General features: G+C 46.4%; 4 protein-coding genes and 2 non-coding genes across 8 annotated transcripts; all 6 read right to left on the bottom strand.

Annotated features, from left to right (window-relative positions):
- Window positions 1-26,858: 26,858 nt before the first annotated feature.
- On the bottom strand, window positions 26,859-26,930 carry TRNAD-GUC (transfer RNA aspartic acid (anticodon GUC)). Its single transcript has one exon. It is a non-coding gene; the product is annotated as a tRNA-Asp (tRNA).
- Window positions 26,931-27,325: 395 nt separating this feature from the next.
- LOC125523411 (putative 1-acyl-sn-glycerol-3-phosphate acyltransferase 5) lies at window positions 27,326-31,899 on the bottom strand. 3 transcript variants are annotated; one of them, XM_048688464.2, is made up of 5 exons: window positions 31,748-31,899; window positions 29,589-30,297; window positions 29,148-29,278; window positions 27,758-28,004; window positions 27,326-27,676 (listed from the first exon to the last, which is right to left on the bottom strand). In XM_048688464.2, exons 2-5 carry the CDS (start codon window positions 30,218-30,220, stop codon window positions 27,565-27,567), a joined length of 1,122 nt encoding a protein of 373 aa, XP_048544421.1. In that variant the 5' UTR covers window positions 30,221-30,297; window positions 31,748-31,899; the 3' UTR covers window positions 27,326-27,564. The 3 variants fall into 3 exon arrangements, with proteins under 3 accessions (XP_048544421.1, XP_048544404.1, XP_048544412.1); XM_048688447.2 differs by having other exon boundaries at window positions 27,326-28,004; XM_048688455.2 differs by having other exon boundaries at window positions 27,326-28,004; window positions 29,589-30,318; window positions 31,748-31,887.
- A 1,130-nt stretch (window positions 31,900-33,029) lies between these two features.
- Window positions 33,030-34,230, bottom strand: LOC147992047 (uncharacterized). The gene is given in 2 exon segments (XM_087527447.1): window positions 33,030-33,703; window positions 33,706-34,230. Coding segments are annotated over 2 exon segments (642 nt in total). The 3' UTR covers window positions 33,030-33,586.
- A 142-nt stretch (window positions 34,231-34,372) lies between these two features.
- Window positions 34,373-36,079, bottom strand: LOC147992046 (uncharacterized). Its single transcript, XM_087527441.1, has one exon. It carries the CDS (start codon window positions 35,804-35,806, stop codon window positions 34,949-34,951), a length of 858 nt encoding a protein of 285 aa, XP_087383567.1. The 5' UTR covers window positions 35,807-36,079; the 3' UTR covers window positions 34,373-34,948.
- Window positions 36,080-36,213: 134 nt separating this feature from the next.
- On the bottom strand, window positions 36,214-46,757 carry LOC125523400 (cyclic nucleotide-gated ion channel 4). The gene is made up of 4 exons (XM_087527439.1): window positions 46,030-46,757; window positions 38,132-38,347; window positions 37,293-38,051; window positions 36,214-37,199 (listed from the first exon to the last, which is right to left on the bottom strand). Exons 1-4 carry the CDS (start codon window positions 46,660-46,662, stop codon window positions 36,681-36,683), a joined length of 2,127 nt encoding a protein of 708 aa, XP_087383565.1. The 5' UTR covers window positions 46,663-46,757; the 3' UTR covers window positions 36,214-36,680.
- TRNAD-GUC (transfer RNA aspartic acid (anticodon GUC)) lies at window positions 36,299-36,370 on the bottom strand. The gene has a single exon. It is a non-coding gene; the product is annotated as a tRNA-Asp (tRNA).
- Window positions 46,758-71,745: the final 24,988 nt, after the last annotated feature.

Below are 71,745 nucleotides of genomic sequence, written 5' to 3'. Positions count from 1 at the left end.
CCAAACTTTTAGAAACGACAGCTTAGGTTTCTTCCCAAACCATAATTCATACGGTGTCGTCTCAACGGATTTCGACGGAGCCCTATTTAAAGTGAATGCGGCAGTCTCTAAAGCATAGCCCCAAAAAGATAGCGGTAAATCAGTAAGAGACATCATAGACCGTACCATATCCAATAGAGTGCGATTACGACGTTCGGACACACCGTTACGCTGAGGTGTTCCAGGCGGCGTGAGTTGTGAAACTATTCCACATTTTCTTAAGTGTGTGCCAAATTCGTGACTCAAGTATTCTCCTCCACGATCCGATCGTAGAAACTTGATTTTCCTGTCACGTTGATTCTCAACCTCACTCTGAAATTCCTTGAACTTTTCAAAGGTTTCAGACTTGTGTTTCATTAAGTAGACATATCCATATCTACTCAAGTCATCAGTGAGGGTGAGAACATAACGATAGCCACCGCGAGCCTCAACACTCATTGGACCGCACACATCAGTATGTATGATTTCCAATAAGTTGGTTGCTTGCTCCATTGTTCCTGAGAACGGAGTCTTGGTCATTTTACCCATGAGGCATGGTTCGCACGTGTCAAATGATTCATAATCAAGAGACTCTAAAAGTCCATCTGCGTGGAGCTTCTTCATGCGTTTGACACCAATGTGACCAAGGCGGCAGTGCCACAAGTATGTGGGACTATCATTATCAACCTTACATCTTTTGGTACTCACATTATGAACATGTGTAGTAATACGTCCGAGATTCATTAAGAATAAACCATTCACCATAGGAGCATGACCATAAAACATATCTCTCATATAAATGGAACAACCATTATTCTCATATTTAAATGAGTAGCCATCTCGAATTAAACGAGATCCCGATACAATGTTCATGCTCAAAGCTGGCACTAAATAACAGTTATTGAGGTTTAAAACTAATCCCGTAGGTAAATGTAGAGGCAGCATGCCGATGGCGATCACATCAACCTTGGAACCATTCCCGACGCGCATCGTCACCTCGTCCTTCGCCAGTCTCCGTTTATTCAGCAGCTCCTGCTGTGAGTTACAAATATGAGCAACGGCACCGGTATCAAATACCCAGGAGTCACTACGAGTACTGGTAAGGTACACATCAATTACATGTATATCAAATATACCTTTGGCGTTGCCGGCCTTCTTGTCCGCTAAGTATTTGGGGCAGTTCTGTTTCCAGTGACCCTTCCCTTTGCAATAAAAGCACTCCGTCTCAGGCTTGGGTCCATTCTTTGGCTTCTTCCCGGCAGCTTGCTTGCTGGGCGCGGCAACTTCCTTGCCGTCCTTCTTGAAGTTCTTTTTACCCTTGCCTTTCTTGAACTTAGTGGTTTTATTGACCATCAACACTTGATGCTCCTTCTTGACTTCTACCTCCGCTGATTTCAGCATTGAGAATAACTCAGGAATGGTCTTTTGCATCCCCTGCATGTTGAAGTTCATCACAAAGCTCTTGTAGCTTGGTGGAAGCGACTGGAGGATTCTGTCAATGACCGCATCATCCGGGAGATTAACTCCCAGCTGAGACAAGTGGTTATGTAACCCAGACATAGTGAGTATGTGCTCACTGACAGAACTATTTTCCTCCATCTTACAGCTGAAGAACTTATCGGAGACTTCATATCTCTCGATCCGGGCATGAGCTTGAAAAACCATTTTCAGCTCTTCGAACATCTCGTATGCTCCATGTCTCTCAAAACGCTTTTGGAGCCCCGGCTCTAAGCTGTAAAGCATGCCGCACTGAACGAGGGAGTAGTCGTCAACACGTGTCTGCCAAGCGTTCATAACGTCTTGGTTCTGTGGGACGGGTGGATCACCTAGTGGTGCTTGTAGGACATAATCTTTCTTGGCAGCTATGAGGATGATCCTCAGGTTCCGGACCCAGTCCGTATAGTTGCTGCCATCGTCTTTCAGCTTGGTTTTCTCTAGGAACGCGTTGAAGTTGAGGACTACGTGGGCCATTTGATCTACAAGACATATTGCAAAGATTTAGACTAAGTTCATGATAATTAAGTTCATCTAATCAAATTATTAATGAACTCCCACTTAGATTAGACATCCCTCTAGTCATCTAAGTATTACATGATCCGAGTTAACTAGACCGTGTCCGATCATCACGTGAGACGGACTAGTCAACGTCAGTGAACATCTTCATGTTGATCGTATCTTCTATACGACTCATGCTCGACCTTTCGGTCTTCTGTGTTCCGAGGCCATGTCTGTACATGCCAGGCTCGTCAAGTTAACCCTAAGTGTTTTGCATGTGTTCCGAGGCCATGTCTGTACATGCTAGGCTCATCAACACCCGTTGTATGTGAACGTAAGGATCCATCACACCCGATCATCACGGCGTGCTTAGAAACGACGAACTTTAGGAACGGTGCACAGTTAGGGGAGAACACTTCTTGAAATTGTTATGAGGGATCATCTTATTTACTACCGTCGTTCTAAGTAAACAAGATGCAAAACATGATAAACATCACATGTAATCAAAAAATTAACGTGACATGATATGGCCAATATCACATAGCTCCTTTGATCTCCATCTTGGGGCTCCATGATCATCTTGTCACCGGCTTGACACCATGATCTCCATCATCATGATCTCCATCATCGTGTCTCCATGAAGTTGCTCGCCAACTATTACTTCTACTACTATGGCTAACGCGTTTAGCAATAAAGTAAAGTAATTTACATGGCGTTTCTTGATGACACGCAGGTCATATAAAAGAATAAAGACAACTCCTATGGCTCCTGCCGGTTGTCATACTCATCGACATGCAAGTCGTGATTCCTATTACAATAGCATGAACATCTCATACATCACATATAGATCATTCATCATTCATCACAACTTTGGCCATATCATATCACAAACCACTTGCTGCAAAAACAAGTTAGACGTCCTCTAATTGTTGTTGCAAGTTTTACGTGGCTGAATTAGGGTTCTAGCAAGAACGTCTTCTTACCTACGTTAAAGCCACAACGTGATTTGTCAACTTCTATTTACCCTTCATAAGGACCCTGTTCATCGAATCCGCTCCAACTAAAGTGGGAGAGACAGACACCCGCCAGCCACCTTATGCAACTAGTGCATGTTAGTCGGTGGAACCGGTCTCACGTAAGCGTACGTGTAAGGTTGGTCCGGGCCGCTACATCCCACAATGCCGCTGAAGCAAGAAAAGACTAGTAACGGCAAGAAAGTTGACAAATCTACGCCCACAACAAATTGTGTTCTACTCGCGCAAGAAGAACTACGCATAGACCTAGCTCTGATACCACTGTTGGGGAACGTTGCAGAAAACAAAAAAATTCCTACTCGTTTCACCAAGATCATCTAGGAGTTCATCTAGCAACGAGTCATTGGATGCATCTACATACCTTTGTAGATCGCGCACGGAAGCGTTCAAAAGAACGGTGATGATGTAGTCGTACACGACGTGATCCAAATCACCGATGACCAAGCGCCGAACGGACGGCACCTCCGCGTTCAACACACGTACGGGACGGGAGACGTCTCCTCCTTCTTGATCCAGCAAGGGATAAGGAGAGGTTGATGAAGATCCAGCAGCACGACGGCGTGGTGGTGGATGCAGGGCGTCACAGTAGCAGGGCTTCGCCTATACTACGCGAGAGAGACGTAACGGGGAGAGAGGGAGGCGCCAGGGCTCAGGTATGAAGTCCCTACTCTCCCCCACTATATATAGGAGGGCCAAGGGGGGGTGGTGCGCAGCCTAGGAGATCTGATCTCCTAGGTGCGGCGGCCAGGGGAAGGATTCCCTCCCCCCCAAGGCACCTTAGAGGTGCCTTCCACCACTTGGACTCCTCCCCCATGGAAACCCTAGGCGCATGGGCCTAGTGGGGCTGGTGCCCTTGGCCCATGCAGGCCAAGGCGCACCCCCTACAGCCCATGTGGCCCCCCGGGACAGGTGGCCCCACCCAGTGGGCCCCCGGGACCCCTCCGGTGGTCCCGGTACAATACCGATAACCCCGAAACTTGTCCCGATGGCCGAAACAGCATTTCCTATATATAATTCTTTACCTCCGGACCATTCCGGAACCCCTCGTGACGTCTGGGATCTCATCCGGGACTCCGAACAACATTCAGGTTTCTGCATATACATATCTTCACAACCCTAGCGTCACCGAACCTTAAGTGTGTAGACCCTACGGGTTCGAGAGACAAGCAGACATGACCGAGACGACTCTCCGGTCAATAACCAACAGCGGGATCTGGATACCCATGTTGGCTCCCACATGCTCCACGATGATCTCATCGGATGAACCACGATGTCGAGGATTCAGTCAACCCCGTATGCGATTCCCTTTGTCAATCGATATGTTACTTGCCCAAGATTCGATCGTCGGTATCCCAATACCTCGTTCAATCTCGTTACCGGCAAGTCACTTTACTCGTACCGTAATGCATGATCCCGTGACCAGACACTTGGTCAATTTGAGCTCATTATGATGATGCATTACCGAGTGGGCCCAGTGATACCTCTCCATCATACGGAGTGACAAATCCCAGTCTTGATTCATGTCAACCCAACAGACACTTTCGGAGATACCCGTAGTGCACCTTTATAGTCACCCAGTTACGTTGTGACGTTTGGTACACCCAAAGCACTCCTACGGTATCCGGGAGTTACACGATCTCATGGTCTAAGGAAAAGATACTTTGACATTGGAAAAACTCTAGCAGACGAACTATATGATCTTGTGCTATGTTTAGGTTTGGGTCTTGTCCATCACATCATTCTCCTAATGATGTGATCTCGTTATCAATGACATCCAATGTCCATAGTCAGGAAACCATGACTATCTGTTGATCAACGAGCTAGTCAACTAGAGGCACACTAGGGACATGTTGGTGTCTGTTATTCACACATGTATTACGATTTCCGGATAACACAATTATAGCATGAATAAAGACAATTATCATGAACAAGGAAATATAATAATAATGCTTTTATTATTGCCTCTAGGGCATATTTCCAACAAAAGGTTCGCAACGAACCGGTACTAATGAGAGCGGCCTGCCTATCCGTTGGAACCGGCACTAATGGTCACATTAGTGCCGGCTCAAATACAAATCGGGACTAATGAGTTGAACATTAGGCCCTTTTTATACTAGTGTGACCTCGAGTGGCGGGCATGGTCAAAAACCCATCACTGCTATTTTGAAAAGTAGCAGTGGTGGGTGAAAATAAAGGCCTGTCGTTGCTCTAGGCACAACAGTGGTGGGCGCCAAACCTCACCCGCCACACGTAAAGTCTTCCAAATTTCCCCGCGGGATGGAAACAACTGTGGTGGGCAGGTGGTAACTATCTGCCACTGAATTGTCATGAACTAGTGGTGGGCGATAAAAAAGCCCGACACAGCTATATTTCGGTGACCCGTGCCAAAATTACCAATAGTTTGCAGTGGCGGGTGCTATTACCCATCCTCCACACATATAAACCCGTTGGGGACTTAGGCGGTTTCCACCAAAGCCTGTTTTAGTTCCCCCAGAATTTCCAAATCAACCGCGGGCCCGCATCCTTCCTTCATCCATTGCGCATGACCCCCGCGCCCTTCCATCCTCTCTGCCATCGCGCCCGCTCGCCGCGCCCTTGCTTCCTCTCTACCATCTCAGCGTCACCTCCGTAGCGCCCATCTACTTGACAAAACCCCACCGCCATCTCGGCATCGCCTCCGCTACCTGACAAGCATTATTCAGCACAAAGAATTCGGCATAGACTTGTTAGCTACAAACAGAAGAAACACTATCAAGAGTACATAAAATATCATGGAAGGCACTCCATTCTTCTCTACATTCATCAAGCTTTCAATTTGCACTAACTTCTCACTGAGAGCCCTGATCTCCTCACTTTGCCTTATGATCAGTGTCTCGGTGGCACCTTAGGTTGTGCATCAGATCCTGCATCACAACATTCTTTCTCTTTTGTTTTTTCATCCCAATTCCCAGTTTTGCTTTCGTTTCCCTAAGTTGAACATTCCACTTTTGAGTGTTCCATGTTTCACAAATTAATCAAAATTTGATGAAGAATGGTGTAGTAAGTTTATCAAACTACTCAAATATTTTACCCTCAACGCTCACCAAAAATCATACAAACTAGATAAGAGAGAGACAGAATGAGCATGAGCACAACGCAAAATTAAATGCAATAGTTACCCAAGCTTTCTCACATTTCTGATATATGTGCCTCGCTCCAAGAGATCCATCTCGCCACCTTGTTCTCGTATCAACACAATTGCGTCGACTTGCAGGCTAGTTTGTGCTCGTGATACAGAATTGGAGAGGGGTAACGATAGTCATGGTGCTCGACATAAAGAGGAGGAGCGCGTACCAGTCATCTGGTATGTGATCGTACCGCCGTCACCACCACCATTGGGAGATCTGTCAAAGCCATTGGGTCGTTCTCGCATGGAGCTAGGGTTAGAATTCGGGGGGGGTGATTTCTGTAACATCCCAAATTTTCAATTTGGAATGTTATACACTAGATCATCATGCATATCATATTTTCTTGCATTTTGGTTGATCCTCGAAATTTCACGCAACTCAAGGACCTTCGGAGAGAGTTGGAGATTTCGTTATTTTCATATTTCAGTTTTCTCAAATTTTGAAAAGAGGATCATTTGATTTATATATTTCATCTTCAATTATTTTCCTATATCAAAAATGAGAGAGGGAATAATATGACTTTCCCAAAATTTAGGAAAATGAAGATCTAATGGATAAATCAAATTTTGTTTTCCGGTGTTTATTCGCATTTTATTTTGGATAGGGAAAAATGCGCGTTTTCGAAAATTGCATTTTAGGCCCGGAGAAAAGTTCATTTTGTTCGACTCATTTTTAGGAGTCGGGGAAAATTTACTTTAGATTTTTGGAGTTCGTTTAGTTTTCTTTTCTTTGTTTTTCTACGCGCGTAACCGTTTAAAAAAATCTTCGCAGCGCCTTGGGCCAAGGCCCAGCCAGCAGGCCGGCCGGCCAGGCCCCAGCCCCAGCCGCGCGCACGCCAGGCGCCAGGCGCCAGGCGAGGCGGCCGCCGCCGTCGCTCGAGGCCGAGTCCCAGCGGGACTTAGGCCGGTTAGCCCCCCCCCCTTTCCTTGTTTTGTTTTCCCTCTTTTGCTTGCCCCCTACCCCAAGTAATCCCCCCCACCTATATAAATACACCCCAAACCCCCCCTCTCCTCACATCAAAAACCCCAAGCCCCTCTCCTCCTAAGCAGCAGCAGCCGCAGCCGCGCGCCAGCCCCGCCGCCTCTAGCCGCGCCGCCCCGCGCCTAAGCCGCCGCCGCCCGGAGCCCGCCTCCCGAGGTAGCCGCGCCTCTCTTTTTCTTCCACGGTCCGGTTTTTCCTAAAAGAACCGTTCCGTTTTCTCTCCGATTCTTTTCTTTTCTTTTTCTTCCGGTTTTTGTTTCGGTTTTCTTCTGAAACCCTAGATCGGTTTTCCGTTTCTTTTCGGTTTCTTTTCCGAAAACCCTAGATCCATTTTCGTTCTTCTTTCGGACCGTTCGTCGCAACGAACGTGATCACCGATTGTTCCCGGTTAACGACGCCCGTTCGTTTAACCGTTCTTCATTTTCTTTTCGTCGGATTTATTCCGCGATCGCGATCTCAGATCCGATCTTCGTTCTAGTCTTTCTTCTCGCTCGTTTATCGGAATCAGGTGATTCAAGCGCCTGGAGTTTCGTTTCGAAACCACCGTTCCTTCTAATCAACTTAAACAAGTTTTTGCCCTGGTAAAATTTGACCTAGTTTCAACTTGCTAGAACCGAGTTGTTTCTTCCATCGTTTGTTTTCCGTTTCTTTGTTCGGTTCTTTCTTTCTTTGCAACCGGAGTTCTTAAGTTGAACTTTCTGGTTCGTTCTCTTGTTCGAGTTTTACCTGTGCATTAGATGAGTACTTATTGTATGCTTGTTGTTTGTCTGCGTTAGATCACCCGGATTGCACCGCTTGTTACTTCGAAACCCTAGGTCTCACGGATCATCAGCAAGGCAAGTAACACTTTGATCATACCCTTTTCTACAACCCATGTTTTATTGCATTAGATCAATCCTCTCACAATGCATGATTAGGATCTAATTAAATTGTGGGATGGGAAGTAGATGAGGTAGTACCTATTACCTGTATTATTATGAAACCCTTGGGAGTTACTTCTACATTTGCTTATTATGCCATGCTATGCTAGTAGACGTGGATTGGGTGAGTGATATCCATGACAGATGTGAGTTGATAATTTTAATGGTTTATCTAAGGTGGCAAATTAAACACACATCTGGGTGGATTGAGGCACCTGATGTCTATCAGGACTTGCCTGTTTTTTTCGGACCGCCACCCAGGCTCAAAGGGATCATAAGATAATTCATGCTAGAAACTTCTGTGTGCAGCCACATGCTACTATGGGCTCTGGCATAGTTGACTAAGTTGTGCGAACTCTTACGGGGTGGACTAGCAGATGTAGGGGTTGTAGCTGGTACGGTCTGCCCCACATGTAAGGTGCTAGTGCTTCTGAAAGACTATGTCTCGATCATCCGTCTTCTCAAACACCATGTAGTGCGAGAAAACAAACGGAGGCGATCGAGTCATGTGGGGAAAAGTGCGCAAACCTCTGCAGAGTGTACAAACTAATCATGATTAGCCGTGTCCCCGGTTATGGACAACTTGAGTATCTAGTACTTGAAAATCATGTGAATCTCAACATGTTACTTCTAATTAATGTTGTTGGGTTTTAATTGTTCACTTAATTGGGATCGGAATGCTGTCAACCATTCTCGATGTTTCACAACCACCATGATAGTTAAATAAATTTATTCCTTTGCAGTAGGGAAAAACTGGCTTTACGCAAAACTGTAACCATAGAGCTTTCCACCAGCCATATATGCATGTAGTATAGGTGTTTCACTCCATTACTCTCTATGTGTTACATTGCCAGCATATTCCATGTGCTGACCCGTTTTCGGGCTGCAACTTCTCATGTTGCAGACTTTTCAGACGACGAGTAAGGTGCTTTTAGGTCGTGGTTCTATACTCAGTGATGCCGTTGGAGTTGATGGACCCATTTATCTTCCGAGTCTTCCGCTGTTATCGACACTAGATGGCCTTAAGCCATATTTATTGTAATAAGTTCTCTTTGAGACAACGATGTAATAAGTGTGTGATTGCCACTCTGCTATAAATCCTTCGATGTACTGTGTGGTGTCAGCATTACTGATCCAGGGATGACACCCGAGCACAGTAGACTTGATCCATTCGGGTCGGGTCGCCACAGAGATGGTATCAGAGCACACGCTGACTGTAGGACACGACCACTAAGTTAAAGCCATAGATCACCATTCTCTTCTGATTTTCTAACTCCTCATCTTTTCTACTCTTTTAGGATGACGCACGCGAAGATTAAGTACGCTCAACCGGATGAAGGCACACCTTTTGGATTTCACCTGAAGGAAGTCACCAAGTAGCTGAACATTGGATTACCAAGCTTCCCGGGAACCTTCAACGCCACTCTGCCTGAAGAGGAGCGCTGGAAGATTCAAGCTCACGTTCCGGGAAGGACATCGCCAATCACGAAGCCTATAGATAGTGTTTTCAATGCACCAACCTGGAGTCTGGGAAGGAGCATGGCAGCTCATATCACCATAGGACGCATTGGAGAAGTTTATCAAGAAGACCTCAAGGACACTATCTACCAGATTTGCGGACGCCGAGATGAACAATGGGAGTTAGTCAGCACCAAGAAGGATAGATCCATTGCATCTTTCATCCAGGAGTTAAACCAGCACATTCGACACCACGAGAACCATATGTGCAATGATAGAGTTGAAGAATGCAAAGGCAAGGATCATCGAGCTAGAAGGAGAACTGAAGTCTACACGCAAGGACTACATGGACGAGATCGTAGCTCTAGCGAGACACAATAACGATCTTAAGCAGGAGATTGAAGAACTCAAGGGGAAGTTAGCATCCACGGAGGAAGACAAGTACGTCGCATGTCCGGACAACTACATCATCATCGACGACACCGATTCGGATCCAAGTGAACCCGATTTTGAAGACGAAGTTGGAGCAGATATCATGGAGTCTTCCACCGGTTCAAATTTCTAGATGACCACCAGATAGTAGTAGTATTCCCCCATGTAAACATTATAGTCGAGCACTTTTGCGATAGTTTTAGACCGATTGTAAGCCCTTGTTTGATTGAATGAAGTGATTTTGTGTGCATTTGCTCATGTGCATTGGGGTAGTGTTTTCCCTTTAGACCTCACTCTATTCTCAATTCTCGTCTTTTCTAAACCCTCAGATGCCTCCGAGACGTGACAATGGATTCCCACCGGAGCTCACTCAGTTGATTCAGCAACAGAATCAGTTGATGCAGATGTTAGTCCAGAACCAGCAGAACAACAACAACAACCCACCACCACCTGTTGACCACTTAGCCCGTTTCCTTAGGCTGAATCCGCCGGTGTTTTCCAGTAGCACCGAGCCGATAGTAGCAGACGATTGGCTCCGCAAGATAGGAAGGGAGTTGACCACTGCAGGATGCACAGATGGTGAGAAAGTGAAGTTTGCCGCACACCAGCTTGACGGACCCGCGACAGCATGGTGGGAGAATTTCACAGCCACTTACCCAGTTGACACTGTCACATGGGATCAGTTTCAGCAAGCTTTCCGCACCGCCCATGTTTCAGCAGGAGCTATGGCCATGAAGAAGCGTGAGTTTCGCAACTTACGCCAAGGAGGAAGGAGTGTTGGCCAGTACGTTGACGACTTCAGCAAGTTAGCACGTTATGCCCCAGATGACGTTGCTACGGATGCAGCTAAGCAGGAGAAGTTTCTGGAAGGACTGAATGATGAGCTAAGCATGAATTTGATGGTAGCGAGTTTCAACAACTACCAGGAGTTGGTAGATCGTGCCATCATGATTGAAGGAAAGCAACAGCAGATTGAGAACCGTAAGAGGAAGTATGGACAGGGGAAGTATAACTCTGGAGCCCAGCAGAAGCCCCGTTTTGCCCCTAAACCGGGATTTCAGTTTCAGCACACCCATGGAGGAGGTAGCTCGCACAACCATAATGGCCACAAGAATGGTAATGGGAATGGAGGAAGCAACGGCCAGAACCGGACCACCCCATCGACCCCAACCAAGAGAGACCTGAGTCAAGTCACCTGTTTCAAGTGTTCCAAGACCGGACATTATGCCAATGAATGTCCTAAAGGCCAGAATGGAAATGGCAATGGAAGCTCTGGGAAGAAGCCGAACCCTTTCAATAGAGGACAGGTGAACCACGTTAATGTGGAGGAGGTTGAAGATCAGCCCGATGCAGTAATCGGTAAGTTTTTGGTTAAGTCATTTACTGCACTCGTTCTTTTTGATACTGGTGCATCGCATTCTTACATCTCAAGGGGATTTGTGGATAAATATAACCTACCAACCCAAGCCCTTAGGTCACCCATGTTAGTAACCTCGCCAGGAGCAGAGTATGTGGCAAGTTTATGGTGTGATCGGTTACCGTTAAGGATTGGTAACTATGTTTTTCCCTCAGACCTAATAGTATTGGAATCTCAAGGATTGGATGTGATATTAGGCATGGATTGGTTATCAAAGTATAAAGGGAATATTGAGTGTGCTAGTAAGTCAATTTTGCTTACCACACCAGAAGGAAGAAGGATCAAGTATGTATCCCGGCATGTGCCAAACAGGTCACAAGTAAACTGCCTGACAGGAGTTGTGCAAGAGGAAGTACCAGTGGTAAAGGATTTTCCTGATGTATTTCCTGAGGAATTACCAGGCATGCCACCGGATAGAGACATTGAGTTTTAATTGAGCTTTTGCCAGGTACCGGCCCAATATCGAAGCGACCATACCGGATGCCAGCAAAGGATTTGGTGGAAATTAAGAATCAGATTAAGGAGTTATTGGATAAAGGTTACATTCGCCCAAGTTCTTCGCCTTGGGGATCACCCGTACTTCTAGTGGAAAAGAAGGATGGATCATTAAGGATGGTTGTAGATTATCGGGGATTGAATGAAGTAACCATCAAGAACAAGTACCCACTGCCAATGATCAACGATCTGTTTGATCGGTTGCAAGGAGCTAAAGTGTTTTCCAAGATCGATTTGCGATCAGGGTACCATCAGTTGAAGATTCGAGAGCAGGACATACCTAAGACAGCATTCACCACGAGATATGGACTGTATGAGTATACCGTTATGTCATTTGGATTGACTAACGCACCTGCCTATTTTATGAACCTGATGAACAAAGTGTTTATGGAGTTTTTGGATAAGTTCGTCGTAGTGTTCATTGATGACATCCTAGTCTATTCAAAGAATGAAGAGGAGCATAAGGAACATTTGCGTTTGGTTTGGGAGAAACTAAGGGAACATCAGTTATACGCCAAATTCAGCAAATGTGAGTTTTGGTTGAAGGAAGTTGGATTCCTCGGACACGTTATATCTGGAGAAGGTATAGCAGTTGACCCCACTAAGGTTGAGACAGTAACCGAATGGGAATCCCCAACGACAGTTGGAGAGATCCGGAGTTTTCTTGGACTCGCAGGATACTACCGGAGGTTCATTGAGAACTTTTCAAAGATTGCAAAGCCTATGACTGAGTTGTTGAAGAAGGATACTAAGTTCAAATGGACTGAGGAGTGTAAGGCTAGTTTCCAGGAGTTGAAGAAACGTTTGGTTACCTCGCCAGTACTGATTTTGCCAGATCAAACCAAGGATTATGACGTGTATTGCGACGCTTCACGTCGAGGACTTGGAGCAGTGCTTATGCAGGAAGGGAGAGTTGTTTTGTATGCTTCACGACAACTGAAGCCTCATGAGATGAATTATGCCACGCATGATTTGGAGTTAGCAGCCGTAGTGCATGCATTGAAGACGTGGAGACATTTCCTCATTGGAAATCATTGTGAGGTGTACACGGATCACAAGAGTTTGAAGTACATTTTCACGCAGAAGGAGTTGAACCTCCGACAGAGGAGATGGTTGGAGCTCATCAAGGATTATGACATGAGATTGCATTATCATCCCGGGAAAGCTAATGTAGTAGCTGACGCATTGAGCCGTAAGAGCCATGTCAACACCCTAGTGACGGGGAAAATACCCAAGGAGTTAGCAGAAAACCTTCGTGAGCTATGTTTGGAAATAGTTCCGAGAGGCTATGTAGCAGCATTGGAGATTCAGTCAACATTGATGGATAAGATCAGAGAAGCTCAGAAATCTGACAAGGAGATTGCTTCTATAAAAGAGAAATTGAGCGAAGGAAAAGCAAAGGGATTTCGTGAGGATGAGCACGATACCCTATGGTTTGAGGACCGCGTTTATGTGCCAAATGACCCGGAGATCAGGAAGTTGATTTTGCAAGAGGCACATGATTCACCATATTCGATTCACCCAGGGAATACCAAGATGTATTTGGATTTGAAGGAAACATTTTGGTGGACCGGAATGAAGAAGGATATTGCAGCATATGTAGCAGTTTGTGACGTATGTCAGAGAGTAAAGGCAGAGCATCAGAAGCCAGCAGGATTGTTACAACCATTGCCGATACCCGAATGGAAGTGGGATAAGATAGGCATGGATTTTATCACAGGACTACCCAGGACGAAAGCAGGCTATGACTCGATATGGGTAGTAGTTGATCGTTTGACAAAGGTAGCACATTTTATTCCAGTTAAGACCACTTACACCAGTGCTAAGTTGGCGAAGATATACATGACTAGGATCATTTGTTTGCATGGAGTTCCGAGGAGTATCGTATCCGATAGAGGAACCCAATTTACCTCAAAGTTTTGGAATCAGTTGCATGAAACTTTAGGAACCAGACTAGAGTTCAGCACAGCTTTTCACCCACAGACGGATGGACAGACCGAGAGAGTCAATCAGATTTTGGAAGATATGCTGAGAGCTTGTGCACTAGATTATGGATCTAGTTGGGACGATAACTTGCCGTATGCGGAGTTTTCTTATAACAACAGTTACCAAACCAGTTTGAAGATGGCACCTTTCGAAGCTCTATACGGAAGAAGGTGCAGGACACCGTTGTCATGGGACGAAGTTGGAGACCGTCAGTTCTTTGGACCAGATTTGATTAAGGAGTCTGAACGGAAAGTTAAGTTGATTCGCGATAGGCTCAAGGTAGCCCAGTCCAGGCAGAAGAGCTACGCAGATTCTAAACGCAAGGAGCCAGTTTACGAAACCAGAGACAGAGTTTATCTTTGAGTATCCCCAGTTCGAGGAGTTAAGCGCTTTGGAGTTAAGGGAAAGTTAGCACCGCATTTCATTGGACCGTACAAGATCTTGCAACGTATGGGAGAAGTCGCTTACAAGTTGGAATTACCAGAGGGACTGTCAGGAGTTCATGATGTATTCCATGTTTCTCAGCTGAAGAAATGTCACGCCGAAATGGCGGAGGTACCGCTAAGAGATACAGTACCGCTTGAAGCGATTCAGTTAAAGGATGACCTAACATATGAGGAGAAGCCAGTCAAGATTCTCGATTATGCCAGTAGAGTCACTCGCAGCAAGGTTATCAAGTTTTGCAAAGTTCAGTGGAACCACCACCCAGAGGATGAAGCCACCTGGGAAAGAGAAGAAGATTTGCTCAAGGACCACCCTCACCTATTTTCTAGCCAACCCGAATCTCGAGGGCGAGATTCATCTTAAGGGGGGTAGGTTTGTAACATCCCAAATTTTCAATTTGGAATGTTATACACTAGATCATCATGCATATCATATTTTCTTGCATTTTGATTGATCCTAGAAATTTCACGCAACTCAAGGACCTTCGGAGAGAGTTGGAGATTTCGTTATTTTCATATTTGAGTTTTCTCAAATTTTGAAAAGAGGATCATTTGATTTATATATTTCATCTTCAATTATTTTCCTATATCAAAAATGAGAGAGGGAATAATATGACTTCCCCAAAATTTAGGAAAATGAAGATCTAATGGATAAATCAAATTTTGTTTTCCGGTGTTTATTCGCATTTTATTTTGGATAGGGAAAAATGCGTGTTTTCGAAAATTGCATTTTAGGCCCGGAAAAAAGTTCATTTTGTTCGACTCATTTTTAGGAGTCGGGGAAAATTTACTTTAGATTTTCGGAGTTCGTTTAGTTTTCTTTTCTTTGTTTTTCTGCGCGCGTAACCGTTTAAAAAAAAATCTTCGCAGCGCCTTGGGCCAAGGCCCAGCCAGCAGGCCGGCCGGCCAGGCCCCAGCCCCAGCTGCACGCGCGCCAGGCGCTAGGCGCCAGGCGAGGCGGCCGCCGCCGTCACTCGAGGCCGAGTCCCAGCGGGACTTAGGCCGGTTAGCCCCCCCCCCTTTCCTTGTTTTGTTTTCCCTCTTTTGCTTGCCCCCTACCCCAAGTAATCCCCCCCACCTATATAAATACACCCCAAACCCCTCCTCTCCTCACATCAAAAACCCCAAGCCCCTCTCCTCCTAAGCAGCAGCAGCCGCAGCCGTGCGCCAGCCCCGCCGCCTCTAGCCGCGCCGCCCCGCGCCTAAGCCGCCGCCGCCGCCCTTAGCCGCCGCCGCCCGGAGCCCACCTCCCGAGGTAGCCGCGCCTCTCTTTTTCTTCCACGGTCCGGTTTTTCCTAAAAGAACCGTTCCGTTTTCTCTCCGATTCTTTTCTTTTCTTTTTCTTCCGGTTTTTGTTTCGGTTTTCTTCTGAAACCCTAGATCGGTTTTTCGTTTCTTTTCGGTTTCTTTTCCGAAAACCCTAGATCAGTTTTCGTTCTTCTTTCGGACCGTTCGTCGCAACGAACGTGATCACCGATTGTTCCCGGTTAACGACGCCCGTTCGTTTAACCGTTCTTCGTTTTCTTTTCGTCGGATTTATTCCGCGATCGTGATCTCAGATCCGATCTTCGTTCTAGTCTTTCTTCTCGCTCGTTTATCAGAATCAGGTGATTCAAGCGCCTGGAGTTTCGTTTCGAAACCGCCGTTCCTTCTAATCAACTTAAACAAGTTTTTGCCCTGGTAAAATTTGACCTAGTTTCAACTTGCTAGAACCGAGTTGTTTCTTCCGTCGTTTGTTTTCCGTTTCTTTGTTCGGTTCTTTCTTTCTTTGCAACCGGAGTTCTTAAGTTGAACTTTCTGGTTCGTTCTCTTGTTCGAGTTTTACCTGTGCATTAGATGAGTACTTATTGTATGCTTGTTGTTTGTCTGCGTTAGATCACCCGGATTGCGCCGCTTGTTACTTCAAAACCCTAGGTCTCGCGGATCATCAGCAAGGCAAGTAACACTTTGATCATACCCTTTTCTACAACCCATGTTTTATTGCATTAGATCAATCCTCTCACAATGCATGATTAGGATCTAATTAAATTGTGGGATGGGAAGTAGATGAGGTAGTACCTATTACCTGTATTATTATGAAACCCTTGGGAGTTACTTCTACGTTTGCTTATTATGCCATGCTATGCTAGTAGACGTGGATTAGGTGAGTGATATCCATGACAGATGTGAGTTGATAATTTTAATGGTTTATCTAAGGTGGCAACTTAAACACACATCTGGGTGGATTGAGGCACCTGATGTCTATCAGGACTTGCCTGTTTTTTTCGGACCGCCACCCAGGCTCAAAGGGATTATAAGATAATTCATGCTAGAAACTTCCGTGTGCAGCCACATGCTACTATGGGCTCTGGCATAGTTGACTAAGTTGTGCGAACTCTTACGGGGTGGACTAGCAGATGTAGGGGTTGTAGGTGGTACGGTCTGCCCCACATGTAAGGTGCTAGTGCTTCTGAAAGACTATGTCTCGATCATCCGTCTTCTCAAACACCATGTAGTGCGAGAAAACAAACGGAGGCAATCGAGTCATGTGGGGAAAAGTGCGCAAACCTCTGCAGAGTGTACAAACTAATCATGATTAGCCGTGTCCCCGGTTATGGACAACTTGAGTATCTAGTACTTGAAAATCATGTGAATCTCAACATGTTACTTCTAATTAATGTTGTTGGGTTTTAATTGTTCACTTAATTGGGATCGGAATGCTGTCAACCATTCTCGATGTTTCACAACCACCATGATAGTTAAATAAATTTATTCCTTTGCAATGGGGAAAAACTGGCTTTACGCAAAACTGTAACCATAGAGCTTTCCACCAGCCATATATGCATGTAGTATAGCTGTTTCACTCCATTACTCTCTATGTGTTACATTGCCAGCATATTCCATGTGCTGACCCGTTTTCGGGCTGCAACTTCTCATGTTGCAGACTTTTCAGACGACGAGTAAGGTGCTTTTAGGTCGTGGTTCTATACTCAGTGATGCCGTTGGAGTTGATGGACCCATTTATCTTCCGAGTCTTCCGCTGTTATCGATACTAGATGGCCTTAAGCCATATTTATTGTAATAAGTTCTCTTTGAGACAACGATGTAATAAGTGTGTGATTGCCACTCTGCTATAAATCCTTCGATGTACTGTGTGGTGTCAGCATTACTGATCCAGGGATGACACCCGAGCACAGTAGACTTGATCCATTCGGGTCGGGTCGCCACAATTTCAGTGTGACATCGTTTCGGTTGGATGGGGTGCGTGTGCATACTGTTTTGGGTTGGGGTGCGGGGCATCGCGTGGGGTCGTTCAGGAGTAAATAAGCCCGTATTAGGAGTTGGGCAACGAAAAATGCACCTTACTCTTTACTTTCGCATGCCTTACATTTTAGTCAAAGTAAAGTAGTCATGTCTTACATTTTAGTCAAAAATAAAGCGGCCATGTCTAACGATCGTAGAAGTGTACTAACATGTTGATTGGTTGCACTTCCTAGGCTCCCAGCTAATCAGTTGGTAAGAAACCATGGATGCTAGTCTTTCTACAATATGGATTTAAATTGCCCATTTAATATCTAATCCTTATGAAATTTAAACTAACCGAGGTGATACCATATGTCATACACTAGAACTTCTAGACGAGGTTGGGAGAACATTGGAAAATCAGTTATAAATGACATACGTTCATGGCAGTATACGGTATGTCACTTGTTTAGAATGATTGCTAGGGCTAATATAGGCCATATATATCATTCGTGAATGAAGTTAGGTCATTGTATCATTTTGCATCTGATGGGGTGCACCCAACAAAGGTCATGTGTATGATTTGGGTTTCGAGGCTTCAAGTACATTGTTCTTCTTCACCATGGACCACCTTCGGTTTAGATTGAGATTTTCCTTGGAAGATGGGCCATAATTAACTAACTAATAATCACATTCTTCAAGCTGTATGGAGGAAAATCACCTTACATTCATCAAGGCAGAAGTCATGGACATCGAGTGATATTTCTTCAAGTGAATTTGGAGCTTAGATTTGAGCAAGGTTGTACATATTTACATTCTTAGTACTTAGTATGTTGCCAGGACTGCAAATATAGCCACCGTTGTGCATTCTGTGTTTCAGTGTATGTAATGTTGCAAACCAGGGTGACACTGACATGATTATTATTTTTTGCGAGTGAAAAACTTGTATTACTCAACCAGGAAGTTATTACAATCAGGGAGTTCTAGCTCAACTGTAATTGGCGGGCCAGATCCAATTCAAGTCATGGTTCTACCTTTCATTCTAGCAAAATTAGCTAAACTATCACAACCTTATTTGGAGATCAGTTAACATGAGTAATACAAATTCATGGCAAGATGATGCCAAATGTCATACAGTACAACTTGTAGATGAGGTTGGGAGAACAATGAAAAATCAGATATAAATGACATACGTTCATGGCAAGTATTTTTTACGGCAGGTCACATGTTTAGAATGATTGCTAAGCCTGATACAAGCGGGCCATATATCATCCGTGAATGAAGTTAGGTTGTATCATTCTGCATACGATGGGATGCACCCAACATAGGTCATGTGAATGATTTGGGTTTCGAAGCTTCAAGCACATTTTTCTTTTTCACCACGGACCACCTTCTATTGAGATTAAGGTTTTGCTTGGAAGATGGGCACGTTGTTCATGTTGTATGGAAGAAAATCACCTTAACAGTTGTAGACATCGAGGCTTAAGTCATGGATATCGAGTGTTATTTCTTCAACGAGTTCTGGAGCTTAGGTGTGAGACCTCGACTTGCGTCTTGTAACGATTGGCTGATACAGATTTACGGCACATGTAATAGATTAACAGGGCTGTATATGTTTACATTCTTACTTTGTATGCTTCCAGGGCTGCAGATTTACCCACGGTTGTGCATCAGTGTATGTAATGTTGCAAACTAAGGTGAAACTGACAGGCTTGGAACATGATGCTCGCCCGCTGAACTAGCTGCCGCTTATTCATCCAGAGCTACTTCTTATACTTGAGTGTAAATCTTAAACTGCAATGCTCCTTGCATCATCTTCACAAAAGTAAAAAAAATCTCAACATGCATTTCTCCATTGAGTAAAGCCAGGAATTTCTTACAACATTACATAGCAGGCATAATAATTCATGAATCTAAACAACTGTTTTAAAACAGAACCGGCCGGCATATATAATCTATGAATCTGAAGAATGCAGTCCTTCAAAGAAAATTGGAATAAATCTGATAAAGAATGCTCCTGACTTCAGGTTGCATGCAGGAGCAGGACGAAGGCACGTTCTTCCCTAGACCTGTTCATCCGGAGCCGACAGTCTGCGCCTGCAGAGAGGGCACATCTCGCTCGCCTTGAGGGCGAGCACGAGGCACTCGCCATGGAAGACGTGGGGCCGGAGGCACCCGGGCCACACGGCGATGTCGCTCTTGAGCAGCTCGAAGCAGATGGGGCACCTTTCTGCGACGAACTTCCCTCGCTTTGCCGGCCGCTCGCAGTCCGTGTCCTCGCCGTCGGCGGCCTCAGCTTCGTCCGCGCAAGCGCAGTGCACGTGCACGGGCTCCGGCAGGCGCAACTCCATGCCGACATGGTACCCGGGCCATGGCTCCTCTGCCATGTCCTGCAGCGCGGTCGACACGCCACGCATGCGTTCCTGCGTGTAGTCCTCACGCCGGAGGATGCCGACGTCAGCGATCAGCTTGACACGCGTGGCCTTCAGCGGGATGCCATTTCTACCGTCGCTGGAGAACAACCTGGGCCAAAGGGCCTGGAGGTCGCTGCTCTGGCAGGAGGGGTATATCAGCGGCGCCAGGGACGACCAGGCCCACGGCAGCGAGCACGCCGGCGACGCGGCGGCCGGGACGGCAAACCGGAGATAGTGCAGCTTCGTGCTCCCGCAGACCTCCACGCCGTCGGGGACCGCCGAGAAATGGGTGTAGCGGTAGAGCACCAAGATCTGCTTACCTCCTCCTTGTCCTTGGCTATCAGCGGCCGGTAGATCATCCGGCGGCGGCACCACGGCGGCGACGCTCAGGAGGCCGACCGTGTTCCCCGCGTAGGCGATCCGCCGTCCCGGCCCAAGGAACCGCCCTTCTGGTGCGTACAGCACCCGGCGAACCGGCGGCCCGCTAACGGCGCGCGCCCCGGCCGCTACGTCCCCGTCGATCTTGAGCGGCACTTCGACCTCGCCATCGCTCTCCATCGATCGCTCAGCACCGTCGTGGACCGTGATCGGGTTTCTGGCGGACGGCGCGAGGTGGGGATTGACCATGGTGGCTCTCCCCCTCGCCTTTTATGGACTCGCCTGAATTCCAGAGAGCGGGAAGTGAGTTTGACTCGAAGGAGGAAAGAAACACATGTCGGATTCGGATAGTATTAATGCAAGAGAAAATAGAAAGAAACCAAAACCAAAACAAAATGGCAGAAGTGCTTAATTACCAGTACAGCGCAGCTCGTATTTATTGTCTTTCCTTTCAATTCTTTCCAAGAGCAGGGACTTTCGTCTCTCATTTTTTTCAATGAAAAATCTTCGTCCTTTAATAACTCCTAAAACAGGGTTTAGATCTTATCGCGGCATAGTTAAACCGGTTTCATCAACACATACACATTTCACATAATGCTATGCGCCCAGCCAAAATGGTATACGCGCGCGCCCGCACCCGACCAAAACGGTGCCGGCTGAAATTTCAGCATTCCATCCCAAACCCTAACAACACTAGCTCTACAAGCGGTAGCCGAGTGGCTTCAACTTCGTGGTGACGGCGCGGCTAGGCCCGGTATGCACGGCATTGCTTTCTTGGAGCTGGCGGTGGTGCCGGCCGAGAGCAACCAAGGTCAACAAACCATCCGTACTACACACATGTCGATGATTTAAAGGTTTGACTTTGTCTCTATCATCATCATCGCATTTAGTCATGATCCTGGTACGGTTCCGTGCCCTAAGTATGTTTTGTGGTACTAGGATATAGACAAGATTGGACCCAAAATAGTGCCTTGAAATTTGTTTTCATTTCAAAGAGAAGTTTGTGTCGGAAGGTGGTCGCTTCCTTAATGTTGGTGGATCTGCGGCGGTTTCAGAAGTAGACCGAGACTTGGCTTCCCTTCCTGAGATTAAAGGTCGTGTAAAGGATGATTAGCTTGGGCAAGAAGATGTAAAATTGTACTGTGTTGTATCATCGGAATGTCTTCAGCGATGATGTTAGATTGTTGTTGAATGAGCATTTGTCGGTTGATGTCCGCCAGTATTGTTGAGGCATGTGTTGTTGTCGATTATGTTGAGACTGTTGATGTTCTAACCAAATATTGTTGTTATAAATGACACTACTCATGTTGGTAGTTACTTTGAAGAGGAGTTAGGTACATTTACTGTTGAACCTAGCGAACATGTTTAAAGATGATACAAATATGGCACTAAGCACATTATTCGGAGTTCCAAAGAGCTCATGTAGGAAGAAGCATGAAGACAAGGGCAAGGATGTGCGCATATCTGATGAAGAATATGACAATTTCGATGAGGACTTTCTTCCGCGTAATAAAGACAAATCAGTGAAAGATAAAGATATGGTGAATATCAAAAATTGAAGGAGTACAACAAGAAGATGAATGCAGGAAAGCTCCAGTTTGATGCGATATTTATAGATAGCACATTTCCTTTGGGGTGACAGTGAGGATAACGAAGATAATGACTTTGAGGACTCCACTGATGAGCTAGACATTGATAGGCACATGATGTTGAAGAAGTCAACATGTCCCAGGTTCAAAGGCAATACAAAAGTGCATTGGTTCTCAACAGGAATGAAGTTCTCTTGCAAACAACAATTCGTCCCAACCATGATTTCATATGGTATTTCATAGAAGAGACTACTTAGATTCATTAAGAGCGCAAAAGTGAGAATCAGGGTAGTTTGTGATTGGATTCACTATAAGATAAGCATGCGTGCCCAAAAAAGATAACAAATTGGTCACTTAAAAGAGGATTGTTACAAAGTATGAGAAGTTGGTAATCTCCAACCCCACATGGAAAATCGAGAACTTCAAATCACATATGCAGGAAGAAACGTTTGCATTTGTCGACACTTATCAGATCAACAAAGCTAATAAGATGGTGATGGGAAATGGTATTATGAAACAAAGGTGAAATACTCTAGCATTTTATTATTATCAAGAGGTGTTGCTCGAAATTAATCCTAGTAATATAGTGTTAGCTAAGTTGGGACCTTATGAAGAAAAGCCTACTTTCCGGAGGTTTTACCTGTGCTTTGACGCATTGAAGAGATGTTTCATGACAAGTTGTAGAAAATTCATTGGGCTAGATAGTTGGGTTTTTAAAAGGTGTAACAGATGGAGAGTTGTTGGGTGCCATGAGGGAGAGATGCAAATAACCAATAGTAATTGTGTCATTTTTTTCAAAGATGTTGAGGTTGGCCATGTGGTTGATTGGGTGTTCATCTTAGACCATCAAAAGGGCATTCTTAATGCAGTAAGCAATTGGTCACCTTTGGATGAACATAGGAATTTTACAAGGACATATATGCCAAGTGGAGGAATACTTGCAGAACAGGGAACTAGGTTAAAACTTGTAGCACGGAACTATGTGAAGGCTCTATGTAGACCAAGAAAAAGAGAGAAAGATGGAAAGCCATGAGAAAGCAAAAGGAAGAAGGATGTCTTGAGTTGGTACAATGATCAGGTATAGGAATGCAAAGGAAATGGGCACAATAAAAACTTGTTTGTTAACAAATTAAGCCTTTTGTTTTCATTCAGGTAATGGTCCAAGTCATGGCGAATCACGATTAGTTTCTCCTCAAAGGTAGGGAAAGTTCTTGTAAGTACATTTGCACTCTTCACCTCTTTGCACTCAATAATTACTTGGCAATTGAGATCTCATTATGTAGGACTTGTGCAAGGATCACACCATAACTCAGGCAGATGCCTAGAATCACCAAAGAAGAGGTTATATCCAACCAACATCGCAGAAGAAGTGCACAATTTCTAAGTATATATCTTCAGTTTCAACTTTTTTTTAACCGACAATTTCAACTATATTAAGAGCATCTTCAGCCACGTACCACCAATTTGTCCCCTCAAACGCCCGCGGACGTGCCCGGTTAGTGACTGGGCGTGTCTGTTTTGAGCCCCTTTTTGTCCGTCTGCACGGCCACACTTCTTATTTTCTTCCTCATATGTCCAGTCACATGCATGTGATTGGTGGAGATGAAGAGAGAGAAATAAAAGAATGATTAAAGAAAGAGAAAAGGTGGTCCGGGTGGGGCTATATCCAACGTGGCGGACTGAACTGGCGCGCCCGGGCACGTCCACAAGCCCTCATATCCTCCCCATATTTGAGATGGATATGAGGGTTCGCGGACAGACCAGACGTATAGGGATGATATGGTGGGTCCGGTTGGATGACGTTTTCCTTCTCTCTCCTGTCCGGTCACTGACCGGGCGCGTCTGCGGGCGTATGAGAGATCGTTTGAGGCGCCCGACTGTAGATGCTCTAACTTCCTTCTCTTTACTTACATCATTGCAAACTTTAAACTATCACCTACCACCTTGTAGTCTTATACTAGATCAAACTAGTAAATGGCACGTGCCATGCACGTGTAGAGATAGTTATTAACACACATACATGTGGGTAATTTTAAGTAGTATCATACTCCCTCCGTCCCAAAATATAAGAACGTTTTTAACAGTAGTATAGTGTCAAAAACGTTCTTATATTCTGGGACAAAGGGAGTATTTCACAAAAGAAGTTAAGTAGTATCATGATTTGAACTAATTAATTATTAATTATAAAACTTTGCACGATTTACTAAATATATATGTGTAATACCGAATTTACACAATATAGAATACCATAAGAAAAAGGATACCAGGTTCGTCCTCAAATTTGTCTTAATAAAGTTTAAGTTTAACTTCAGTTCAAAACTGCGATACTTACTATGGCAGAGGAAATATTAGATTGAGCAATGGAGAGAGTATTGTTTGCAAGTTATTTATCGTTAGAAATAAAATAATAATTTAAACATTAATTCTGTCTGTTTTGCAGACCAGAGTTTTTTCACAGAATTATTGATAAAAACTAAGAAAACAAGGGTAACAAATATTTTTAAAATAAATTTATAAGAGAAAGTAAAAGCTATTTAAATGTACATATATTACATTTTCACCGTTTGCCACTTTTTTAATCTGTTTTAGCTTGTGCGCCTTTACCCAGGCTACACCATCACATGCTTTCTCTCTCTCTCTCTCTCTCTCTCGTCATGATGCGTACTTGCTAGTTGCTACTGCTAGTACTTCTCGTGCCACTCTACTCTACACCTGCATGCATCACCGGAGTCTGCTGGAAATGGAAATTTCTGGATAGTGGCTTGGCTACAAAGAACGCAAGGAGAGTCACATGCACATCCTAGAAAGTACTACTACATCTGAGAGTGGCAGACTGGCAGCAGAAATGGCCCAGCGAATCCCTGCAATGTAGGCCATTAGATTGACATATCCAGCCGTTCATATGCAGCCACGTATACCGGTAACACAAGCCATTTAATTTGAGCCGTCCGATTAGGAAGATCCAACGGTTCATATGACTTGCTACTCCTATACTATATAGGAGTATAGATAATATGTTGAAGTCAAGTGCTAAGGAAAAGTTAACACAGTCCCAACACCCAGGACTTGGAACATCGACCATGGATATCAGTACAAGAGCACAATTTCCAAAGCAAATTCATCAGTTACTATCAATGTGACTGCTAGCAACGCTAGTGCATCATCTCGTGTCTTAGAACCATAAAAAATGTCAAATAAATATAAGAACATGCCACGTATATGCTTTGAAGGTTAAGTTGTTTTATATGTCTAATTATGGTGCTAGAAAATAAGTTAGTTTTGTTTTGAAGTGGTTAACAATTTGCTTTGAGACATTTGTTGTTCAATTTTGTATAAGACTTTATAAACTTGTTTTTGTTAATGTGATCTAATGCAAACTTCATGTTATCATGTTGTTGTGGGATTTAAGTTCATAATTATTGCTTCCATCTGATGTATTCCAAGTTTTCCATAGCTTCCATGTTCTCATTACAACGATCTGATGTGTTCCAAGTTTCTCACGTTATCATGTTGGTTCCAAATTTTATTACAATAATCTGATGTGTTCCAAGTCTTCCATAGCTTCCGAGAACTTGTTGTAAGAAAACTTTACAATAATTATTTCCTTACAATATGATTGGGGTAGAGAGTATGAAAAAATAAATATATTTTTTCCAAAAGATAGAATTTTCTTGTCATGTGTCGTGTCCTCATGCCCAACAACAAAAGGGTTTTTCATGGCAAACATAGACACATTGTTGAAGTAGGATCAACCTTTCTTGCTGGTACTTTTGTGCCTTTAAACTTTTGTGATGAAGCTCGCTTAACTGATGTCCATCTCATCAGTAGGTTGCCTAGTCATGGCGGCATCAATTATGAAACCCCTACGGGATCAAAACAATAACCATATCATTAAAATAATTCGGCGCTGCTACCCCCCAGCAGAAAATCACGCACGACACGGCACACATCCTCCTTTACCAAGGACCGGTGTCATTGATAGAAGAGCACCAATGGCATGTCCGTCCGAGCGCCTTTGTCAGCCCATATGAAACGAATGCTTCCTCAATCGCTTCATCAATCACGGCCGCCATGACTTTTCTCTCCATCCCATCAGTTACACAGTATGCATGCACTCAGCTTCAGCCGATCCTTTCGACGTGAACACGTGTTTGTAGAAATCGGCAACGATATCTCTCATTTCGTTGCCCACAATGAACCGAGACTCGTCCGGTTTAAGTAGTGCACGTACCATATTCTTACACTTATAATGAAAAGCCATGTTCCGGAAATACCACGTATTTTGGTCTCCTCACTTTAGCCAATGACGATACATCACCTCTTATCTCTCATAGATTTCATGCAACCGACCCTCCAAATCCTGGACCTCCAGTGAGCACCCGGACACATCCGCTCGCTTTTAATTAGCTTCCTCGAGATCATGCTTCAGCGACTTTATTTGATGACGAATAAGCGAAATACCGTGCGACTCCAGTGCCGCATGCCGCGCGTGACGCTCGCCAGTTTCTCACATATCGCCACTAGCACATCTACTCTCGCACTTGCCTTGCTCCACGTCTCCGTGACCATCGTGTCAAACTGATAGTGCCGTAGCCACATTCTTTTGAACCTAAAATTTTTGCTTCCCGTCAAATGAAGTCGGATGAACAGCAAAATCAAAAAATTCTGGATTTTTTGTATTAAACTTTGACTAATGTTCTAGGATTGTTTTTTGTCAACCCTTCCAAAAATGTTGCAAACTAGGATGACATTGATTGCTTTACGTACACACAAGTATAAAAAGGAAGTAGGCCTCGATGTATATAGTCCAGTAATCGAGCATCATGTACAAGTATAAAAAGGAAGTAGGCCTCGATGTATATAGTCCAGTAATCGAGCATCATGTACAAGTAAAATTCAAAAATAAAAGCGCCGTTGCCGGGGATCGAACCCGGGTCACCCGCGTGACAGGCGGGAATACTTACCACTATACTACAACGACCTTGCTGTTATGAATAAGATTCATTATCTTCAGAACAATAAGTTATCTTCTTCCCACAAGACATTCAACCAACCAATGTGTTTGCTCTGCTTGTTGTGCTTCCACCACCAGATTGCTCTCTCTATAGGCTGAAATCGTAGCTGCTGTTTGGAGCGGTCAGCTAGCAGTTTGAAAAGGGGATCAACTCCATTTGTTTTCAAAACTGATTCGCTCCTTCTAAAACAAGGGTAGGTAGAAAGCACTGATTGATGTTAACCGTTCGGCTGTCTGCTTAGCAACGGCGAAACTGAAAGAATTCCTCAAGCATAGCTTTGTTCATTGTGGTTTCAGTTTCGACAATATAAACTGTAATAGAGTGGCGCATTCTTTAGCAAAGATATGGCTGCTTTCAAGTATAGACGAAGATACGTGGCGACCAATTTTGGCTCCGCCCACTTTTGTAGTGCAGTCTTTGTATTTTGCTCCAAAAAAGAGTCAAGAGTGGAGTTAGAAGTTCTACCCCCAACTGTAGATGCCACTCACCATACACACATACAAAAGAATGACACCACAGGCTGCGTATACGCAGTAAACATGTTTCTACCGCATGCGGACACACATACACAGCTTCCAGCTCCAGCTTACAACACCAAGCTCAAGCTTTCTTGGCGTGGGCGCCGGCCTCCGGCAAACACACGATCTGAGGAGCGTGTATAGAGTACACCGTGGCAAACGTGAGGAAAGAGGCGCTGCACGCCGCGAAGACCCTGAACCACACGGACGAGAACAGGGTCAGGTAGATGAAGAAGGCCGTCATGCCGATCACCGCAACGAAATTCGCGACGCACTTGAGCGTGGACAGGTCTTCTTCGGTTCCTTCATTGGGGAAGTGGCCTTGTGCCAAAAAATCAGACAGGAGCTCGTCCTTCAGTCTGAACCTCTCCGTGAGCCAGCTGGATACTTCGTCCTCTGCTGTTGGTATGTCACAGACCTGGATGATCTTGGTGTGGACGTGGACCTCAGAGGGGTCGATGCCGTACACGTTGTCCATGAACGTCGGGAGCCGATGCTTGTATGCGATCGTGATGTCGTAAACTGCATTGATCAGAAAGCTGTAAGTCAGTGGGACTGTAAGAAGGAATACTGAAAGTAAATGTTGGAAAGCTGTTCATAGGCAACTACATTATGTAGGTATTTCAAGCAAGTCACACTGCCCAGAATTCATCAGGCTTATGTTTGAGCTCTGCCAGTACAAGACAATTGCACTGAGATTTTAGCAATATCAACAACAGTCAACCTTTTGGGATACCTAGAGCATTAGATGTACTTAAGCCTGGGAATAGTTTGGGCTCAAACTTAAGCTTTAGTTTGGTTTTCCTAGTGGGTTGTTTTGGATTGGTTTAAATGGTCTGGAGCCGTAATGTAATCTGGTCTGGTTTGGATTTCAACAATTATTGGACTGGATTGGATTGGTTTGGACACAGACCAAGCAGTCTCAAAATCGTTTCGATCTTGTACTCTAAATCGGCTATCAGAGTCTACGAACTGCATACAGACCAGCGTCTCTAAAAGAAAAGACATACGAGACCAGCGCTTCAACGGCGGATCGCCGGGTTGTCGTTGCTACTGGAGTTCCGGCCGCCGCGTTTCCCTCCCTCGGCCTCATGGTCTAGCGGCAGCGCACCCCCGCCCCCCACCCTCTCCTTCTCTTTGAACCACTTGGCGGAGGCGGCGACATTAAGCCCTGTCCTTCTCTTTGACCCATGCCTCTGTCCATTAGCTTCATACTAACAACGCAGCAGCTTGTCAACAGTTTCAAACTACGGATTTAATCCAAAAGCGTGGAACGGTTTGGATTGGTTTGGATGGGAAAGACACTTGGCTTGGTTCAGTCTAGATTCTGTACTTCAATATTTGGATTGGATTGGATTGGTTGTTGGAAGGAAAGTCGAGTGGTTTGGGCTGGTTTTAATTTGGATTTGAAACTATTCACAGGCTTAGACGTACTTGGGATGTTGTTTCAGAACTAATAAGACAGGATGGTCTAACTAATAATAATTTGAACAGACCAAAGCAGTCCAGCGTAAAGTGCTAATGTCTGATAAATGCAAAACCCTAACACTCAGAAAATGGCTGCCAGGATCCTAACATTCAGAAAATTCCTTACAAATGCTACAACAAAGAATTGAGGTGATAAACTCCAAAGGAGAGTTATGAAGGGCAGAGACAGATGGTTACCAGCATCCAAGTTACTCCTCAGCTCTTGCAGGCAGCAATTGAAACCCTTTATCTTGGGAAGGAGGACATTTTTCAGAATAGGCAAACCATGCTCTGCCGCATACTCTTGACTTTTGATGCATTTCTTCTCGCTGAGACGTTAGCACAAATCAGCATCCACATTGAGAAAAAAGGAACCAAGTACAGGAAAATAGAAAATCTAGATGCAGAATGCTATTGTGCGAGTAAACGAGCAATTAATAAGTGCGTCCAATATCTAAATTCATTTTAGAGAATGCGAAATCTGGATCCTGGATTATTTGTCCAACCAAAAAATTAGATCGATGGAATGCTGAAAGGTGAACATTCAACAATATATTCAGCAGACCGGAATGTGTGCCCAAATAAAGCAGCTGATAAATAGAAACATTTAGTAATAAAATGTATGGGAACAGTTCTTACGTATAATCAGTGCCTTCTGGAAAAACTGCAAGCCAAAGGGGATCCTTGGGGTACTTCAGTTGAGAAAGCCTTCTTCGGATTAGTGGTTCGTCAACCTCCCAATTCCGCTCTACTGGAATAAACTCAATAATGTGAAATGCCCAGTTGAAAATAGGCAACTTCATCAAACTTTTCTTGAGGATGTACTTGATAGACTGCAAACGGCCTTTCCTCAATGCAAGATCCCACAGGTACATCCAATCTACCTCAGTTCTGTGGTTAGCAAACAGCAAGACACACTCTTTTGGGGGCACCTTTTCACCAGAGAAAACAAACCTTGTCCTGTTGATCTTCTCAAACAGAAAGGGAAACATGGCTAACCACATCCCAAACAGAAAGCACGTCCACTTTCTGCTGTAATGCACACTGAACAACCGTACGACGAAGGTTGTCACAGGGGCTAGGTAAACCATCATCATGCATGCTGTCACCGGCATAATCACCAAGCACAATACACCACGGCAGCGCCTCCATGCATTCAACGGACGGTGTCTTGGTCCATTGTTAAAACTTGAAAGACCGGGAGGGTCAACACTTTGCACTTGCTTTCCATTCACATGATTCCCCGGGGAACCAGCTGAACCGTTCATCATGCAGTACCAAAATGTCAACAGTTATTCTTTTCTGAAATTCACATTCCCAGCACCAAAGGAGCCATCTAGAATTTCACCTGCGATGGGAGAAATGAGATCTGCACAGTGTTAATTGAGATCAAGACATAAGCATGCTGAATTGATAATACAAATTAGCGGTTCGCATAATTTATGCAAAAAGTGCACCTATAATTTTGCTGCTCTATGGAAATGTATAATAAAAACTAAGGAAAAATAGCCAAAATAAGGGACTACTAAAGGCCTGACACATGCCTTATGCAGTAACGTTGGGTAATATGTCAGTCTATAAAGCATTAATCCAAGAGAAAGTTAACACAAAAAGATGGTCCCAACTAGCAGTAATTCGTAGATAAATTAGCATATCCAATTTGGAGTTAACAGTGATACCACACCTGACAACCCTAAACAAATGTCAGTATCTACGAGTCTAGAAGCCACAGGGAAACCAGAATGCATGTTTGTATGCCCCTGTAGGTGATGGCAAATGATAAGAAGTCCTTAAACTATGTGGGCAAATACATCCTGAAAGATCCAACCATAAATCTTACAGGCAGACCTAACTGATAGGTTGACACGGATGGTTTTCAGCATGTGAGCCATGAAACCTTGAACAGGGCATTCATGGCAACGATGGAACCCCTAACCAAACTGCACAACAGAGCTATCACGGCAAACATCTGCCTGCCTCTACAAGTCTAGAAGTTGCAGGGAAACCAGAATGCATGTTTGCATGCAGCTGTTTGTGACGGCAAATGATAAACTATGTTAGTAGTACACAAATCCTGAACCTGAAAGACCCGACCACAAAGCTTACACACAGACTTAACTGACAGGTTGATACAGGTGGAATTCAGCATGTCAGGGTCAAATCTTGAGCAGGGCATTCATGGCAACGACCGAATCCCTAACCAGACTGCAAAGCAGAAGTATCACAGGCCAGCGCACACTGTAAGCATAAACTGGAGCAGTCCTAGCAAGCACCGACAGAGAAAATCCGACGAAAATCGACCGGGCATGGAGCAGCATCAGAGACAGCCTGAACGCCGCTGGAGATTTCCCCACCTGTCGCCCTTGCCCTGGCACAAGGACGGCCTGGCGCTGATAAATGCTCGGGGCAGGGGCAGCAAACCGAACTCCACGAGCGATAAATGTGCGCTGGGTCCGCATGGTCAGATCCCGAATTCCCTATAGTGGCAACAAAGCCGCACCCGCACCCACACCCACCAAAAAACTGCATCTGCACGTAAAGGCCAGCAACCCAGCAATGATGGCCGGCCGCCGGGATCCAATCCTTCCCCCCGCCCGCTTCGAACGTCCCGGCAGTCCGGCACCAACCGCCATGGACGCCAATTCGGTGCGAAATGCTGCTGCCGAACCTCAACTATCCATCAGCGCAAGCGCACGGCAAGTGGGGCGGGAAGCTCGTGGTGCTTGGTGGAAGCGGAGGAGATCCGCGCGGATCTGCGGGGGTGGAAGAGGAGCGGCGAGGAGGGAGCTCGTACGTACCGGAGGGGGAGCCGGCGGGGCGGGAGGCTCGCGGTCGCTGCGGGCGGGCGGCCGGCGGCGAATTTGGAGTTGGACTGGGCGTGTTGGTGGGGTTTTGGCTGCGGGCGGGCGGGCGGGCGGGCGTGGAAAACTGGTGGAGGAAAGCGAGTGTTCCGGGGGGAGGGAGGGCGGATTGGGTATGGGTGTGGACTGTAGTCAGAGGTGGTGGATGGGCGGGCGTGGTGGGCCGCGTGCGCGAGTGCGAATCTGGAAGGATGATGATGGGGAGGGCGACGGTGGCGGGGGGGCGTGCCGAACCGATGCACGTGCAGCGCAGATGGAGTGTCTCCCGCAGAATTTCCTTTTTTTTCTTTTACAAAAATTCAGGTGGGGTGTTGTAAAATAAGTCCTTTTTAGTTTAAGTGGGTTGGATGAGCCTTCTGTCTTTGTTGTGAAAAGTAAGTAAGCTCGTTTATTTCAACATAGCTGGCCATGATGGCCAAAAACATTCACAGATAATCTCATGAGACTAATTGGGTGTTGCTTACAGATTTGGTCAACCATAAACAAGTTTGACTTCGGACAAACTCAAAACTTCGATTATTTTGAAACTGAGGTAGTGCGTTGTAAAGTCGGGTGACGGGTACAACATTTGGACACGATGCTCCATTACAAAAACAAGCGTAATGTCAAAACGCATCTTATATTATGTGACCGAGTTGAGAACTACTTCTTTTTATTTGTGTGTACTGCAATGCACTCATGCATCATCACCGCAGAAGAATGCTCTAGGCTTCAGCCCTGACTTCTTCATCCTGAGCCGACGGCCTGCGCCTGCAGATGGGGCACTTCTCGCTCTCCTTGAGCGTCCCCTCAAGGCACGCGCCATGGAAGACGTGGGGCGAGGAGCACCCGGGCCACGCGGCGGCGTCGCTCTCCAGCGGCTCCAAGCAGACGGGGCACTTCTGCGCGGCGCCCTCCTCCGTGACGATCTTCCTCCGCTTCGTCGGCCGCTCGCAGTCGATGGCGGCGGCTTCATCTTCGTCCGCGCACTGCACGTGCACCGGCTCTGGCAGGCGCAGCTCCATGTCAACGTCGTACCCGGGCCATGGCTCCGCTTATATGCCCCGTAGCGCGTGATGGGGCTGAATCTCTCAACCCCTCTTCTTCTTCCTCTAGCTGCTGTCTCTCACAACTCAAAGAAGAAACACAGGAACACAAGAAGTTTGGTGAGCTGCTGTTCACACAACCGAAGCTCTTTTTCTTTTCTCTATTCACTTGTGTTCAAATAAACATGCTCTACCACACTTAAGTACCACGCACGCACGCACGCACAGCCTGGGCACACTTGCCCACTAACACCACCAACAAACTAGCGCATGCACGCACTAACCCAGGCCACTAACACACACATGCAGCTAACAAGAATTGACCACATCTACTACTACGGACCTCTTCTTAAGGCCTCAACAGACTCCTATCCATCAGCTCCAACTTGTGCAGGTCGTTCCCTTCAGAACTTCATGCATCACCGTCTCACACGGCAAGCTAGCTTCACGCCACAGCTTGGACTTTCTCCATGCATGCTCTTAGAACTGAAACATCCTACTCGTACGCATCGCACGTACCTCCGCACAGACAAACTACTATATACTCTAGCTACATGCAGAAAGAAAGCAAACTAAAATGCGGATACAATCAAGATTAAACCTAACATTCTCCTCCTTAATCTTGATTCTTCACTCGTGACGTAGCATTCAGAGAAGAGCCGGCTCGTCCTCGACGCCGAGTAGTGCCTTCTCCTTGTTGTCCTTCTTCTTCTCCGGACACTCCCAAGCAAAATGCCCAAAGTCATCACAGTTATAGCACTGTACCTCGCTCTTGTCTCTGCGCCCTCCACCACGGCCATGTCCACGGCCACGGCCACGGCCACCACGGCCACGTCCTCGCGATGAGTCATGCCCTCTCACCATGAGGAGCTGCTCTTCTTCACGTGTCGTCTCCCGCCCCTTGACGAGCTCCTCGTGCGCCTTGAGTGAACCAATGGCCTCCTCCGTGGCCATCTTGTTGGTGTCGCCGAACAATGCAATCGATGACGCGACGTGGATGAATTTGTTGGAGACGGCTCGGAGCAGCTTCTTCACGACGTACTTCTCCTCCATCGCATCACCAAGCTCACGGATGCGCCCCACGAGCGTCGTGAACCTCGCCGCGAAATCATCCACGAACTCCGCATCACCCATCTTGAGGCCATCAAATTCCGAGCGCAAGGATTGAACCCTCGCCTCTCGGACGCGCTCGACGCCCACATGCATGGAGCGTAGCGCCGCCCACAACTCGGCTGCGGTCTCCTTCTCCGCAACTCGCAGCAGCGTCGAGTCGTCGATGGACTGGGAGATGATCGTCATGGCCATCTTCTCCTTGCCCTTGTCGACCTCCGATGATGCCTCGCGATCAACGGCACCCCACGCGCCGTTGGCGCGCAAGAGGTACTTCATCCTCATCGCCCATGCCGCGTAGTTCGTCCTCGTGAGCAGCGGGAATGGGAGCTTCCCCGCCGCCGTTGTCGCCGCTGTCGCGGCAGCCGCCGTCGCCGCCGAGTCGCTCGGCACCAACGCTCCACTCGCTGAAGAGTCACGCGGCATCGCCTTCGTCATCACCTAGCTCTGATACCAAATGATGGGGCTGAATCTCTCAACCCCTCTTCTTCTTCCTCTAGCTGCTGTCTCTCACAACTCAAGGAAGAAACACAGGAACACAAGAAGTTTGGTGAGCTGCTGTTTCACACAACCGAAGCTCTTTTTCTTCTCTCTATTCACTTGTATTGAAATAAACATGCTCTACCACACTTAAGTACCACGCACGCACGCACGCACAGCCTGGGCACACTTGCCCACTAACACCACCAACAAACTAGCGCATGCACGCACTAACCCAGGCCACTAACACACACATGCAGCTAACAAGAATTGACCACATCTACTACTACGGACCTCTTCTCAAGGCCTCAACAGACTCCTATCCATCAGCTCCAACTTGTCCAGGTCGTTCCCTTCAGAACTTCATGCATCACCGTCTCACACGGCAAGCTAGCTTCACGCCACAGCTTGGACTTTCTCCATGCATGCTCTCAGAACTGAAACATCCTACTCGTACGCATCGCACGTACCTCCGCACAGACAAACTACTACATACTCTAGCTACATGCAGAAAGAAAGCAAACTAAAATGCGGATACAATCAAGATTAAACCTAACAGCGCGTCCGTCACCGCATACATGCACCAATACCTGTAGTCCTCGAGCCGGAGGATACCGACGTCAGCTATCACCTCGAGACGCGTGGTCCCCGGCGAGATGCCCACGGCCATGTTCGTGACCAGCTCGGACCAGAGTTCCTGGAGCTTGTTGTTGTGGCGGGCGGGGTATATCAGCGACGCCAGAGACGACCAAGCCCACTGGAGCGAGCCCGCCACGTCACCGGCCGGCGGGACGACGAAACGGAGATAGTGCAGCATCGTTTTCTTGGACACCTCCACGCCGTCGAGGTCGGGTGCCGCCTCAAACTCGGTGTAGCGGTAGAGCACCAAGATCTCCTTGTCCTTGCCTCCTCCTTGTTCTTGGCTGGCGGCCGGGCGATCAGCCGGGGGCGGCACCACGACGGCGACGCCCAAGAAGCCGGCCGTGTTCCCCGAGGAGGCAAACTGTAGTGTTGGCTCAAGGGACCGGCCGTCGGGCACGTACTGCCCCCGCAGTAGCGGCGGGCCGGCCCAGACGCCGCTCGCCGCGGCTGCTACGCGCGAGTCAATCTTGATCGGCACCTCGACCTCGTCGTCACTCTCATCCTCGTCATAGCTGTCATCGCTGTCGTAAGACTCCTCGTCCTCCTCGCCGTCATCGGCCTGATCTCCGCCCCCAAGAACCGGCTCTTCTTCCTCCTTGTCTCCCGCCAAAGCCGGGGGCGACGGGAGCGCGAGAACGCAGCTTTGAGGCCGGACAGTCGTGTCGGTGGAGTCGCCGGGCTGCTTCATTGTCAACGAAACCATCTCGTCCATCGATCGATCAACGCCGTCGTCAACCATGGCCGGGTTTCTCGATCGGCCGATTGACAGCAGCGTGACGGAGCTTGTAGGTGGAGGTGGAGGTGGAGTTTGTTCTCGCCGGAGCAAGATGAGAATAGAACGTGTTGGCTTCGAACTAGGCCATGTTGCGCCGCCTTTTATCGACTCTGTCCAATCCGAAACCGGCTCTAAGCAGTAGAATCAAAAAAAAAAGTTCGCATTCGTTTCAAAATAGGATAGAAACACATTCTCAAAAAAAGAGGAAAGAAATGCTTGTTGGAAAGCAATTGGAAAGAAACGCCTATTTTTCCTTTCAAAAAAAGAAAGAAACAATTGGGGGAGATTTAAAACTGCACGAATTTGGAAAGAATGAAAAATCGCCTATTTTTGCTTTCAAAAAAAAAGAAACAAAGGGGAAAATCTAAAAATGGACGAAATAGGAAGTAGGCCTCGATGTACAAACCCTAGTCCAGTAATCGAGCATCATGTACAAGTAAAATTCAAAAAAAAATACGCCGTTGCCGGGGATCGAACCCGGGTCACCCGCGTGACAGGCGGGAATACTTACCACTATACTACAACGACTCCGATGCTGCAATGTTTACTGCAGGTATTAACATGTGATAGGATATTTGCTTCATAAACTAGTCTATAAGAACACTTTCGACGTATGTACGGTAAGATTCACAATTCGTATCGCCATATTCTGCAAACACACACAATATCCACCGCTTTTCGTTCATTCCATTCGGGACTCGTAGCTGAAGCTCACTTCTCCTCTTCTCTGTACAAACAAAGCCAGTTCCGAGCAGCAGCCAGCAGGCAGAGCATCCGCGTCCTGTGCTAGAACCAACCTCTGCTCTGACTCACGACGGCGGGAATGCTAATGCCAGAGCTAGAAGGAGAAGTCGTCGTCCTGGTTGGGCTTGGGCGAGGCGAGGATGGCGGTGTAGAGCCGGAGCTTCTCCTCGCCGAGCGAGGAGCAGCGCGACAGCGGGCGGCGCGGGCGGATGAAGGAGAGCGACTCGAGCGTCTTGCGGTGCTTGTAGCGGCGCCACGCCAGCTGCACGGCGACGGCGGCCCAGGTGCGCCACCCCGGCGAGTAGTAGCGCGCGCTCCGCCGCACCCGCTCGTTGGTGAAGGTGTAGCGGAAGTGCTGCGTCACGTACTTGACGTCCGCCGCCTCCAGCCCGAACACCTCCGTGCTCTCCAGCGTCACCAGCGTCGCCGACGACGCCGGCAGCCGCCCCACGAACGGCCGCCGCAGGCACCACGACAGCAGCTCGTCCCCCGTGAAGTTGCCCGGCCCCAGCATGCAGCAGCTCGTCGCCCCGTTCCGCAGCTCCTGCCTGCACTCCAGGTGCCCCCGCACGATGAACACCATCCGCTGCACCGGGTCTCCCTCCCGCACGATCTGCATGCATGCATCCAAACACCAAAAATTAACACCAACACCATCACATCATAGCCATTGATTGATTTGTCGGAGCTCTGATGAACTACTTACGGTCTCGCCCTTGGGGTAGATGAGGGAGCGGACGCGGTCGCACATGTTCTCGAGGACGAGGTCGTCCATGTGCTGGAAGAGGGGCACCTGGCGGACGAGGTCGAGGCAGAGGTGGTACTTGATGTCGCGGCGGAGGGCCTCGGGGAGGTCGCGCACGATCTGGCACTCGTCCACGCCGCGGGTGGCCGCCCACCGCTGCCGCTCGAACTGCCGCACTCGGTGCCGGTAGCTCTGCGGCAGCTCCTTGCGCTTCATCCACCACTCCAGGCTCCGCAGCCGCGTGTGCATGGCCTGCTTCTTGGACGTGGTGGCGTTCAGGAACACCTTGATGTTGCCGATGAGCATGGTGACCAGGATGAGCCCCCCCGTGATGGTCACGATGTTGAACACGATCTCCAGCCACTCCGTCGTGCTCTCCAGGTTCCCGAACGTGCTCAGCGTCATGAGGCCCCAGAAGATGGGCAGCAGCATCTTCTCCAGCCGGCTCGTGTTGGCCACCAGCATCACGGTCCACTTGTAGGCGCCGAACTGGTACTTGTCGCCGCTGACGAGGCACATGCTCCTGGCCGTGGCGTCCGTGGCCCAGGCGAGCCTGTCGCCGGCGACGGACGCCGCGGTGCCGGCGCCGCCGTAGTAGAGAGGGCTGGGGCACGCCAGCGGCCCCGACGCGCACCCCGGCGGCCCGGAGATGGAGCACTGCTCCTTGAGGCACTTGGTGGCCCTCTGCACCCCGAGCAGGTACCAGCACGCGCCCACCGCCTGCACGTAAACGCAATGCACATTAGCAACTTGATGATCATCCGTGCATGCGGATGGACATGGTGACGGAGAGGACTGACGTGGGCGGCGACAAAGTAGGCCATGAGGTTGAGCACGATGCCCCACCAGATGGTGCCGAAGATGTGGCCGGACTTGTCCTGCGTCCGCCGGAGGAAGGAGACGGAGTGGTAGATCTTGGGCAGGTACTCCAGCAGGAACGCCACCAGCAGCACCGTCATCACCGCCGTCGTCGACCCCGCGCGGATCATCGCCGGCGCCGCCACCCAGACCACCACCTGCAAAATGAAACTCAGTTACGCGCGCGAAACATTGATCATGCGTCTTTTTTTTTCAAATAAACATGGATCATGCACCGTCCATTTCGCTACAGCAACCGAATTAAAGCACAGTCTTGTTAAATCTCAGTCGGTACTATATTCTTTTTGATTTTACATTAAGATCCATGCAAAAAAATAATTTTCTTTTGCATATTATGTCACTTGGTGCGATCTATGATGTCTCTTACCAATTTACCGCTATCTTTTTGGGGCTATGCTTTAGAGACTGCCGCATTCACTTTAAATAGGGCTCCATCAAAATCCGTTGAGACGACAACGTATGAATTATGGTTTGGGAAGAAATCTAAGCTGTCGTTTCTAAAAGTTTGGGGATGCGATGCTTATGTCAAGAAACTTCAACCTGAAAAGCTCGAACCCAAGTCGGAAAAATGCGTCTTCATAGGATACCCTAAAGAAACTATTGGGTATACCTTCTACCTCAGATTCAAAGGTAAGATCTTTGTTGCCAAGAACGGATCCTTTCTAGAGAAGGAGTTTCTCTCGAAAGAAGTAAGTGGGAGGAAAGTAGAACTTGATGAAGTATTACCTCTTGAACCGGAAAATGGCGCAGTTCAAGAAAATGTTCCTGAGGTGCCTGCACCAACTAGAGAGGAAGTTAATGATGATGATCAAGATACTTCTGATCAAGCTCCTACTGAAATTCGAAGGTCCACAAGGACACGTTCCGCACCAGAGTGGTACGGCAACCCTGTCTTGGAAATCATGTTGTTAGACAACGGTGAATCTTCGAACTATGAAGAAGCGATGGCGGGCCCGGATTCCGACAAATGGCTGGAAGCCATGAAATCCGAGATAGGATCCATGTATGAAAACGAAGTATGGACTTTGACTGACTTGCCCGTAGAGCGGCGAGCCATAGAAAATAAATGGATCTTTAAGAAGAAGACAGACGCGGATGGTAATGTGACCATCTATAAAGCTCGGCTTGTCGCTAAGGGTTATCGACAAGTTCAAGGGGTTGACTACGATGAGACTTTCTCACCAGTAGCGAAGCTAAAGTCCGTCCGAATCATGTTAGCAATTGCCGCATTCTATGATTATGAAATATGGCAAATGGACGTCAAAACGGCATTCCTTAATGGTTTCCTTAAGGAAGAATTGTATATGATGCAGCCGGAAGGTTTTGTCGATCCTAAGAATGCTGACAAGGTGTGCAAGCTCCAACGCTCGATTTATGGGCTGGTGCAAGCATCTCGGAGTTGGAATATTCGCTTTGATGAGATGATCAAAGTGTTTGGGTTTACACAGACTTATGGAGAAGCCTGCGTTTACAAGAAAGTGAGTGGGAGCTCTGTAGCATTTCTCATATTATATGTGGATGACATACTTTTGATGGGAAATGATATAGAACTCTTGGACAACATTAAGGCCTACTTGAATAAGAGTTTTTCAATGAAGGACCTTGGAGAAGCTGCATATATATTAGGCATCAAGATCTATAGAGATAGATCAAGACGCCTCATAGGTCTTTCACAAAGCACATACCTTGATAAGATATTGAAGAAATTCAATATGGATCAGTCTAAGAAGGGGTTCTTGTCTGTGTTACAAGGTGTGAAATTGAGCTCGGCTCAATGTCCGACCACGGCAGAAGATATAGAAGAGATGAGTGTCATTCCCTATGCCTCAGCCATAAGTTCTATTATGTATGCCATGCTGTGTACCAGACCTGATGTAAACCTTGCCGTAAGTTTGGTAGGAAGGTACCAAAGTAATCCCGGCATGGAACACTGGATAGCGGTCAAGAATATCCTGAAGTACCTGAAAAGGACTAAGGAAATGTTTCTCGTTTATGGAGGTGACGAAGAGCTCGTCGTAAAAGGTTACGTCGACGCTACCTTCGACACAGATCTGGATGACTCTAAGTCACAAACCGGATACGTGTATATTTTGAATGGTGGGGCAGTAAGCTGGTGCGGTTGCAAGCAGAGCGTCGTGGCGGGATCTACATGTGAAGCGGAGTACATGGCAGCCTCGGAGGCAGCGCATGAAGCAATTTGGGTGAAGGAGTTCATCACCGACCTAGGAGTCATACCCAATGCGTCGGGGCCGATCAAGCTCTTCTGTGACAACACTGGAGCTATTGCTCTTGCCAAGGAGCCCAGGTTTCACAAAAAGACAAGGCACATCAAGCGTCGCTTCAACTCCATTCGTGAAAATGTTCAAGATGGAGACATAGATATTTGTAAAGTACATACGGACCTGAATGTAGCAGATCCATTGACTAAACCTCTCCCTAGGGCAAAACATGATCAACACCAGAATTCCATGGGTGTTCGATTCATCACAATGTAACTAGATTATTGACTCTAGTGCAAGTGGGAGACTGTTGGAAATATGCCCTAGAGGCAATAATAAAAGGATTATTATTATATTTCCTTGTTCATGATAATTGTCTTTTATTCATGCTATAATTGTGTTATCCGGAAATCGTAATACATGTGTGAATACTTAGACACCAACATGTCGCTAGTAAGCCTCTAGTTGACTAGCTCGTTGATTAACAGATAGTCATGGTTTCCTGACTATGGACATTGGATGTCATTGATAACGAGATCACATCATTAGGAGAATGATGTGATGGACAAGACCCAATCCTAAACATAGCACAAGATCGTATAGTTCGTTTGCTAGAGTTTTCCAATGTCAAGTATCCTTTCCTTAGACCATGAGATCGTGTAACTCCCGGATACCGTAGGAGTGCTTTGGGTGTACCAAACGTCACAACGTAACTGGGTGACTATAAAGGTATACTACGGGTATCTCCGAAAGTGTTTGTTGGGTTGACACGGATCAAGACTGGGATTTGTCACTCCGTATGACGGAGAGGTATCACTGGGCCCACTCGGTAATGCATCATCATAATGGGCTCAAAGTTACCAAGTGTCTGGTCACGGGATCATGCATTACGGTACGAGTAAAGTGACTTGCCGATAACGAGATTGAACGAGGTATTGGGATACCGACGATCGAATCTCGGGCAAGTAACATACCGATTAACGAAGGGAATTGTATACGGGGTTGCTTGAATACTCAACATCGTGGTTTATCCGATGAGATCATTGAGGAGCATGTGGGAGCCAACATGGGTATCCAGATCCCGCTGTTGGTTATTGACCGGAGAGCGATCTCGGTCATGTCTACATGTCTCCTGAACCCGTAGGGTCTACACACTTAAGGTTCGGTGACGCTAGGGTTGTAGGGATATGTATATGCAGTAACCCGAATGTTGTTCGGAGTCCCGGATGAGATCCCGGACGTCACGAGGAGTTCCAGAATGGTCCGGAGGTAAAGAATTATATATGGGAAGTCTTGTTTTGGTCGCCGGAAAAGTTTCGCGCATTATCAGTATTGTACCGGGAGTGCCGAAAGGGGTCCAGGGGTCCACCAAGGGGGTCCACCTGCCCTGAGGGGGCCACATAGGCTGTAGGGGTGTGTGCCTTGGCCTATATGGGCCAAGGGCACCAGCCCTAAGAGGCCCATGCGTCAAGAGATAAGGGAAAGGAAGTCCTAAAGGGGGAAGGCACCTCCTAGGTGTCTTGGGGAGGATGGACTCGTCCCTGGCCGCACCCTTCCTTGGAGGAAGGGCCAAGACTGCGCCCCCCTCTCCCTTGACCCTATATATAGTGGGGGGAAGGGAGGGCAGCCACACCTAAGCCCTGGCGCCTCCCTCTCCCTCTCCAACACCTCCTCCTCCTCCATAGAGCTTGGCGAAGCCCTGTCGGAGTACTGCAGCTCCACCACCACCACGCCGTCGTGCTGCTGTTGGAGCCATCTTCCTCAACCTCTCCTTCCCCCTTGCTGGATCAAGAAGGAGGAGACGTTACGCTGACCGTACGTGTGTTGAACGCGGAGGTGCCGTCCGTTCGGCGCTAGGATCTCCGGTGATTTGGATCACGTCGAGTACGCCTTCCTCATCCCCGTTCTTTGAACGCTTCCGCGCGCGATCTACAAAGGTATGTAGATGCAATCCGATCACTCGTTGCTAGATGAACTCCTAGATGGATCTTGGTGAAACCGTAGGAAAATTTTTGTTTTCTGCAACGTTCCCCAACAACCTCTTCACCCAAGCTTGATGTAGCTTCATCGTTGGCATGTAACTTTGCGGATCTCCAAAGTAACTTACCAAGAGATGAAGCCATTGCCATTGAACGAATTTGGCCGAGGCAGCACCTCGAACACACCATCGAACTTCAGATCTGACATCTCCACATGACTAAGATGCCGAAGGAGGAAACAAATACCTGCCAGCCACCAACTATGAACCCAGCACATGGTCCGTCTTCCAGATGCCGTTGATGCGGACCACTATCTGCAACCGTTCATCGACTACCTCCCAAGCTCCACGCTGGCATTGGAGCAGATGTGATCGCAACAACGGAGCACGAGTATACAAGTCCGCCATAGGGATGCCGCCACCGCTGCCACGAAATCCTGGCTTGAATAGGCTAGTTCCTAAATCCACCGCCAATCATAGAGTTGGTCGTTTTGTTGTGGAAGGATTTGGGCATCTTTATTCAGTTCAACCATCATCGCCACCTAAGTCAAGACGTCGAACGATCCAAAACATAACCTATTAGGGTCCTAAAACCTAAGGGCTCCTTTGATTCAAAGGAATTGTATAGGATTTTTAAAGGATTTGAACCCTTAGGAATTTTTCCCGTGATGCTCATTTGATTCGTAGGATTGGCATTCTTAGGAATTTTTCCATAGGATCCATTTAGGGCCTCTTTGATTCGTAGGATTCCCAAAACACGGAATAAGAAAAATATAGGATTAGAGTGGAATGTCGTCTTGAATCCTACAGGATTGTACGAGTGTTTGATTGTGCATAGAGAAAACGCAGAATTCTTTCAAATAGGTTTGAGTGGATGGGATGTTTCCTATGAAATCTAGTGCAATTGAATCCTATGAAAAAATTCCCATGGTTTACAATTCTATGAATCAAACAACCAAGATATGAAAATTTTCTAAGGATTAGAATTCTCCAAAATTCCTTTGAGATTCCTTTGAATCAGAGAAGCCCTTATACTACATTTTGGAGGGAAATTTCCATGCACTCAAACCTCTTTGTAAATTTTTTTTGTTTTTCCTGCGCTATCAAACATTCTTTCAAATCCTATAGAATATTACGAGACATGCCATCCTATTCCTGCATTTTTCCTATTCCTTCATTTTGACAATCCTGCGAATCAAAGAGGCCCTAAAACTACCCGACTTGCATGCGATGGATCCGATGACCGTCCTTACCACCTCTCAGTCATCGGCGGAGGAGAAGAGAGCCACCGGAGGACGGCGCCGGAAGGCTGGCCTCGCTTGGAATTTGGACAGACGAAAACAGGCGGCGCCAATGCCCTATGTACGTGCATATCTCTGTCTGTCTGTTCTATGTAGCCCTAAGAGCAACTCCAATGGGGCGATCCATTTCGTCCGCGGCCGTCCGTTTGGGTCGGCGCGGACAAAAAAGCCGACCCAACGCGTCGACCCAAACGGACGCGCGTCCGCTTTCATCCGTCTGCCGACCCATTTTCGGTCCATTTTTAAGTCTGATTTGCGTCGGCGCGGACACAAGACGGACACGCGCGCGCTCGCACTCTTTCCTCACCGAGCCGCTGGTCGGTGGCACATTGGATTCACACCCTCGCCCGCCTGCTACGTCACCGACGCCGCTGGCCATTTTTTCAGATAAAAATGGATACATAGATAGTTCTAGCGTACACAGATAAAAGAAAAGACCACTACTCGTCGCTTTCTGACTCCGACTCGGTAATGTCCTCCTCCGACGTCTGAATGTAGGCGTCAGCATACGCCTCGTCTTCAAAGTCCCAACCCGCCGTTTCTCGTAGCTCCAGTTTCAATTGAGCTGCCTGCTTCCGCAAACTCTTGTCCTCCCGATAGGCGGCTCGCTCCCTCCTCCCCCCGTCCCTCTCCAACCTCCTTTGCTTGTACAACTGGCGCTCGTCGACGATGTCCTGCGGGAAGCCTCCGCGCCACACCGGCAAGGCTTCCACGTCCTTCTCCGCGATGGCGAGGCGACGATGCCGCCTCCGGTGGACACGACGATCCTCGTCGGTGAAAAGCTGCGGGAGAGGTGTCAGATCCTGCGACCGTTGGCTCGACACGTTGGGAAAATTCATATCCCGACGAGGCCTCAGGAGGCGCCACATCGCCGCCGCGTCGTGCGCGCGGGCCGCCTCCTCTGCGGTGTCGAAGGTGCCGAGGATGAGACGTTTCTCGCGAAACCAGATCTCGAAGGAGAAGGCGCCGGAGCGGCGCTCGCGGACTCCGCGAAAATCCGAAGCGCCCAGGCGGCGGATCGACATGGTGGCGCAGAGGCGGCGAGAGTGGGCGGCGGACAGAGTGTGGAGGGAACGCCTTCTTTATAACGAGCGCCGGCCGCGGCGTGCGCGCGAACCTTTCCCGTGCGCTGAAGCGCTAAAAACAGGGCGATGACATGATCTAAAACGCATGCGGTCATGAAATGGGTCGACCTGTTGGACGCACTGACGACCCAAAACTAAAAAAAATGGACGGTGGGCGAGCGGCCGATCCAAACGAATAAAAAACGAGGAAAAACACCGTCCCTTTGAATCCGCCTGTTGGAGTTGCTTTTACATGTTCATACCGTGCTAAGCTTGAGCATGGGCATGGGGATGGCGGTCGATTGGAGTCTGAACACACGACAGGAGCTGGTACAGGGCCCAGCGCATGCCATGCTATTGCCATGCATGTCCTTATTCTGGCAGATATAATGCGACGGGTCGGTACGTGCACATACGTACGTACGGTGGACGAACAAGGCGACGATGCAGCCACGGAAGCTCCAAGCCGTGGCCCTGTGCGGACCGCTTGGACGTATGTGTGTTACGAGCCGATCAGCTGACACTGACAGGGACGGCACTTGATCGCCTGTTGAACAACTTTCCGGTTTATGTGCGAATATTCCCCTTCTGTGCATACCGTACCGTGCTGAGGTGTGGAGATAAGGTGGCGTGTCACTGCACGGTACAGTAGTTCGCGGGACATTTGTTTTCTTGAAGGAAAATGTTATCCACGGTTTTCTTACTGATCAAAATAGTGTAGTATGCTCGACTGTGGTTAACTGAATTTGCCTACGGGTTACTGAGCAAAATGAATGAAGTACATTAGATAATAAGGGCATGTACAATGATTTTATATTAAGAGTGCCATATAGGATAAATGATGAGTGGAGGAAAGAGAAATCATAAGAGAAGGATTGTCTTATCTTATTTAAGAGAAGACAAGAGATGATCTCTTAGCATAATTTGTCTCACCATACTTTTAGCAATAACTAATTATTGAAGATAGGACTAAGAGATGATTCATTATAGGCATATTTTTTTGTCATCTCTAATTTATATGTAAAACTTAAGATAAAACTATCTTATCAACCATTGTGCATGCCCTAATCAAAACAAATTGAAGGGTGGTGCTAGGAAAAAACAAACCAAGAATGCAAAAATGGAGGTGCAACGCCGTGTAATGTAAAATCCATTGCATCAATGTTTGCATCTTTGATCGTCCAGCAGGTTTTCAAGAAATCCAGCTGAAGTTCATCGTAGAGATGGCTCAGGGGAGGACACGGAAGGGGCACGCACCTGCATCACGGGGAGGATGACGAAGAAGTCGAGCGCCATCCCTTTCCTCGACCTGGCGTACGCCGGCAGGCTCCGCGCGGCCGCGGCGTCGACCTCCGTCTGGTCCACCGCGGCCTGCTCCTCGTCCGCGATCCCGCGCCGGCTCCGCGCAACCGCCATGGCCGCAGCGCGCGCGACGCGGAGCTGCGTGAGGAAGTTCCACGCGTGCAGGGCGTCCACCATGCAGCGGAGCGCGGTGACCGCGGCGGCGAGCCAGCCGTCGAGGAAGACGCACATCAGCGGGCCGCTCACCGACACCGCGTACAGGAAGAGCGGGTCCACCATGAGCCCCGCCGCGCAGGCCAGCAGGTAGGCCCGGTTCCACTCCCGCACCCACCGCGCGCGCGGGTCCAGCGCCCACGTGTCCCCGACGCGCCACTGCCCCAGCCCCAGCTGCTGCCGCCGCCGCTGCCACCGCCGCCGGAGCTTCACGCCCGTGCTGCCACTGCCGCCGGACCTGCTGCCCTCGGCCTCGACCCGCAGCGGCGTCGACTCTCCGAGGCTGTCATCTCCTCCTGCTGACCGCGCGTCGTCGGCGCCGGAGGGCGAGGCGGCGAACGAGGGCGACGAGCGCGTGGAGAGCTCGCCCGACATGGCGGCGCTGCGGGATCGTGTGAGGTGGATTGTTCAGCTTGCGTACAGGGCACAGCTAGCTGGGTAGCTCGCGCATTGATAAGTATTCTGTACGTAGATATATATGGCGCACCGGTGCGTGCAACCACAGTACTGTGCCGTACTAAAATGACCAGGCTAACCTCCCCGGGCCAAGTAGGATTATCTACTGATCAGTTACGCATTAGAAAATGGTATCAGCGTCAACACGATCGCGAGTCGTATATAAGTACAGTATGAGCTAATGATTAGTAGTATGAGTAGTATGAACAGCCCGTTTTAATTATGTGGAACTTGATCAGTGAGATCAGTGCACATCAAATGTTGTAATATATTATGTGATATTCCTCAAAAAATAATGTACTGGTATGTGATATATATGCATTCTGTATGAGCTTTTCGAAACCTGAAAGGGTTTATTTGCGATGGTCATGGAGAACCGGAAGTGTGGAATAAAATGGTTGCACCAACGTACAATGATTCGATCCGGCCGGGACTTGCGTGATTGCGTTGGCGTCGATCAGTGGCGCTGTCTCTCGATAAATGAACGCGGAGTCGACGACGGAAGGCGAGACAGCGCGCATGCGAGGTGTGCAGGCCAAGGCTGACGACCATGGTTGGTCCCGGCGGCCACCCCAGCGACATCCATCACACTCCGTCGTGTCCATTCTGGATCCCCGTCAACAAATATGCTCTCCGTCTCGTCGGGGATTGTCGCCTCGATCATTTGATGATTACTCGATCGGTTAGATGGATACACACTCCTCTCCGGCTCTCGTCAGGAGATTTTTGCACCGTCGGATATGACCTACCCGGCGGAGACCGGAGAGTGCTCCACCGCGGCCATGGGATCATGGAGCAAGCCCGGCCGGCGCCAACCGATCTATCTGTCGGCTACTTGCTGGACGCTTTTTCCTCGCTCGAATCATGCATGCATCCAAGATAGGAGTAGCTAGGTAGGCACCGCTGGGAGCTAGGAATGCAAGACCGATCGGCGTCCCTCTCCGGCTCTCCGATTATCATTTGCGATTACCAATTATTGAGCTACTAGTATGAATGTAGTGACGCTGACGCGGGTAGCCAGGAGCATTCAATTGCTATATGTATGGTGGTTGTGCCATTTTCCATGTATTTTTTATGCGTAATCGGAATGTACGCATGTGCAATCTTTCTACACTATGAGATCGTATCGTACAATCTGCTCAAATTAATTAGATGACCCCAGCTGGTAGGTGCTGGGCGACCGGCCCAGTGATGAATTATGTTGATGGCCGCAGGAGAGAAGACAAAGTTATACTAGTAAACTAAGTCTAGCTCAGACCTTGTGTTGGGACCTGTCCGTTTGGGTTTAAGCCTTAGACTTGTTATGTTTGTTCTCACTATTCTGAATTTATTTTTTCGAAACGCTATTCTGAATTTATTTTTCGGTGGTAAGCAATGTGCCCGTGGATAGTGAGGCGCATGTGAAGACTTCATCAATCTCAAGACCTACGTGCTCAGTCTTTCAGAGATGCTTGACGGGGTACGACGTGTGTATGTGTGTGTGTGTATGTGCGCGCATTCATAAGAGTGAATGTACGTGTATGAGAGCGCCTACTTCCGTGTTGTGTTTCAAAAAAGACAGTTTTTTTTGCGGGGGTCAAAAAAGACAAAGTTATAGGATGAGTACCAGGTTTTGTGACATGTTCTCTCTTTCATGCCGGGTTTTAGAGAACCAGATAAATAATTCTAATGTGTTTGGTTGATCTAAATAACTCTGATGTGACCAGATTATGTAAATCATGTTTGAAAACATACATTTTGTGGCACACAGATTGAATTTGGAGATTACATCGAACGAAATAAGTGTCCTACTTAACCTCATCCCGACATCATAGCCAACACCGCGTAGTCTGTGGTTTTTTGGTCACATGGATTATCTGCCCTTGATTTAGCAGATGGTTGTCAGTCATTTGGTATATCTAAATGGTGGTGAAGACGACAATGGTATAAAGTTTGTTTTCGTTACTTGTTCTTCTCTTACAATTTTTACCTGACAATACATCGATGAAGTAAGGTTGTGCCATTTTGCCCGGCAAGAGTATTGTGTCCTCGACGCAATGCGTTCAATGATCATAGGTTCTCATCTATTATGGTGGAGGGATTAGTCTAGGTTATGAGGGATTACTCTTTCGCAGTTTCTCCACCCGAAGTACATGCGAATGTCGATATGCCAAAGCATGGAGCGAGAGCCTATGACCTTGATGTAACTTTTAATTTTATCAATTGTCATTGTTGTTCAGGTTTCTTTGACCTGATGTACTTTAGTTTAGGTGGCAAGGTAATCTAGTAGTTGCAAAGATAGTGACACTTGGATTTGTTTGATTTAATAACAGATCCTGCCTGCATTATATAGAGAGGAGATGAATGTTACTAGAAGCAATATCGGATTTGTTATTTTCAGCATGGTCAAGCGTCTCGCATACATGCATCCATGATCCATTCCTTGTTTTAACGAAAATAATAAGAAACCTTTTCCTGCCAAATGACCTTGTATTTGGGTGCAGGCACAAACCATTTGCATGTCCGGGATTGACGTGTTTGTACATATACTACCTTTGTCTCTTAATATAGGACGTTTTTTCCCCGCAAAAAAAAGAATGTTTTTGCAATTCGGCCTTAATTTGGAGATTATAATACCTTGATCTGCCGCCTGAGACAGAGATGCAAGTTTCTGGGTGTGTCTAGGGCACATCTAGATGTGCTCTAATTATTGCAAATCTAAGTGAATGAATCAAACATAAAGAAAAAAAGAGAAATATCCACATAAATCTCGATGCATGATAAATGACATAGGACTTAGATGTGCAATACTTATGACACATCTAGATGTGCTTTAGCAAAACGGTCTTCTTTTTAGGGTGTGTTTAGGGCACATCTAGATGTGCTCTAGTCATTGCACATCTAAGTGAGTGAATCAAGCATAAAAAAAAAAGAAAGAAAATATTCATACGAATCTTAATGTAAGATCAATGACATATGACTTAGATGTGCAATACTTATGGCACATCTAGATGTGCTTTAGCAAAACTGTCCTTTTTAACCAGAAGGCTCGGCACAGATATTAACTCGATTTTTTCTGAAAAGAAAGAGAGAGAAGATATTAACTCGATTTACATCTGGGAGAATAAAAAGAAACAATTACAATCATCAGTCATTCTGTCATTGACGTCGGCCCGTCGCATTGCGCGGCTTCAGCTTGCTCGGACAAAAATGCTTCATGGCATCGTACGCCGCCACGCCGAAGCCAACGTCGCGATCGACATCCAACTCATACCGTACGTACTGGTAATGTACGGCGTCCGTATTAATTTGGTCGTCGTGGTAAGCAAGTCCAAGGCCGGGATTGGCCGGGCTCGTCGTGTACTCATGTTTTGTCCCGGCGCCCGGCCAGCCTATATATTATCCCCGCGTATCCATCACACTCGTGTCCCGGAATAAAACGCTCCGTCTCGTCGGAAAATATTTGTGATTTGGGCATTTGGTGATCACTTGATCACAGTTAGATAGGCATACACTCCTCTCCATCCATCACTGTTACACGCGTCTATCGAGTAATAATAACGGGAGATTTGTCCGACGTGAGGAGCTATTTACACCGACAGAGCCATTTATCTGGGGGAATAATATCGAGTAATAATACGAGATCCTCTGCGAAAACGATCTTTTCTCCGGGAATAAGCGCAAGCTGAATGAAGACAAGCGGAGCCATGCATAAATCTGGAGGTGGCGGCCTAGCCCGCGTGGCTCCATTTTACCCCGCGCGCGAACCGTCCGATCTGCTGGTGGCTACACCGCAGCCATATGATGAAGCGAGACCGGCCGCGCGCTGGCCAATCTGTCCGCCACTCGCTGGCTGTTTTCTCGTCTCTTTGTAATATGTTTGCATGAATAGAGCAAGTATAATAAATTCTACTCAACAAGCTATAAGGGTGATCATAGTGGGGAGTAACTTAGACTAGTACAAAGTAACATAATAGTAGTATCATAGATGACTTCATTTATTAGCTCGTAGACTCATCTTGTCTTGGAAAGCGTTATGTTACAATAACATATTATGTTACCACCTTTCATTAATTACTTGCCACATAAACATAATTTTCTTGAAGTGCGCACTTTAAAAAAATTCTGCTTATGTGGCAAGTAATTAATGAGAGGTGATAACATAATATGTTACTGTAACATAATGCTTTCCAAGACAAGTCATAGTGGGAGTAACTTAGGCCCTGTTTGGTTCATAAGTCCTAGGACTTTTTATAGTCCCAACTAAAAAGTCTTTAGTCCCTAAAAAGTCCCTCCCTGTTTGTTTTCAGAGACTGAAAAGTCTCTAATCCCTTCCTAGAGGTTATTAAATGACCATGTTGTCCCTAGTATATAGAAAAATAACAATCAAACAAAACCATGGGGTGGCGGGCCATTGAATGCATGGAGGGGTATTGTTGGAAAAGTCCCAAAAAGTCTCAAAAAAGACTCTCCTTGAGAGTCTTCTTCATTTAGTTCCAAATGCCTAGTTTAGTCCCTAAAAAATCCCTCCGGTTTGATAAAAAAGTCTCTAATAGGGACTTTTTTTAGTCCCTATACAAAAAAATCCCTGAAAACAAACACCCTCTTAGCTACTCCCTCCTTACCAGTTTACAAGGCTCAACTCAAAGTCTTCAGATTTCCGTTTTATAAGGCTTGTTTTGAGAGTAGCTTGGTTAAAGCGCTGAGGTCTTTTCGGTTGTTGCGTTGCATTTAATTCCCAGGTACTATTTTCAAAAAAAAATTTAATCACGGAGCCAAGTCGTTGCTCCTTTCTTCCATCAGCTGCATGCATGCAGCAAACTGGACATTAAAACGAGATAAAAAAAAACGAAGATTGACCAGTGCATGCGCCATCTGGATAAGAGAGAGAATGGGGCGCATGCGGGCTTGGGGTGCTGTAGTTAATTGCATTGGCAATTGAACACGCTGAGATTTAATACCAGTATGCTAATTGGACACTTTTCACGTAAGCTCAATTCATCTCAGCCAATAGACACTTACCTTGGTTGGTGGGATTCTAGATATGAGCCTTATAAATTGGTAAAGGAGGGAGTAGTAATATAGTGCACTTTGAGAAAATTCTGCTTATGTGGCAAGTAATTAATTAGAGATGATAACATAATATGTTATTGTAACATAACGCTTTTCAAGACAAGATGAGTCTACGAGCTAATAAATGAAGCCATCTATGATACTATTATTATGTTACTTTGCATCATGAAGGTAGTAACTTAGACAAGTGTCATACATATGACACTAGTCTAAGTTACTCCCCACTATGACCAGCTTAAAACTTGCTATGTCGTAAAAATCCTAGGTGTAAGAGAAAGAAATTAGGAGAGAGAGCAGAGCCGGCACTTATACGCAAGATACGAGGCACAATAGCTGGCTTGCAACCCGAGCTGCTAGCTATAAACTGACGCTCTGTCTTTCCCCAATCCCAGCATGCAAATATTAATAGTTAAATCCAACCCAACAGCCAACCTATAGCTATCCTATTATATGGTCTTGGCTTTATAAAGACTATAATAGTAGATGACATGAACATGGCTATAGAGCCAGCTGGATCCTCTATTATTAACCATGCTCTTACAATTAGTCAATTCTATGGCCCACCTGGCACCTAGTAGGTGTTGGGCGGCCTCCAATGATGAATTTTGTTGAAGGCTGATGGAGAGAAAACAAGGTTATAGTCCAAGTGTTTTGGACCAGGTTTTGTGATATGATTTGCATCATGGTTCTCGCGTCAGGTTTTGGTGTACTTGAGAATTATTGTATGAAGCCCTAGTAACTTTTTCTACCTCTAATGTAAATAAGTGTAGTGGTTTTAGTTCAAACCACAACACATATTTTGGATCGGAGATAGAGTAGTTTTTAGGAGAGCAAAATTGATTTTGAAGGAAAGAAGGTGGTGAGCTGGTGACACACTTACACACATAAATAAGTATCTCGTGATTCCTCCTATCGTGGCAAAAGTAGTCGACATCAGTGAGTCTGTGGTGCTATGTGTTTTTGATACAATGGATGGTCATCCGACGCGTCGGCTAGTCTTTAGTGGTGGTAATGGCGAGGATAAATCGAGTTAATTTGTGTTTGCTGAGTGGTTCTCTGTTATTTTGTGCACATAGTCTTCTGACATGATACGTTGATGAATGGACAATTAGGCAATCTGCCTAAGGATGCATCTTTAGCACAACGTGCTTAGTCATCTTAGGTTTCCATCTACTCCCTCTGTTCCCTAATGAGTGCACATAGCTTTTTTTAAGTCAAACTTCACAAACTTTGATTAAATTTAGAAATAAATTATCTATATCTACAATACCAAACATATATAATATAAAGTATGTATCTTTTTTTAAAGGAGGCTGAAACGCCCGGCCTTTGTATCACCGTGATGCATATAACCATTTTTATTAGTTATTTAGCAGAGCATATAACAAAGTCAACCACGGTTGAACCATTATAAAATATGAAAAAACATAACTAAGTCAACTTCTTCCGCAATAATGCCTTCAGAAAGGAATAAACGTCCTCGCGCCATCGTTGCCGCGTCCGATAGTAGGAGGCCTGCAAATTATCAAATATGAGATATTTTTCTCTATAAATTTGATCAAATTTTGCAAAGTATGTCTTAAAAAAAATCTTTACATGCACTACATCACGGAATAGAGAGAGTATTATGGTCATCATCGATTCCCAATGCACTCCCGGTATGAATCAGCCCGTTCATTATGTTGCTCTTCCTATGCAAGATTTGAGATGCCCGAGCGAAACTGACACTACTTCAAAAATGCCTATACACAAAAACTTACTAGTAGTGTTTTTTAAAAGGCATCGCCGCTATTATTTATCAGTAGCGCTTAGCCCTAGAAAGGGCTGCTACTACGCACTTACCAGTACGCTGTATACATAAAACGCGCTACCGCTACAATTGTCAGACCATTGCCGGTAGGCTAGGCATACTAATAGCGCTTGTATGTAGAAAGCGCTACTGCTATTGTACGTAGCAGTAGCGCTTTCTACATACAAGTGCTACTACTACACGCACCTTATCCACACTCCGGCCCGCACTCGACCTTACTCTCCCCCTCACACACTCTCACTCGCGTGCCTCCGCTGCGCGCCGTCGCCGCCGCCGTTCCCCGTGCCGCTCTTCTCCCGCCGGCCGCCCTCGCCCGCACCGGCTCTCCTCCCCTGCCGGCCACCCTCCCCCGCGTCGGCCTCCTCCCCAGCCGGCCGCCCTCCCGCGCCGGCCCTCCTCCCCCGCCGGCCGTCCCCCTCCCCCCGCGCCGGCCGTCCTCCAGTGAGAGGTACTCCTCCTTCCTAGTTAATTTTGAATCCTAGCTAGTTGAAAATTTTAGGTTAAATCTTAGAATAATGTAGTAGGTTATGATCTTAGGTGTTTAATCTTTGGTGTTTAATTTTAGAATATTGTAGTATGAACCCTAGCTAGTTATGATCGACATGTTCAAAATGTAGGTTTTTAATTAGGTGTAGTTAATATAATTTAGGTATTTTAGGTGTTTAATCTTAGAATAATGTAATATGAACCCTAGTTATGATCAAACCATGTTTAACATGTCACATTTGTTGTTATTTTTTTAGTTAAAGCAATTATTCTCGCATCGACGTCGACGATGCCTATCCCGCATCCTCGTCGTCGACTCGGCGGAGGAGGCCTGCTTGATCAGAGGGGCCATGTCCGAGACTGGGCTCCACCGGGCTGGTACTGGGAGGTGCTACCTTCCGTGAGGCGCAACTTGGTGAGGAGCCAGCCCGTCGTTGACCCGAACCTTCTTTGGTGGCAGTCGCGTGGGCCAGTGACAGTGCGGAGCCTTGAGGACCCCACGGAGGTGGTACGTCACCGTGTCAGCGAGGAGGACGAGCACGTCCGTCGCTACATGGTTGTGTTGGTGGGCAGGTTTTCCAATACCTGGCAGGTTCTTTAGGGATCTCACTGGAATTATGATCCTGTGATGATTCCTTCTCTTTGGGTGTCCACCACCCGCGCTGATACCCGTCGTTCGCTAGGGTTTTAGCTGTATTAGTGATGTTATATGTATGAACTATTCGAGATGTATTAGTGATCATATTCGACGATGTACAGACACAAGAGATGATTTAGTTTTGCTTATTAAGTGCATGCTAATTTGAATACTATTTTATTTTATGATTTTGTTTTGCTTATTGAATGCTCAAATTGGAGAACTACTCCTATTTTGAATGCTCAAATTGGAGAGCACTATGCAAGGCGTATGCATTTGATTAGTTGATAACTTATCAGGTTTCACTAAATCCTAAGATGACGATAATAATGTTTCTGTTTATATTTTGTTTTTGCAGAAATCAAAGAGCCCCTCCATCATCCCCGCCGTTGTCCCCGTCACCGACCCCCTCCGACCTCGAGGTGAGACCAGCCGGCCATGTATATCTTGTTGGGTAACGTAGTAATTTCAAAAAAATTCCTACGCACACGCAAGATCATGGTGATGCATAGCAACGAGAGGGGAGAGTGTAATCTACGTACCCTTGTAGATCGACAACGGAAGCGTTAGCTCAACGTGGTTGATGTAGTCGTACGTCTTCACGGCCCGACCGATCAAGCACCGAAACTACGACACCTCCGAGTTCTAGCACACGTTCAGCTCGATGACGATCCCCGGACTCCGATCCAGCAAAGTGTCGGGGAAGAGTTCCGTCAGCACGACGGCGTGGTGACGATTTTGATGTACTACCGTCGCAGGGCTTCGCCTAAGCATCGCTACAATATTATCGAGGACTATGGTGGAAGGGGGCACCGCACACGGCTAAGAATATGATCACGTGGATCAACTTGTGTCTCTAGGGGTGCTCCCTGCCTCCGTATATAAAGGATCAAAGGGGGGTGCGGCCGGCCAGGAGAGGGCGCGCCAGGAGGAGTCCTACTCCCTCCGGGAGTAGGATTCCCCCCCTTTCCTAGTTGGAATAGGATTTGGGAGGAGGGGAAAGAGGAGAGAGAGAAGGAAGGGGGGCGCCGGCCCCCTCTCCTTGTCCTATTCGGACTAGGGGGGGGGGAGGGGCGCGCGGCCCAGCCTTGGCCACCTCTCCTCTCTTCCACTAAGGCCCACTAAGGCCTATATACCTCCCGGGGGGTTCCGGTAACCTCCCGGTACTCCGGTAAAATCCCAATTTCACCCGGAACACTTCCGATATCCAAATATAGGCTTCCAATATATCAATCTTTATGTCTCGACCATTTCGAGACTCCTCGTCATGTCCGTGATCACATCCGGGACTCCGAACAAACTTCGGTACATCAAAATGCATAAACTCATAATATAACTGTCATCGAAACCTTAAGCGTGCGGACCCTACGGGTTCGAGAATAATGTAGACATGACCGAGACATGTCTCCGGTCAATAACCAATAGCGGAACCTGGATGCTCATATTGGCTCCTACATATTCTACGAAGATCTTTTATCGGTCAGACTGCATAACAACATACGTTGTTCCCTTTGTCATCGGTATGTTACTTGCCCGAGATTCGATCGTCGGTATCTCAATACCTAGTTTAATCTCGTTACCGGCAAGTCTCTTTACTCGTTCCGTAATACATCATCTCACAACTAACTCATTAGTTGCAATGCTTGCAAGGCTTATGTGATGTGCATTACCGAGAGGGCCTAGAGATACCTCTCCGACAATCGGAGTGACAAATCCTAATCTCGAAATACGCCAACCCAACATGTACCTTTGGAGACACCTGTAGAGCACCTTTATAATCACCCAGTTACGTTGTGACGTTTGGTAGCACACAAAGTGTTCCTCCAGTAAACGGGAGTTGCATAATCTCATAGTCATAGGAACATGTATAAGTCATGAAGAAAGCAATAGCAACATACTAAACGATCGGGTGCTAAGCTAATGGAATGGGTCATGTCAATCAGATCATTCACCTAATGATGTGATCCCGTCAATCAAATAAAAACTCTTTGTCCATGGTTAGGAAACATAACCATCTTTGATTAACGAGCTAGTCTAGTAGAGGCTTACTAGTGACACTCTGTTTGTCTATGTATTCACACATGTATTATGTTTCCGATTAATACAATTCTAGCATGAATAATAAACATTTATCATGATATAAGGAAATAAATAATAACTTTATTATTGCCTCTAGGGCATATTTCCTTCAGTCTCCCACTTGCACTAGAGTCAATAATCTAGATTATACAGTAATGATTCTAACACCCATGGAGCCTTGGTGCTGATCATGTTTTGCTCGTGGAAGAGGCTTAGTCAACGGATCTACTACATTCAGATCTGTATGTATCTTGCAAATCTCTATGTCTCCCACCTGGACTAGATCCCGGATGGAATTGAAGCGTCTCTTGATGTGCTTGGTTCTCTTGTGAAATCTGGATTCCTTTGCCAAGGCAATTGCACCAGTATTGTCACAAAATATTTTCATTGTACCCGATGCACTAGGTATGACACCTAGATCGGATATGAACTCCTTCATCCAGACTCCTTCATTTGCTGCTTCCGAAGCAGCTATGTATTCCGCTTCACACGTAGATCCCGCCACGACGCTTTGTTTAGAACTGCACCAACTGACAGCTCCACCGTTTAATGTAAATACGTATCCGGTTTGCGATTTAGAATCGTCCGGATCAGTGTCAAAGCTCGCATCGACGTAACCACTTACGATTAGCTCTTTGTCACCTCCATAAACGAGAAACATATCCTTAGTCCTTTTCAGGTATTTCAGGATGTTCTTGACCGCTGTCCAGTGATCCACTCCTGGATTACTTTGGTACCTCCCTGCCAGACTTATAGCAAGGCACACATCAGGTCTGGTACACAGCATTGCGTACATGATAGAGCCTATGGCTGAAGCATAGGGAACATCTTTCATTTTCTCTCTATCTTCTGCAGTGGTCGGGCATTGAGTCTGACTCAACTTCACACCTTGTAACACAGGCAAGAACCCTTTCTTTGCTTGATCCATTTTGAACTTCTTCAAAACTTTGTCAAGGTATGTGCTTTGTGAAAGTCCAATTAAGCGTCTTGATCTATCTCTATAGATCTTAATGCCTAATATGTAAGCAGCTTCACCGAGGTCTTTCATTGAAAAACTCTTATTCAAGTATCCCTTTATGCTATCCAGAAATTCTATATCATTTCCAATTAGTAATATGTCATCCACATATAATATCAGAAATGCTACAGAGCTCCCACTCACTTTCTTGTAAATACAGGCTTCTCCAAAAGTCTGTATAAAACCAAATGCTTTGATCACACTATCAAAGTGTTTATTCCAACTCCAAGAGGCTTGCACCAGTCCATAAATGGATCGCTGGAGCTTGCACACTTTGTTAGCTCCCTTTGGATCGACAAAACCTTCTGGTTGCATCATATACAACTCTTCTTCCAGAAATCCATTCAGGAATGCAGTTTTGACATCCATCTGCCAAATTTCATAATCATAAAATGCGGCAATTGCTAACATGATTCGGACAGACTTAAGCATCGCTACGGGTGAGAAGGTCTCATCGTAGTCAATCCCTTGAACTTGCCGAAAACCTTTTGCGACAAGTCGAGCTTTGTAGACAGTAATATTACCGTCAGCGTCCGTCTTCTTCTTGAAGATCCATTTATTCTCAATTACTTGCCGATCATTGGGCAAGTCAACCAAAGTCCATACTTTGTTCTCATACATGGATCCCATCTCAGATTTCATGGCTTCAAGCCATTTTGTGGAATGTGGGCTCACCATCGCTTCTTCATAGTTCGTAGGTTCATCATGATCTAGTAGCATGACTTCCAGAACAGGGTTACCGTACCACTCTGGTGCGGATCTTACTCTGGTTGATCTACGAGGTTCAGTAGTATCTTGTTCTGAAGTTTCATGATCATCATCATTAGCTTCCTCACTAATTGGTGTAGGTGTCACAGAAACAGGTTTCTGTGATGTACTACTTTCCAATAAGGGAGTAGGTACAGTTACCTCATCAAGTTCTACTTTCCTCCCACTCACTTCTTTCGAGAGAAGCTCCTTCTCCAGAAAGTTTCCGAATTTAGCAACAAAAGTCTTGCCTTCGGATCTGTGATAGAAGGTGTATCCAATAGTTTCCTTTGGATACCCTATGAAGACACATTTTTCCGATTTGGGTTCGAGCTTATCAGGTTGAAGCTTTTTCACATAAGCATCGCAGCCCCAAACTTTCAGAAACGACAACTTTGGTTTCTTGCCAAACCACAGTTCATAAGGCGTCGTCTCAACGGATTTTGATGGTGCCCTATTTAACGTGAATGCGGCCGTCTCTAGAGCGTATCCCCAAAACGATAGCGGTAAATCAGTAAGAGACATCATAGATCGTACCATATCTAGTAAAGTACGATTACGACGTTCGGACACACCATTACGCTGTGGTGTTCCGGGTGGCGTGAGTTGCGAAACTATTCCACATTGTTTCAAATGTACACCAAACTCGTAACTCAAATATTCTCCTCCACGATCAGATCGTAGGAATTTTTATTTTCTTGTTACGATGATTTTCAACTTCACTCTGAAATTCTTTGAACTTTTCAAACGTTTCAGACTTGTATTTCATTAAGTAGATATACCCATATCTGCTTAAGTCATATGTGAAGGTGAGAAAATAACGATATCCGCCACGAGCCTCAATATTCATCGGACCATATACATCTGTATGTATGATTTCTAACAAATCTGTTGCTCTCTCCATAGTACCGGAGAACGGTGTTTTTGTCATCTTACCCATAAGGCACGGTTCGCAAGTACCAAGTGATTCATAATCAAGTGGTTCCAAAAGCCCATCAGTATGGAGTTTCTTCATGCGCTTTATACCGATATGACCTAAACGGCAGTGCCACAAATAAGTTGCACTATCATTATCAACTCTGCATCTTTTGGTTTCAACACTATGAATATGTGTGTCACTACTATCGAGATTTAATAAGAATAGACCACTCTTTAAGGGTGCATGACCATCAAAGATATTACTCATGTAAATAGAACAACCATTATTCTCTGATTTAAATGAATAACCGTCTCGCATCAAACAAGATCCAGATATAATGTTCACGCTTAACGCTGGCACCAAATAACAATTATTTAGGTCTAATATTATTCCCGAAGGTAGATGTAGAGGTAGCGTGCCGACTGCAATCACATCGACTTTGGAGCAATTTCCCACGCGCATCGTCACCTCGTCCTTAGCCAATCTTCGCTTAATCCGTAGTCCCTGTTTCGAGTTGCAAATATTAGCAACAGAACCAGTATCAAATACCCTGGTGCTACTGCGAGCATTAGTAAGGTACACATCAATAACATGTATATCACATATACCTTTGTTCACCTTGCCATCCTTCTTATCCGCCAAATACTTGAGGCAGTTCCGCTTCCAGTGACCAGTCTGCTTGCAGTAGAAGCACTCAGTTTCAGGCTTAGGTCCAGGTTTGGGTTTCTTCTCTTGAGCAGCAACTTGCTTGCTGTTCTTTTTGAAGTTCCCCTTCTTCTTCCCTTTGCCCTTTTTCTTGAAACTAGTGGTCTTGTTGACCATCAACACTTGATGCGCCTTCTTGATTTCTACCTCCGCAGCTTTCAGCATTGCGAAGAGCTCGGGAATAGTCTTATTCATCCCGTGCATATTATAGTTCATCACGAAGCTCTTGTAGCTTGGTGGCAGTGATTGGAGAATTCTGTCAATGACGCAATCATCTGGAAGATTAACTCCCAATTGAATCAAGTGATTATTATACCCAGACATTTTGAGTATATGCTCACTAACAAAACTGTTCTCCTCCATCTTGCAGCTATAGAATTTATTGGAGACTTCATATCTCTCAATCCGGGCATTTGCTTGAAATATTAACTTCAACTCCTGGAACATCTCATATGCTCCATGACGTTCAAAACGTTGTTGAAGTCCTGATTCTAAGCCGTAAAGCATGGCACACCGAACTATTGAGTAGTCATCAGCTTTGCTCTGCCAGACGTTCATAACATCTGGTGTTGCTCCAGCAGCAGGCCTGGCACCCAGCGGTGCTTCCAGGACGTAATTCTTCTATGCAGCAATGAGGATAATCCTCAAGTTACGGACCCAGTCCGTGTAATTGCTACCATCATCTTTCAACTTTGCTTTCTCAAGGAACGCATTAAAATTCAACGAAACAACAGCACGGGCCATCTATCTACAATCAAACATGAATAAGCAAGATACTATCAGGTACTAAGTTCATGATAAATTTAGGTTCAATTAATCATATTACTTAAAGAACTCCCACTTAGATAGACATCCCTCTAATCCTCTAAGTGATTACGTGATCCAAATCATCTAAACCATGTCCGATCATCACGTGAGATGGAGTAGCTTCATTGGTGAACATCACTATGTTGATCATATCTACTATATGATTCACGCTCGACCTTTCGGTCTCCGTGTTCCGAGGCCATATCTGTATATGCTTGGCTCGTCAAGTATAACCTGAGTATTCCGCGTGTGCAACTGTTTTGCACCCGTTGTATTTGAACGTAGAGCCTATCACACCCGATCATCACGTGGTGTCTCAGCACGAAGAACTTTCGCAACGGTGCATACTTAGGGAGAACACTTCTTGATAATTAGTGAGAGATCATCTTATAATGCTACCGTCAATCAAAGTAAGATAAGATGCATAAAAGATAAACATCACATGCAATCAATATAAGTGATATGATATGGCCATCATCATCTTGTGCTTGTGATCTCCATCTTCGAAGCACCGTCATGATCACCATCGTCACCGGCGCGACACCTTGATCTCCATCGTAGCATCGTTGTCGTCTCGCCAATCTTATGCTTCCATGACTATCGCTACCGCTTAGTGATAAAGTAAAGCATTACAGCGCGATTGCATTGCATACAATAAAGCGACAACCATATGGCTCCTGCCAGTTGCCGATAACTCGGTTACAAAACATGATCATCTCATACAATAAAATTTAGCATCATGTCTTGACCATATCACATCACAACATGCCCTGCAAAAACAAGTTAGACGTCCTCTACTTTGTTGTTGCAAGTTTTACGTGGCTGCTACGGGCTTAAGCAAGAACCAATCTTACCTACGCATCAAAACCACAACGATAGTTTGTCAAGTTGGTGCTGTTTTAACCTTCGCAAGGACCGGGCGTAGCCACACTCGGTTCAACTAAAGTTGGAGAAACTGTCACCCGCTAGCCACCTTTGTGCAAAGCACGTCAGGAGAACCGGTCTCGCGTAAGCGTACGCGTAATGTCGGTCTGGGCCGCTTCGTCCAACAATACCGCCGAACCAAAGTATGACATGCTGGTAAGCAGTATGACTTATATCGCCCACAACTCACTTGTGTTCTACTCGTGCAAATAACATCAACACATAAAACCTAGGCTCGGATGCCACTGTTGGGTAACGTAGTAATTTCAAAAAAATTCCTACGCACACGCAAGATCATGGTGATGCATAGCAATGAGAGGGGAGAGTGTAATCTACGCACCCTTGTAGATCGACAACGGAAGCGTTAGCACAACGTGGTTGATGTAGTCATACGTCTTCACGGCCCGACCGATCAAGCACCGAAACTACGGCACCTCCGAGTTCTAGCACACGTTCAGCTCGATGACGATCCCCAGACTCCGATCCAGCAAAGTTTCGGGGAAGAGTTCCGTCAGCACGACGGCATGGTGACGATCTTGATGTACTACCATCGCAGGGCTTCGCCTAAGCACCGCTACAATATTATCGAGGACTATGGTGGAAGGGGGCACCGCACACGGCTAAGAATATGATCACGTGGATCAACTTGTGTCTCTAGGGGTGCTCCCTGCTTCCGTATATAAAGGATCAAAGGGGGGGGGGGGGGTGCGGCCGGCCAGGAGAGGGCGCGCCAGGAGGAGTCCTACTCCCTCCGGGAGTAGGATTCCCCCCTTTCCTAGTTGGAATAGGATTCGGGAGGAGGGGAAAGAGGAGAGAGAGAAGGAAGGGGGCGCCGGCCCCCTCTCCTTGTCCTATTCGGACTAGGAGGGAGGGGCGCGCGGCCCAGCCCTGGCCACCTCTCCTCTCTTCCACTAAGGCCCATTAAGGCCCATATACCTCCCGGGGGTTCCGGTAACCTCCCGGTACTCCGGTAAAATCCCGATTTCACCCGAAACACTTCCGATATCCAAATATAGGCTTCCAATATATCAATCTTTATGTCTCGACCATTTCGAGACTCCTCGTCATGTCTGTGATCACATCCGGGACTCCGAACAAACTTCGGTACATCAAAATGCATAAACTCATAATATAACTGTCATCGAAACCTTAAGCGTGCGGACCCTACGGGTTCGAGAACAATGTAGACATGACTGAGACATGTCTCCGGTCAATAACCAATAGCGGAACCTGGATGCTCATATTGGCTCCTACATATTCTACGAAGATCTTTTATCGGTCAGACCGCATAACAACATACGTTGTTCCCTTTGTCATCGGTATGTTACTTGCCCGAGATTCGATCGTCGGTATCTCAATACCTAGTTCAATCTCGTTACCGGCAAGTCTCTTTACTCGTTCCGTAATACATCATCTCACAACTAACTCATTAGTTGCAATGCTTGCAAGGCTTATGTGATGTGCATTACCGAGAGGGCGCAAAGATACCTCTCCGACAATCGGAGTGACAAATCCTAATCTCGAAATATGCCAACCCAACATGTACCTTTGGAGACACCTGTAGAGCACCTTTATAATCACCCAGTTACGTTGTGACGTTTGGTAGCACACAAAGTGTTCCTCCGGTAAACGGGAGTTGCATAATCTCATAGTCATAGGAACATGTATAAGTCATGAAGAAAGCAATAGCAACGATCGGGCGCTAAGCTAATGGAATGGGTCATGTCAATCAGATCATTCACCTAATGATGTGATCCCGTTAATCAAATAACAACTCTTTGTCCATGGTTAGGAAACATAACCATCTTTGATTAACGAGCTAGTCTAGTAGAGGCATACTAGTGACACTCTGTTTGTCTATGTATTCACACATGTATTATGTTTCTGATTAATACAATTCTAGCATGAATAATAAACATTTATCATGATATAAGGAAATAAATAATAACTTTATTATTGCCTCTAGGGCATATTTCCTTCATATCTTGTGTTGCTCAAATAGGATACGTGCTTGCCCAAGTGACCAGCCATGTTTGCAGGTAACACCTCCGAGTGGCCTATGTTTTGCCGAAGTGTTGATTAATTTCCATTTCGGCAAATTTCACATGCTCGATATGTCCTTTTTTAGCAAAGGTCATGTCGGATTTTTCCGTGAATTTTGGTATGACTTGTGCTAGAATATGTAGGAAATATCGAGTGGCCTGGATTTTCTAGAAAGATAATTAAACGACATTTCGGGTTGACTTTAAGCCTGTCAAGGCTCCATACATGACAGTCAATAAATGAGTGAGGGAGAAAGTCTGCACCATATATGAGAGAAGAAGAATCCCGACTGTTGTCGTGGGGGTCATTTTTTCCTTCTTCTCCTTGTGCTAGACCTTTGTTATGCACTAGGGGAAGGAGGAATAATGACCATCACCGACGGTCGAAAAATCAGTGAGGGAGTGTGTCCACCATATATGAGAGAGGACGAAGAATCCTGACTGTTGTTGTGGGGGTTGTTTCTCCTTCTTCTCCTTGTGCTAGACCTTTGTTATGCACTAGGGGAAGGAGGAGTAACAACCATCACCGACGTTCGCAAATGTTAGAGAGGAATTAGCGAGGGAGAGTCTCCAACATATAAGAGAGGACGAAAAATCCTGACTGTTGTTGTGGGGGTCGCTTCTCCTTCGTTCCCGTGTGCTAGACATTTTGGTGTAATGCACTTGGGGACAAAAGGAGGAGCGATCATCACCAACGGTTGAATGTATACAACAGTGAGCTGAGAGTTTTCAAGAAAAGACTCGGCAGACCGATAGTCAACCCGTGATGAATAATAATGATCTAATTTAGTTTTTGTAGTACATATATTTAATTGTACAAGTTTATTCTTTGAATTATGAACATACGAAATGTCGTCATCGGATGACGAAAGTCTCCGGGGGAGTGCGACTGGTGCGGTGACGACCGGGGTCTGTGCGACAGGCCTCACCTGGACGAAGGTCGGCGCTTCAGAATTAAGCTCCAGGAGACCTTCAATGTTGAAACGGTATGCAACGACGACAAGTGTTTTTTCGTAATTAAGCACGACTTCTGCTTCTTCAACGTGTAATTTCCGTCTTTTACAATTCGACTAGCTTATGCCATGCCATGCAAGACGCTATGTCTTGGAGAGGATGGATTTTGAAGATCATGAAAGTATGGAAACAAAGACAATTCACCTAAGGACCCATCATGGTATGGATTTAGATGTAAATCTACACAACTCTGAGAGCGTAACCCATTTTGGTTGCCCGAATTGGGAAGCACTTTGCAAGATGTATGATTTTCATGAGGTATGCTTGTCACCATGGATCTTGGTGATCCTGACATCGCCCAAGACAATATGGATATTTGGGTCCTTGTTGATACGCTTCAAATTCTACCGCTATGTGAGTTTCTCAGACATAGCTATTAAGTAATTTATATTGTTTCTTTCAAAATAGTTGACAGCTTATTTCCATTGATAGCTTATTTTCATTCTTCAAAGAATGTGCAGAAGATGGTAGACATAACCTACTACACCGATGGCTCAGAATTAACTTATCAGGAAAAAAAATCATCTGATCTCATTTATTACTGATCTTGAGAGGGGTGGAGGAGGGGCGGGGAGGAGGGAGGTCGAACATACCGGAAAGGGAGGGAGGGGATGGTGGTGGGGAGGGAGGGTTGCGGTCGCAGCGGGCGTTCGACGGTGGCTGGCGGCGAATTTGGAGTTGGACAGGGCGTGTTTATGGGGTTTTGGCTGTGGGCGGGCGGCCGTGGAAAACTGGTGGAGGAATGCGAGTGTTCTGGGGAGGGAGGGTGGATTGGGTATGGGTGTGGACTGTAGTCAGAGGTGGTGGATGGGCGAGGTAGGATGCGTGCGTGAGTGTGAATCTTGAAGGATGATGGGGAGGGCGACGGTGGCAGGGTGCGTGCCGACTTGTGTTCGGAGGCCATGCCTGCTTAGGTCGCTGGAAAAGGAATCGCTCGCCGAACTGATGCACGTGTAGCATAGATGGAGTGTCTTCTCAAGAATTTCCTTTTTCTTTTACAAAAATTCAGGTGGAGTGTTGTAGTAAGTTTCCTGTCCTTGTTGTGAAGTTAGCTCGCAGACAATACAACTTTATTTCGATTTCAACATAGCTAGCCATGATGGCCAATTTTTTCCACAGATAATCTCATGAGACTAATTGGGTGTTGTTAATATGTTTTTCTATAGATTCGGTCAACCATAAACAAGTTTGACTTAGTACAAACTCAAAACTTCAATTATTTTGAAATCGAGGTAGTATGTTGTGAAGTCGGGTGACATGGTCAACCTTTAAACATGATGCTCCATTACGAAACAAGCGTAATGAAAAAACGCGTCTTATATTATGTGACGAAGGGAGTAGGATGTATTCATCGAGAACTACTTCCTTTTACTTGTGCGTACTGCAATGCTTTCATGCATCATCATCGCGGAAGAATGCTCTAGGCTTCAGCCCTAACTTCTTCATCCTGCGCCAACAGTCTGTGCCTGCAGATGGGCCACTTCTCGCTCTCCTTGAGCGTCTCCTCAAGGCACGCGCCATGGAACACGTGGGGCAAGGAGCACACGGGCCACACGGCGGTGGTGCTCCCCAACGGGTCGAAGCAGACGGGGCACTCCTGCCCGGCGCCCTCCTCTGTGACGATCTTCCTCCACTTCGCAGGCCGCTCGCAGTCGCCATCGGCGGCTTCATCTTTGTCCGCGCACTGCACGCGCACCGGTTCTGGCAGGCGCAGCTCCATGCCGACGTGGTACCCAGGCCATGGCTCCGCTATCAAGCCCTGCAGCACGTCCATCACCGCATCCATGTGCCACTGCGTGTAGTTCTCGAGCCGGAGGATGCCGACGTCAGCGATCAACTTGAGATGCGTGGTCCCCGACGGGATGCCCACGGCCACATTCATGCCCAGCTTGGACCAGAGTTCCTAGAGCTTGCAGCTGTGGCGGGCGGGGTATATCAGCGGCACCAGCAACGACCTGACCCACTGGAGCGAGCTCGCCACGTCACGGGCTGGTGGGACGATGAAACGAAGATAGTGCAGCATCATTTTCTTGGACACCTCCATGCCGCCGGGCGCAGCCTCAAACTCGGTGCGGGGTTTCGTCGTGGGTTTTCGCGGCCTCGGTGTATGAATGGGTGGGCGGATGGGATGGCAGTGGGGAACCATGGCTTAGAGACTCACTTGTCCGAAATGTGGGGTAAGTTACAAAAGTACCCCCACCGATTTGAGGCGGTTCTTTCGGTTCAGGGGTACCACGGGCATTTCGCGTGTCTGGATTTCATAGGAGGTGGGAGTTTTCGCGCGCATTGTAATTTCGGAATAGCAAGGCGCGGGTTGAGATGGAGGGAGTTTTCGGAGCACAATGAGACAGAGATATATCTTAAATATTTCGGGCTAACAAGGCGCGGGTTGAAGAGGCGGGAGTTTCGCAGCACGATAGACAGAGACGCTAGCTTGAATTTTCGGCATAATAAGGCGCGGCTTGAAATTTCGGAAGAACAAGATTAACGTGTACAAAAAAAAGACAATTTGCACCTCAACACGCACAACACACACACAAACACCATTTAGACTAGGGTAAGGTATACGTGCATTGCACGCATGAGATTTGGCAACCAAATTTTGAATAAATATCACATTATAGCATGCAAGCATTGAGTCATATATGCATGATGTAGATGTTCGTTTAATTCTTATAGTTTATTTCATTCAAAATCATCTAGTTTTTATAAGAAAGCTAATCTATTTTAAGATTCATGGAATTATGCGTCGTAAGACATAAAGTAAAAACAAATAATGGAAAATCATGTAGAAAAACATTTGGGCAATTATGATACGGAAGATTCTAGAACAAATAAGAAGTGCTTGTGTTTTGATGTTTGTGCATTATGCTTAAGTTCAACCATGGAGTCTTCTAGATTATACATGTGGCGAAATCTGGTGGAATCTAAATGATATCCAACGGCCAGTAGTACTCAAATTTGCCATCTTTGGACCATCGGATTCGCCTCATCCAACGACCATCTTTCAAAGTTAAAGTTACCCGCACACAATATAAAAAAATATAATATATATATAGGGGTATAGATATAGATATGTGATGCAAAAGCCGCCCATCATCTCCAATTAGAATAGTGTGTCCATGCACGAATGCGACGTGGCCAAATGATGTGTGCCATCGGTATCTCAAATTCAAATTAGTCTGACCTTGTTCAATGTGTATACATTACAACATGCTCGTTTCCAAACCACACCGCGCAGATCTCCGTTATATTCATGCATGCATGGGTTTCAAACATCAGGATCTCTTATTCAAATATTTGAATTCAACTTTACATTGATTGTGACCTCACCTATTCATCTATTCTTTTACACCCACACAGTAGTCTTCTTTTTATAATTGTACCACTAACTTTCTCTCGTGCATACATGCACACACACTACGAGTCGGCATTATCCATCGCACGCATGCAATCTTTTTCTTCAGGTCGGTCTCCCATGAAGGCACACACCAACACACATCCCCCTCTCCATCATATCGAGCATTCTTTATCTCTCACGCGTGCATGCGCAATGATCGATGTTCCTCTATGTATGTGTGTATATAGCTAGGTCTTTCATAGTTTTCCACACAAATCGATCAATCGATATATCCAGTGAGGTCTCACCCTCTTTCCCACGTCCACATCGATCAATCTATATCTCTCTATATAGGATTAACATATATAGCTAATACACCCACATTAATTATATATCCAACGTCCCCCTCTCATCATCCATGCCTTCCTCTTCATCTCTCAGACGCATGCACAATGGCGAAGACAGGGGGCAGTAAGGGCCCTGCCCCTCCCCCCTAACATCACTATATATCAAGGCTAATATGAATGTGATCATTAGACAATTGCTGCTAAAAATGGTTTAAGTTCATGAATTGACCCTCCTCGTAAAGGATTAGCAATGCTTGGCCCCCTAGCTCATTTATTTTTCATGGCTCCGCCACTGCACCATCAGCGCACGTGTTCGCCCCCTCTCTCTCTAAATATCGATCTCCACTTGTGCATTCCTTCATAGTCTCCCTCCACTCGGCCCCTCGCACCATCTTCTAGCCCACCCACCGGATTTTGCCACATGTACAATCTAGCAGACTCCATGGTTGAACTTAAAGCATAATGCACAAACCTCAAAACAACAGTGGTTCTCTTTTGTTCTAGATTCTTCCGTATCATAACTGCCCAAACTTTTTTTCTAGTTGAATTGCCATTATTTGTTTTTACTTTATGCTTTATGACGCACAATTCCATGAATCATAAAATATATTAAGGGCTTCTTTGATTCAAAGGATTGTCAAAGGAATTTTGGAGGATTCTAATCATTAGGAATTTTTCCTATCTTGGTTGTTTGATTCGTAGGATTGTAAACCATAGAATTTTTTCCATATGATTCATTTGCACTAGATTTCATAGGAAACATCCCATCCACTCAAACCTCTTTGAAAGAATTCTGCGTTTTTTCTATGCACAATCAAACACTCGTACAATCCTGTAGGATTCAAGACAACATTCCACTATAATCCCATGTTTTTCCTATTCCCGCGTTCTTAGCTTTTTTATAAAAACTAATTGATTTTGAATGAGATGAACTATAAGAATTAAACGAAGGGCTACATCAGGCATATATGACTCAGAGCTTACATGCTATAGTGTGGTATTTATTCATAATTTGGTTGCAAAATCTGATGCATGCAATGCACGTGTACCTTACTAGTATTTCGAGTTTGTGCAAAACACGTAAATTAGAATACCAATGGCACACTACACAGTGTCTCTCTTACAGTTCATGAAGCCACGTGGCACATGTGTAGGCGTTGTCGCGACCTCCTTGCGTGGATTGATCACAGTGACGTGCTGCTGGTTCCAGAAGAATGTACTCGTCCTCCCTGAGCCATACTGGCGGTACATGCACGAAGCGAAGATGTGCATGCACGCCATGCACGCACTCATTCCTCGCACGCACACGCGGGTACACGGGCAGACGCAATTTTGTACCAAGATCCACCCCATGTGATAATTTGACGCGTGTAAAGTCGTTCACTTCATTGATGGTCGATTAATATAACGCATGCAAATTGAGTGGACGTGAGGGCGGAAGAAAGACATTATTACTCCACTGCGCGCATGCGAGTAGTTAAATCATGGGTTGCTAGTAGTACTTCCATTGGTCTCCTTCGTATTTTGTGCCAATTTTTGACAGTAACATACTACTCAATATTTATGCATTTGAGCAGTGTAGTACTTGAAATTTATGTTCCGCTAAACTCATCGGGAGCCGTTTCGGGCCTCGAAACCAAAACCATCAATTAATCTTTACCTTGTTCCCATCACATTTGAAAGCCTGCTTACACCTACTAGTAGTACATACCAAACCTGAATGTGTTCCCACTATGCAGGTATTAGTACTAGTGCTAGTACTTAGGTTATAAAAAGGGGAACTACCTAACCAAAAATCACTCTACCTTTCCTCCTCATAAGTGCTTCTTCTTCGTCCGTCGTTGCCATGGCCGGTGAGCAGAGCTATAGGTCGAGAACTACTCGTAACAAGGGAGCGGCAACCAAGGCTGTGGAAAAAAAGAGAGGGCTCACCGCCACGCAGAGACCTCGAAATATCTCTCACGGGTAGGCGATGGCTCCCAGGAGCGCCCTAGCCGCGGAGGTGAACATGCCGAGCCGGCGGAGCTGGAGTCGTTATCCCTCGATGGCATGCCCGATCAGCTCAATAACCAGAATGAGTTCATCCAAGGCTTGATGGAATTGCTGAAGGAGAGCCTCGACGACATGCCCGCTGAGCTCAATCAGCAGGGGGAGTTGACCGCCGGCTTGGTGATGCTGCTGAAGAAGAGCATTGCCTCGAAGAAGAAGGTGACCGGCAAAATCCTGTGACTTCGGGAGGACAATGCGAAGCTCTGCCACGAGATCGACCTGTTGAAGGAGAAGAACGCCGGCTGGAGAAGCTGCATGAGAATAGTAGTTCCTCGATGAAGATGCTGCAGGACCTTGCCATGGAACAGAAGAAAGAGTTGGCGAAGCTTCGCATCGAGCACCCGGCTGCTGTCAAGGTACGTAATATGGCCGTGGAACAGATGATGAAGGCTCGCGTCGAGAAATGCCGCGTCATGGACACAATGATGAAGATGGCGGAGGAGACGCGCAAGGAGATGGAGGTCGTGCAGGCGATGAAGAAGCAGTTACGACTCCGCGGCGAATTAGATCATTTGGGGTGATAATCTTCCTTCTTCTTTTGCTCCTGTGTTTCATCTTTTGCTTCGGGTGTTTCGCTGCACGTGTCACGTTCTCTATGAGGCATGAATAGAACAATGTTTTTTTGAGGGAATGAATAGAACAATGCTAACAATGAGATGACTAGCAAATTAGATCATTTTTTATCGCCATATGGCACTGGTCTGCCATGTTTCGTGCTCCTCCGTCGCAGTACTACTCCAGTGGAAAACTTGAGTATACCGCACGGTTCTTTGCTCCTCCTCGATCAGGTCGTCGGCGCATTCATACGAGCAGTCAAATCACAAGGCCCCGCCTTCCAGCAGTAATGAGCCGTCAAATCACAAAGGCCCTCGCCTCTCGTGAAACCGACCAAGCTAGACTGCCCCGCCCTCTAGCCTTTTAAAAAATGTATACTTTTGTACAGCAGTAGTATCGATGGATTGCGCCATGGAGCAAAACTTGAAATAAAAAAAGGTGGTACATATAGAGAGCGCTCGTCGCGAAATT

Source organism: Triticum urartu, chromosome 1A, assembly GCF_056163025.1.
Source record: "Triticum urartu cultivar PI428250 chromosome 1A, HENAU_Tu73, whole genome shotgun sequence".
Taxonomy (NCBI): Eukaryota; Viridiplantae; Streptophyta; class Magnoliopsida; order Poales; family Poaceae; genus Triticum; species Triticum urartu.
This window is presented reverse-complemented; position numbering and strand designations above follow the sequence as displayed.

Bases quoted from the DNA above. Each gene is read 5' to 3' on its own strand.
- LOC125523411 (XM_048688447.2), bottom strand. From the start codon at position 30,220: ATGATGAACGGTTCAGCTGGTTCCCCGGGGAATCATGTGAATGGAAAG. The intron at 29,279-29,588 runs GTAAGAACTGTT...CTAACGTCTCAG, and splicing joins CCAGAAGGCACTGATTATAC to CGAGAAGAAATGCATCAAAA. The intron at 28,005-29,147 runs GTAACCATCTGT...TGATCAATGCAG, and splicing joins GAGGAGTAACTTGGATGCTG to TTTACGACATCACGATCGCA.
- LOC147992046 (XM_087527441.1), bottom strand. From the start codon at position 35,806: ATGGTTGACGACGGCGTTGATCGATCGATGGACGAGATGGTTTCGTTG.
- LOC125523400 (XM_087527439.1), bottom strand. From the start codon at position 46,662: ATGTCGGGCGAGCTCTCCACGCGCTCGTCGCCCTCGTTCGCCGCCTCG. The intron at 38,348-46,029 runs GTGCGTGCCCCT...TTCATTTTGCAG, and splicing joins TCATCCTCCCCGTGATGCAG to GTGGTGGTCTGGGTGGCGGC. The intron at 37,200-37,292 runs GTAAGTAGTTCA...GCATGCATGCAG, and splicing joins TCTACCCCAAGGGCGAGACC to ATCGTGCGGGAGGGAGACCC.